The 71,322-nt window shown below is 47.2% G+C and overlaps 1 protein-coding gene across 5 annotated transcripts; it reads left to right on the forward strand.

Annotated features, from left to right (window-relative positions):
* Positions 1–12,983: 12,983 nt before the first annotated feature.
* Positions 12,984–38,064, forward strand: VEGFA (vascular endothelial growth factor A). Of its 5 annotated transcripts, XR_006280164.1 has the most exons (9): positions 12,999–14,020; positions 20,747–20,798; positions 25,963–26,159; positions 28,281–28,357; positions 28,860–28,892; positions 31,942–32,013; positions 33,133–33,264; positions 35,566–35,978; positions 36,734–38,064. XR_006280164.1 is itself a non-coding variant. In XM_038396107.2 (8 exons), exons 1-8 carry the CDS (start codon positions 13,955–13,957, stop codon positions 35,585–35,587), a joined length of 651 nt encoding a protein of 216 aa, XP_038252035.1. In that variant the 5' UTR covers positions 12,999–13,954; the 3' UTR covers positions 35,588–38,064. The 5 variants fall into 5 exon arrangements, 4 of the variants coding, with proteins under 4 accessions (XP_038252038.1, XP_038252035.1, XP_038252036.1 ...); XM_038396107.2 differs by having other exon boundaries at positions 35,566–38,064; XM_038396108.2 differs by having other exon boundaries at positions 31,942–31,995; positions 35,566–38,064.
* The last annotated feature ends 33,258 nt before the right edge of the window (positions 38,065–71,322 follow it).

Genomic DNA, 71,322 nt, shown 5'->3' on the forward strand with positions numbered 1-71,322 from the left:
GTTTTAGTTGGGGGCTGAAGGTGATGGCTAGTGGCGTTCTGTTATTTTCTTTGTTGGGCCTGTCCTGTAGTAGGTGACTTCTGGGTACTCTTCTGGCTCTGTCAATCTGTTTCTTCACTTCAGCAGGTGGGTATTGTAGTTGTAGGAATGCATGATAGAGATCTTGTAGGTGTTTGTCTCTGTCTGAGGGGTTGGAGCAAATGCGGTTCTATCGTAGAGCTTGGCTGTAGACAATGGATCGAGTGGTATGATCTGGATGAAAGCTAGAGGCATGTAGGTAGGAATAGCGGTCAGTAGGTTTCCGATATAGGGTGGTGTTTATGTGACCATCGCTTATTAGCACCGTAGTGTCCAGGAAGTGGATCTCTTGTGTGGACTGGTCCAGGCTGAGGTTGATGGTGGGATGGAAATTGTTGAAATCATGGTGGAATTCCTCAAGGGCTTCTTTTCCATGGGTCCAGATGATGAAGATGTCATCAATGTAGCGCAAGTAGAGTAGGGGCATTAGGGGACGAGAGCTGAGGAAGCGTTGTTCTAAGTCAGTCATAAAAATGTTGGCATACTGTGGGGCCATGCGGGTACCCATCGCAGTGCCGCTGCCACAGGTTCCCTTGGGAAAGTCATTGACTTTCTTTGTGCCTCTGATTCCTATCTATAACATGGGGATAGTAGTACTTCCCTATCTTAAAGACCGTGAGGTACTCAGATACTAATGCCAGGAGGGGATGATGGGGAAGGAGGGAGGATATAAGTACCTAGATAGAATTATGAGAATTCCAATCACACCATGGGCACAAAAACCCGCTAAGGCTGTCACACAGCCTGAGACCAGCCAGGGAATTCACTATCAGAGCAGCATGCTATGCTTCACAGTGTCATTGTGAAATGAATCAGTTTCAGCCCCAACTTTGGATTCTCTGCCTGCTGTTAGTTTGTGTCAGTCGGAATGGCAGTTAAAGCTCCTTTAGGATGGTATCCTGTTCCACCTACCCAATACTTTTCTGTACCTATAGTTAATAAAAACCCTAATACTGAAATCTGATTTCCCTATTGAAATCCCATACCCACCCCAACGAGTAGTTTGTTGCACTGGACGGGGAACATTGGCTAAGTATACTTTATGAAGGTGATCAGTACCTTTGATATACTTAAGATGGATAAGCATTGGGCTGAAGACATTGGTTTGTCCTTCATAATCACTGCTTCCCAGAACAGACTCCCCCACCCTGTAAGTATGGCCTACATTCTTTGTTTCTTGATGTAAAACTTCATATTTGGTCCTATTAAAACACATCTTACCAAGAGATCCAGCTCGCTCTGCATCAGTGACCTGCCCTCTTCATTGTTTACCACTCTCCCAATCTTTGTGTCATCTGCAAACTTTAACATGTTTATTAATGACCTGGAAGGATACATAAAATTACTGATAAATAGTGTAGGGCCAAGAAGTGATCCCTATGGGACATCCCTAGAAACACATACCCTTGATGATGATTTGCAATTATATTTTGAGACCTATCACTTAGCCAGTTTTTAATCAATTTAATATGCACATGGGGATTCTGTATTGTTCTTGTTTCTAAATCAAAATGCCATGCAGTACCAATTCAAATACCTTACAGAAGTCTTACTATTTTATATCAACTCTATTATTTTTATCATCCAAACTTGTAGTCCCATAAAAAAAAGATATCAATTTAGTTTGACAAGATCAGTTTCCCATAAACCCATGTTGATTTGCATTATTTTTTTATCCTCATTTTAATTCTCTATTAATCAAGTCCCAAATGAACTGTTTTGTTATTTTACCCAGGATCGAAGTCAAGCTGTCAGGGTTATAACTACCTGGATCATAGCCCGTTTACCCTTTTTAAATATTGGCACCACATTAGCTTTCTTCCAGTCCTCTGTAACTTCCCCAGTGTTCTAAGTCTTATTGAAAACACAATATCAATGGTCTGGAAAGCTCCTCAGCCAGCTCTTTTAAAACTTTGGGATGCAAGTCATCTGGGCCTGCTGATTTAAAAACGTCTGACTTTGGTAGCTACTATTTAACATTATCCTTAGTTCCTGTAGGAATAGAAAGTATTTCATCATCATATGATATAAATACCTCATCTGACTTTTTCCCTAAGACAGTATAGAAATATTTATTGAACAATTTGCCTTTTCTGCATTATTATTATTATATCTACCATTTCCATCTCATAATGGAACAATATCATCGTTAGGATTCCTTCTGTTCCTAATATGCTCAAAAAACCCTCCTTCCAATTGTCCTTAACTCTATTGGCTATGGGGTTCTCCATGTGTCCTTTTGCTTTCCTTACAAATTTTCTAAAATTCCTAGCTTCTGATTTATATTCATTGCTATTAAACTTTCCCCTTTCCCCATTTTTTTTCTATCTCCTTTTGCTTCCCCTCTAAGCCAGGCTATTTTTTTTTATGAGTGTGGACTTCTTTCTCAAATTTTGAGATTATGGCTTTTTGAACATCTAGTAAAGTGATTTTAAACGGTTCCCAAATATCATTCACATTTTTCTATTTTGTTCTATTCTATCTTTCTTCCCCCTGATTTGGCTCAGGCTTGTTTTCAGCTTTGTGCAATTGGCCTTTTTAAAGCACCAAATCTAATCTATATCTATATCAAATAAAGTCATACATATATGACCGGTTGGGACTTTGCACCTAAGCAATCACTAATTTTTAGTTCTGTGACCAATTTCTCTATCTGCCAAGATGAGGTCTACTATAGAATAGATTTCTGCTGCGAGAGGGGCCTCTCCTGGGACACTAAGAGTGTGCACTCATTGTATCCCTTCATCACCCCTTTCTGACGAGGCCTGCATGCCACACGTTATTGCAACTGTGATGTAATAACTGTTGTGGCATTTACTTCTAACTCAACCTAGGTGTTGCCAAAGCAAGTCAAAGTACAGTATGCAGTAGCAACCCTCCTCCTGTCATATAACCTGTTGCTCTGTAGAGAAGGGTATCTCAGTGCTGAAGTATTGCGGATGTCAGGAAGTCTCTGGATCTGCTCAAATGATGGTGTTTAGAATCTCATTTTATCAGCAGCGCTGGCAGAAGGGTCTGCTTTTTCCTAGTTGGATGGACTTTGGCTTGGCTTGTTTGCATGCTGTTGAGTTTTGGCGAAAGGGATTGTATGCTGTTAGATCCCCTCTCCTTTGAGTTCTTTCTTCTTCTCTGGTCTTGTCTGACTGCAGCTGAGAGACACTGGAGCAGTCAGGAATAAACATGATATACTTTGTGTTTCCTTTGCTTACCAGTTGACGGTCCCTTTGTCAGCAGGCCCAAATAACTTGCAACCCAGAGTCTTGTCACCTCCATTCTTACCGCCCACTCCAAAAGGAAATAAAAGGCAGCTTCTTCAAGCGAAACCCTGCAGGAAGGAATAAACCCGCCACTAGTCCCAACTTCCATGCACCGGAGGATGCAATCCAACGACAAAGCAGAACGGCAACCTGCATGCACTTTAGGGTTTCCTCTTGGACCTAGCATACGTCATTAAACAAGGGAGAGCCTGTAAAGGCCCCCAAATCTTCCAGGAATACACCCTGCTTTTCAGAGGATCCCTTTAGTGCTAGGTAGGCCTTCCAAAAATACCACAGAGAGTCTGAATGGTTCAAATATCAGACAAAAGCACCTGCACAGCAGAATCCACTCAACACTCAGTGGCTTCCAAGGGTCACTGGCGTGATGTGGCAGAGTGAAGCATTACACACTCAAGCTGATTGGTAGCTCTGGCCCCATGGTATACCCATAATTACCCAGGACAGATCTGGTGCTACACAGTACATGAACATTAACCCAGCAGGGGCTGTTGGACAGAGAGACCTAGCTTTATGGTAACCAGTAAATGAACGGATAAGGTACAAAATAAATCTCCCAGTTACCACAAAGATGTTTTCCTTCCAGACAATTAATGCCAACCTCCAAAATGACAGGCTGCTCTTAAATCTGTTTTTTAAAAAACATAAAGAAAAACTCCATCTCAGGAGAGGCTTTTGTCAGTTGCAGCTATCGCAATATCCATCCACCCAGAGCCAGGAGAGAAATCTCCAAAGAGTGGTAAGGCAAAACGGCAGGGAAAGTACAGGCAGCCTGTCATGTTAACAGGGAATTAGAAACAGTACCTCGTGGTGCAGACTGGATAGGCTTCCCAATCCCCTGTGCAATGTGATTGATATGAGGGTGCCTCAATGTGACATAAACTCAAAGGTACGTGCAATGAGAGACACAAGGCTGGCTTCAGGTTTTTTTTAGGTAGCACTAGATTGTGAAATTCACTTTCGCCGGGAACAAAAGCCTGCCTGGATTATTTTGCCACTGTGCCCATCATGTGTGAGGTGAAAGTCGTGTATCTGATGGTACCTAGCAGTTGAAACGAGCACACAATGTTCTCTAGTAGCGTTTTGGTCCTGCCTCTGTCTCTAGACTGTTCCTATGGCAATGCTGTCCAGGCTGGAGCAGGGTGTAATGCCTTGCAACTGAGACACATAAATACAAGCCCAATACAAATCAATGACATAAATCTCGACAGTGGGGCAGAGAAAATGATCCCGTCCCAGCTCTAGGGTTGCCAGTATTGGTTGGACGTATTCCTGGAGGTTTCATCACATGACATGAGCTTTAATTAAACATTAATCTTTAACTCCTAGAGACTCCAGGACAATCCTGGAAGGTGGCAACCGCCCACTTCAGCCCATATTTTATTGCTACTATTTTAGTCAGTGGAGAATGAATATGAGCCCATTGTGCAATGCTCTATTCACTGCTGGGTGGTGCCTCCTTCCGGTGATTCTGGGGATTAGCTCTGCCCAGTTCAGCGCCCTCTTTCTTCTCTTCCACCGCTGCCACTCTCCTCCTGCTCACGTAGTCACAGTACGGCCACTTTCTGACTCGGCCCTCTGGCCAGGTCCCACTGTGATTTCCCTTTCCAGGGGAGTCTTTCAAGGTCTCTCTCCACAAGCAGGGTCAGGCAGTCCTCATGCCCACTGCCCTGACTATGTCACTCCCGCAGTGACTCAGGCTGTCTTCCCATTCACTGCTCCATGCAATAGCACTGTGCAGTGGATGGCAGGGGAACCCAGGCCTACCCTGTGGGTTCCAGTCCAGGGCTCTGTACTGAGCAGATAAGGTCTGTGGCTACACCAACCTTACTGCTCTCATCCCTGGACTACTTCCTACCATGCTGCTCCAAGCTTTTCATTCTCCAGCTTTCCTAGACAGCTCCTCTCTCTTGGGCCTACTAGGGAAACCCTTCCTCTCCCCTCTTCCTTCTCCCTTACCTCAGGGAGAGATACTGCAAACTTCCTTCCTGCAGCCTCACACTCTGTTGCCAGCCCCTGCCTGTTCCCTCACAGGTGAACTTCCTCTAGGTTTGCCAACTTTCTAATCGCACAAAACCGAACACGCCTACTTCGTCCATGCCCTGCCCCTTCTCCAAGGCCCCACCCCCACCTGCTCCATTACCTCCTCCCTCCGTCGCTCACTCTTCCCCACCCTCACTCACTTTCATCAGGCTGGGGCAGGAGGTTGGGGTGCAGGATGGAGTATGGGCTCTGGGCTGGAGTAGGGGGTTGGGGTGTGGCGGGGTGAGGGCTCTGGGCTGGGGATGCAGGCTCTGGGGTGGAGCTGGAGATGAGGGGTTTGGGGTGCAGGAGTGGACTATGGGCTGAGCCAAGGAATTGGATTGCGGGGGGCGGGGAGGGGAAATGCAGGGTCCCGGTGGCGCTTACCACGGCTCCGAGGAAGCAGCTGCCAGGTCCCTGCGGCCTCTATGCAGAGGCACAGCCAGGCAGCTCTGCGTGGTGCATGCTGCCTTCACACCCGCAGGCATCAACCCTTGTAGCTCCCATTGGTCGCAGTTCCCGGCCAATGGGAGGTGCAGAGGCAGTACTTGGGGTGGGGGTGGTACCTAGGGGCCACAGGGACTTGGGGCCACTTCCAAGAGCAGTGTGGAGACAGGGCAGATAGGGAGCCTGCCTTAGCCCCGGGCCGCCGCCGACTGGACTTTTAATGGTCAAAAACTGGACGCCTGATGACCCTAGCTTCCTCCTAATTAGTGCCTAAATCTCCTCCATTTGCAGCTTAATTGGTTGACTGGGCCCACATAGCCTAATTCATCGCTTTCAAGGCTGGTGTGGGGAGTACACTGCAGCACAGAGCCAAACATTTGAAAGGGATTAAAATAAAAGGGAATCTTATATCTGGTCTACACCATGGTTTTTGTATCAATTTAACTAATTCAGTTGGGGGCTGATCTTCTACCAATATAGTTAAACTGATACAACCCATAGCGTGGGCACAATTAAACTGGTTCAAACCTGCCTTATATCAGTGTAGCTTATTCCCCTTCCCATAAGGTAAAATACAGCTTTTTTTGGTAGACAAGTCCCTATGATTTTAAGATGTGATTTTGCAGAAAAACCAAGTTAACTTCTTTGCGAAAATCTGATTCACCCAATAATAAGGAAAAACTCAGAGCCTAGATCTAGAATTCTGTATTATCCCAGCATCAACATCACCAGCAAAAATCATTCTGGGACTAGTGAAACTTTAACAAAGCATAAAGCAGAGTAATGGCGTTTAAAGGGACAGGAGTAGACTTCAGGATCCAAATCTTCAAGTTTAAGAACATTAAGTGGTGGAGTGGCCTACGAACCTAAACTCTGGTTGAGATGGTATGTTGAGCACTTTTGAAAACTGTTGTGTGTGAAAGAGGGCAGAAGGGTGTTTATAATTCAATGAAAATTGGGCACTTTCATTTCAAAATTGTGAAGGCAGCTTCATTACATCTTACCCAATGTCCTCTCTGTTGTATTTACAAACTGGCTAAATTCTCCTGGGGAGGAAGGCAAACAATCAGAGACATAACATGCGTCAGTGGAAGTGTAGTGTACAACTCACTAGAGAGCAAAGCAAATAGACAGATGTTTATTGAAATATTCTGTCAGAATGTAGGGCAGGGACTTTGTCCTCCTCAGTGGTTGGAAAGCATGTAGCCCATTTGGGTGGCTACCACAATAAATAATAACAATAACAACAGGCCACTGCCCTACTCTCTCAGGGGATCTTGATTGCCACCAGAATCTCTGTGTGCATGTGCATGTACACACTGCACTATATACGGGATTTGGGTAGTTAAAATGTTAGCTCACCCACACTGTAACCATCATGAAACGTGCAGCAAGGGAATGGGGAAATCTCCTTTCATTTTTATTCCCAGATAGAATTTAACATGATGTACACATTGTGAACACAACAAATCCTGCATCGCGGCAGGGGGTTAGACCAGATGACCCGTGTGGTCCCTTCTAACCCTATGGTTCTATGAGTCTATGAACCAAAGTCCTTTTCCTCTTATCCTTCTAGTTTTGGAAGAGTTGTAGTCCCTGTGTGTGAAATACTGTATATATGGGAATACAGACGTGATATAAATATAACGTTTTATATTTTGAAATGGGTGTTCTCCGGGTAAGCTTTAAAGTAACTTTTCTCTATCAAGATGTGGATTTTGGAAGGTAAAGCTGTTTGACCTATAGCCTAGTTCCAGAAAGAACATTAATCTATTTTTAGACTAGTAGAAAACAAAGGGAAAAATGAATTGGATCATAAGTCTGAATTTATTTTTAATGTTGCTGATCGATGACTGTTGGGTGAATAGCTGTTGCCTGGATGGTTTTTTATTCAGCTATTTTTATAGAGTTTCTTTTACATTGACCTTCCTGTAAAACTGATGGCATGACATCTTAAAATATTTTCCCCAGAGAAGACTATGCCAACTTCCTCAAAAGTGGCATGTCTGCATTTTTTTTTATGAGACTTGGACTTTCAGCTTCTGTGGCAGCCGGCAGGCAAACGCCCAAATATCTTTTTGAATTACTGATTTAAAGTGGACTTTTCCAGAACTGGTGCTAGCTAAAAATGACCTCATTTGAACCCCATTAGTCTGAAGACGCTGAAGAGAGGAGCTATAAGACAGAGTGATTAGAATATGCATACTATAAGGATCAACAGAAAGGCCCAGAAGCTCAGCTTTTGGGTCAATGAGCCATCTGAGGGAAGACTGACCTTCCAGAATCTCCAAGTCTGGCCGCCGTGGGGAGAGGAAGTCACAACATCAACAAACAGGCTACGCCAGCCTTTGATCAGTTTCTTCTTGCACCTGAAATTCCACTAAAGTTCCGCGGTGGCAGCGGAAAACAATGTTGACTACAATTTCAGGCTGCTACTTTATGAGGGTATGTCTATCCTGGAATAAAAGTCCTGTGGCGTGGCTGCGGCTGGCCCTTGTCAGCTGACTTGGGTTCCCAGGGCTTGGGATGCGGGGTTAAAAATAGCAGTGTAGGTATCCAGGCTTGGGCTGGAGCCTGGGCTCTAGGACCCTCCTTCTTTGCAGGGTTTCAGAGCTCGGGCTGCAGCCTGAGTCCGAACCTCTACACAGCAGTTTCTCAGCCACACAGCCCGCGATGGGCAAGCCCAAGTTAACCGGCATGGGCTAGCCACACGTGTTTAATTGCTGTGTAGACATACCCTGAGAGTCCAGAAGACCAGAGGCACTGACTCCGTGAGTGTTCCGGGGCTCAAGCATCCACCAGAAAAAAAAGGGGGTGCTCAGCACCCGCAGGCCCAGATTAATCTTTTGTGGGCCTCGCCTCTCACTCTGCCTGTGCTCTGCTCTGAGGCCCCACCCCCACTTGGGGTCTTCCTGAGGCCCAGAGCCCCACCCCTGCTCAGCCTCTTCTCCCTGAGGCCCTGCCCGCTGCTCGTAAGGCGGGAGGAGGTGGAAAGGAGCATCCACCAGCAAAAACAAAAGTCAGTGCCTGTGCAGAAGATGCTGAGAGCTGAATAGTTGACAACCCCGTTATCTTATGTGTCTCATTTTTCCTTTTTTCTGCTTGTATCTTTTGTTTTTATTAACTGGGAAGCATCCCAACATTTAATTCCTAATCGGAGGGTTTTACAGTGTGGCTGTGTATATGCATGTGTGTATGAGCACCCATCAAGTTCACATGGATAAGGCATCATTAAGAAAGCTCCCTAGATTTAAACAGTCCTAAACATAGTTTCATTAAGATACTCATTTGAGTGTGTGCAGTATTCTGTGGTTAAAAGCCCTAAGAAACTTAAAGCTGTCATCTGTAAATGTTGTTTGCAGTGTTGCTGTAGCCGTGTTGGTCCCAGTGCATGAGAGAGACAAGGCAGGTGAGGTCATAACTTTTTTTGGATCAATGTCTATTGGCGAGACAAGCTTTTGAGCTACCCAGAGCTCTTCTTCAGGTCTCCAGATGTGCCTGAATTAGCATCTGACAGTGGAAGAAGCTACTTGAGATGTAGAAGTAATATATAGTGACAGCATGTGTGATGGTGCACAGTGTACCATGCATTTTTTATTTCCAGAAACTGAGCATTTCCACATAAATTCCTGAATGACAGAGGCAAGTGAAACTGCCAGTGGGTGGTGCATGGGCATCTCTAATGACTGCAAATACAAACTGTATTAACATTGCCCGCTGCATGTATTCTATTTATACCACACCAGAGGGAGCGTTGGCAAAGTGTCACAGAGAGAAAACCTTTTGTTACACCTAGAGTTGCTTCTGTTAGTGCAAGTGAAGAAATTTAAAAAAAAAAAAAAAGGATTGAATGATTTACTGATCTATCTACCCACCCATCCACCCACGGTTTAGCAATTGACTATACCATAGTTAAGCTACTATATATTGCATAGCTGTGATTTCTTTAGGAAAAATAATCAACTGAAACATATTTGAATCATTAGGATTCAGAATTGTCAGCTCACAGCTTTTCCCAGTATGGTACAATACTGTTTTTTGGCTCTTTTTTCAGATCTGCTGGGAGAACTGACCAAGCGACTTCTTTTTCTGGTGCTATGCTCCAGGCTTGGCGTTGGGGGCTTCACATGAAATCAGAGAATGATTTGTGTATTAAGAAATAGCTCTGGCACTAAAATGTTTAAAATTATTCTTTGTTTCCTTGACTTCTCTCCCAATTTAGATTATCCAAATCCAGATTCCATCAGACTTGCCCACGAGATGGAATTCTAAGAAAACACTCTTTTGTTTGTTTTTTAATGCCCACTTTTCTCAGACTTTCCACTCCATTTTAAAATTTTCTTAGGGATCCCTTAGAATTGTTCCGGTTGTTCCTTCAGGAGTTAAAAGCCGGTGGGAGGGGGGAACATGACAATGAGAATGCAGTTCTTGGAAACCTGACTTTCCAGCCTACAAACTGCCAGCTCTTCCAAACACATCAGTGCAATGTTACTGAAAATGGCTTGATATTTCTGCATGTTTTCAGGGTTAATCGAGTGATTAACTGAGGGAATACTAGCATGGAGGCCTAAAGTTATGCTTACAGTGTGTGTGTGTGTGTAGGAGGGAGTCGCAGATCTGGCAAAAATAAATATTTAAAATTTGTGCCAGATCACTGAGGGATGAAGTTCAAGCACTGTCTTAGCGAAGCTCCTGCTCCCAGATTATGATAGACACCCCCGTTTTTTCAGACCACTTTAAATTAATATTTAAGCACCTATGGGCTTGATTTTGTGCCCATTGAAGTCAAGAGCAAATCTCCCATTGATTTCAGTGGTGCAAGAATAAGTCCTAAATGGCCTGGTTATTAAAACTACTCAGCACCTAGCAGCTACCAAATAAGTCACGGCTCAGCCATTTTAAAAACCAGGCCACTTACTTAAGAGCCTAAATAAGGATTTAGGATTTTTAGGTACTCATTATTTAACATCTTGGCCATTAATTTCTTTCTTCCATCCTCTAGCTACACATGACTTGTTATCATGAGTGAAAGAATAAGAACCATACAGGAAATATGGCATGAACGTTTGTTTAGTTTCTTTGTTGATGTATGGCACCTCTAATAAACATTCTAGGCACCATAGAAATCCTTACAGCTATTGCCTCACATTAGTTGCAGTAGAACCTTAACATGGGAAGGCACGTGAGTCTTCTCGCTTGTGCCTGAATTCATGCAGATACATGAACATTTAGTCAGATTTCAGTTTGGCTGCTTTTTTGATAAAAGGATGTTGGCCGGTATAAAGATCCAGGTGAAACCTAAGGTGAGCAGTGTTATAGGGATAATTTTAGAAGTGAGGAGGCTGTACATTATTTACAGTACATTGTAGCTTTATGGGATATGACCCATTGGTGGACTGAAAATTATTTTGGTAGACTACTGTGATGCATAGGCTTTGTCAATTTCACCCAAACCCAGGACTGTTAAAGTTATGGATTGTTTGACTCACAACAACATTCATCCATAAAAAAGCTAATTAAAAAAAGTCTGTTGGACTTTACACAGAATAAGGAAACCTGTGCAGATCTCCCTCCCCAAAGGCCCAGCTGTGTGATGTCCATGAAGAGCGATGCCGGGGCCAGGACAGGAGGATGGGACTGCATATAGGGATCTGCACAAAACATGGTTGGAAAAGGTCCAGAATGTAGGACTTTTTATTTTAGCTTTATTTAGAGAAATATCCTACACCCTTCCTGTGGGCCTGTCAGCCTCTGTGTTCCCTGAGGCAATTTTTGGCAGCGACATTTAAGGGAAAGTCCAGTCATTAGCAATTTGCTGACTCGGAAGGGGTCTTTGTAACAATTAGAAAAAAGGAGGGAGTCTTTTGCAATGTTTGAACAACCTTCCCGCCCTGTTGCAAGCAGGACCGCGGACCTTTCTTAGGCTTCTACAGAGCTCTGACCTCTCCCCCTCTGCTGCAAATCCTGCAGTGCACACAAGGAGCCCACCACTGCAGTTGCTGGAGGTGAGTCAGTCCTGACTCAGACCAAGTCTTAGACCAGATCAGCAAGACTGAGCCCCCCCATTGGTGAATGCTGCATGAGACGGCAACACAAAAGGGACTCCAAGGTAAAGCAACAAAAGGAAGAGCAAATCGAAGAACTACGAAGGGAAATAAAATGATTTTTGTATGTGTGTAAATCGAAGAACCACGAAGGGAAATAAAATGATTTTTTGTGTGTGTTTTCCTCCACCAGCAGGTGCCTCTATAGAGTCAATGCTTCTCTGTATCATTGCAGGCCTAGTGACACTATGCTGGAAATAAACTGCTTTCTAATGAGAATATGTCCTTCCCCATTTCCATCCCCTTCCCCTTTCGGCACTCTGTGGCGAAGTCAAGGAATTTGCCCAGGTTGAACATGCAATCTACCCCAATGCCAGGAGACAGGAAATCTAGCTCTCTATATTTTAACACATGCAAATTGTTGCAAGAAAAGGGAAGGGATAAAAACAGTATTCTCCAAAAGATGAAATATTGTGGGTGGCAGGAGTGAAGGATCTTGACTGGGAAATGTGTGTGGGGTCCACATTTAGTCTGCACAGATTTTTAACCCCCAGGAAGCAGATTGCGGTTTGTCTGCCAGAACGGTCCCCACAGCACACCCCTGTGCACCCACAGGTCCTTTGAGCTGACACAAAATCACACAGGCTGGAGGGAAGTCAAACCTACAGGCAAGGAGAGAATGCTCCCTTACCTAGGTGCTAAGAGATCATAGGATGTTGGGGTCAGAGGCCCTTTGGGGATTAGCAGGCGAGGAGATAGCACCCCCAATCCCCCCCCCGGCCCCATGCATTTGGCTTTGGTTTGGAGCAAGCCCCGTTCACAAGGTGAATTCTGATTTTTTGAACACGTTCCCACAGGGGCTGACAAAAAGGGGAACGAATCGTGACTTGGGGCGAGGGGGGGGGGAAGGAAAAGTGAAAGCGGCTGGGGCCCTGGAGCGGATCCCCAGTTCCTGTGGCTGCAAGCGATTGCCAGCACCACACGACTCTGCGGACGGCTTTCGGAAGGAGCAGGCTGTGTGCGAATCGGAACGTCGTCTCCGCCCCCCCGCAGAATTAGGCCCCCTGGCAGAGGAGGGAGGGGAGGAGCTTGAAGCTGGGCGGGGCTTAGCAAGCTCTTCTGAGTCAGGAGCGGAGCTAGCCGAGCAGTGCCGTTGCAGTTGCAGAGGGAGGGCGAAGCGAGGCAGGGAGAGAAAGAGAGCGCTGGGCTGTGGCTCTTGCCTGACGTTCACGAGCGAGCGACAGCAAAGTGCAGCCAGACTCTCCGCCAAGAAAGGAGAGCGAGCCAGATCAGCACAGGAGGGAGCAGAGCAGACTAGGAGGAGCAGCTCTCCCTGTGCGCTGGGATTTGCTATTGGTATTAATTATTATTTTTACCCACTCGTTAATTTATTCCTCCCGCCCCCACTCTTACCGGCTTGGATTTTCCCTCCACTGCCCGGCCACTTTGGATTTTGAAAGCGGTGGAAAGAAGGAAAGGGATCCAGTCCCCACCCCCCGATCCCTCCCAGTTGCAGGGAGAACCGAACCGGGCCGAGCCAGGGATCCAAAGCGGGGATCAGCCCCCCTCCCCTGAAAGGAAACTCCAGCTTGGGAGCAGCCGCAGGAAACCAACCCGAAGACTGGAAAATGCATTGAAAACTTTCGGGCAAACTTTTTTTGTGTGCGCGCGCGTGGGTTTTTCTTATCTCTCTGAGGGGAAATCTGTTACAAATCGGTGCCGCTTGGAGCTTGGATTGTCCCTCCGGGGGTCGGATCGGAACCGGGCCGGACGGAGGAGGCTGAGCTTTGTGCAGGGAACAAGAGAGAGAGAGAAAGAGAAAGAGAGAGAGAGAGGAAAAAAAAAAAGCGGGGAGGGTGTCTGTTTCTTTGGCGATTAGAGAGCCGGGCTCATGGAGGGGTGAAACCCGAGACTGAAGAGTTCCCCCCTGGCCGCAAGCTTTGCAGAAATCGCCCAGGAGAGCGGCTCCGGGAGAGGGAAGACGAGGGCACGGAGGGGTAGAGAGAAAGGGAAGGAGACAGGCGGCCAGAGAGAGACACAGCAAAAGCTCAGCAAGCCACCCCTCTCCCCCGACCTGCTCCAGGAATCATGAACTTTCTGCTCACTTGGATCCACTGGGGGCTGCCGGCGCTGCTCTATCTCCACAACGCCAAGGTAAGGGGGGGGGGGGCTTTGTGTGTGTGTAGGGGGCTCCTTCTCCCTGCCAGGCGTGGTCTTTCCCCCCGCCTGCCTCTGCCACCGACCGTGCCTCGAGGCTGGGAACTCAGGGGTGCCCGTGGCAGAGCGAGCACCCCTCGCCTGCCCCGCGCCCAGGCTAGGTGTATGGAATTCACGTGTGCAGCTGTCTCTGCGTGCGTGTGCAAGGGCACGAGTGTGTGCAGTGCCGTGTGCCTCCTGCAGAAGTATCCCCAGACGCCGCACGCCCTCAGACAGAGGCAGACAGACAGACATCCGATGAAGTGAGCTGTAGCTCAGGAAAGCTTATGCTCAAATAAATTTGTTAGTCTCTAAGGTGCCACAAGTCCTCCCGTTTTTTTTTTTTTTTTTTTTTTTTTTTTAAGAGAAAGGTGTGTGAGCTACGGTGAACACACACATGCACTTTGAGTGTAGTGGCCATCAGGCACGCTTGTACTTGCGGGGAGAGGTCCGGGATTTTATGAGCTCCTGAAGGAGTCCCGGTTTCCCACTCGCTGCTCCGCCCGTGCCCACTCTCCTCTTTCTCCTGGGAATGGGACGGATCTGTTGCCTGAGTTTCGCAGAAGTTGGGAGCTTTATATGAAATTCACAGGCGGACATGATCCCCGTGCTTGGCCCCGTCATCCCTCCCCAGGCATGTAAGCGGCACGCTGACTTCTTGCATCAGCTTCTGGAAGCACCGTGCCTGGGCTGTAAGCCTCGTCCTCTGTCTCCTGACATTGCAAAAGGCTGTTTTGCCCTATTTGTCTTTAGTTAGATCTCTCGGGCATGTTACTGCCTGGCGCTCCGAGAACACCTCGCTGCTGGAAAAACAAATAGAGATCAAAGGAGACAGAATGGGTTCTGTATTTCATCCAGACTGATTTGCAAAATACATGTCCCCGTTGAGATTTCAAAACTCCGATTTCCCCCTTCTCTCCCTACTTTTACCCCAGCCTCCATGGCATTCCCAAGGATCGGAAATCGGTTTGGCCTCCTTAAAAAAAATACACCTCTTTGTACAAACCCTGTCTCTTTTTAAGGGAGTCAAGTGGGATGTGTTGCCAAGAGTTTTTAAACGGGTTAGATTGAGCATCCAGGTGATATGGTATAGGTTGGCCAGGTGGGCATATATTATAATTGGAGGGATAAGAAGAAGTTAGTTTTCTTCTGCCATTTGTCTTCAGGAATTTGGGGGAGGCCATCATCGAGGGCCAGGCCCTCCAGTGTGAGAATAAATACCATTTGTAAACTAACCTGCTGTTCACATTGTTTGCTCAGCACTGACACTAGAAGGTAACTCCTCAATTAGAAGCCATTTCAGATGTAACTGAAGTCTAGCAGGCATCACATGCTTTGTTGCTAGCCTGTTATAGTGCCACTTTCTAGGTGACAGCAGCAGATTAGCCTGCACTTGATAGGAAACCAGGCTTCCCTCCTATTGGAGAGTGTCATGTGCTAAGTTATGGTGATATCACTGTCCTGTCCTTGGCTAGTCTCATGTTAAGGTGGTTTTAAAAAAAACAAAAACAAAAAAACTTTGAAACCGACATCAGACAGAACCCAAGTCTGGCCATTTTCAGAACACAGTGCAAAAAGCCTTCCACAAAAGTCTCTCCTCACCAGAGGAGAATAATGACAAGGAACGAAAGAGACAGAGGGGAAAGGTAGGAACAAATAAGGAGGAATAACAGAGTGGCAGGGAAGAGGCATCCCTGCCTCACATAGTGTTGTGAGGATTAAGGCATTAAAGATTGTGAGATGCTCCTGCGATAGTACAGAGATGGGAGACCGACCAGTGCCTAGACAGACCGACCAGTGCCTAGACAGACCGACCAGTGCCTAGACAGACCGACCAGTGCCTAGACAGACCGACCGCCGGGTTCCTGCAAACAGATGTGAGTTCTGCCCTTATTTGTATGTTGGTCACCTACATACTACAGTGGTGGGAACATTAGAAATACTGGTGCTAGACAGATCTCACGTAGGCACCAAGGCGATGACCGTGGGCCTGGCATAAAGCATGACTCTGTGTCAGGACCCGAGGTTCGCGCTTTGATGATAATATTTTATCGCCACTGTTTATCAAGCAGTGTGCTGAATAAACTTATCTACCTAGCCAGGCATGCTGGGGAGAATTAAATAAAGCCTTGGCCCCGGCTCCCAGGAAAAGCAAGGTACAAGTAATGCAGTGCTGCTTTAATAAATGCAGAGAAGAGGGGCGGGTATTCCAGTGCCGCTTTAGTAAAGGCAGAATTATAATTACTCATTCTTGAGGCTGTTAGTAACATTATCACGACTTGCAGGGAGGCTGGGACATTGGGAAATTGTGAGTTGGTGGCCTGGGATGGGCGGTGCTGCTGCAGGTGTCCTGCTCTACTTGTGGGGAGTATCCTTTGTAATGATGGGGGGGGGGAAGAATGCAGTTAGAATACCCTCCCCAAATGTTAGCCAGCCCTCACCCTGCCACCCTGTCCCCACTGCTCTCAGGGTCAGGTTTGGCCAGTGGTTTGGGGAGAGGGTACATTGACTTTCCCACAGCCCCTTTTTCCTAGAAAACAGGAAAGCACAAACCGGCCCCATCATTTCTTTGTTCGATGGGTTTGATTCTAAACCGCAGCCTCCTAGGAGTGACCCCAGGGAGAGAATATCCTGGGAGCCCGAGCTCTTCCCTTCGTGCCCTGGAATGTGGAGAGACTTGGGTACACCAGCTGTATTTCCATAGGGGTCCGGCAGTGATCAGACACTGAGGGAGGGAGGGAAAGAGAGCCTGTGACTAGACTGTTAATGATCTCACACCAGCCAGGCTCCTGCTTTTGGTGTATCTATGAGCCAGGCCACACTGGAAACACCAGGAGAACTAACTTCCCCAGCCCCTTCCACGCTGAGTAGATGGGCCACAGCGGGTCACCTTCCCCAAAGCTGCTTTTCGCTCTTGCTCTGAGAACAAACTAACAGGATCAGGTCTTGGGAGCAAAAAAGGGGATTCCGCACTGCCATCCCAGCGGATCTCTAATTCTTGGACAAACCTAGATTCTCTTGCCCCATTCTGCTCTGTCTCAGATGTCCCCATGCTGTCTGCCGGCAGCTTGCAGGATTACTGACCTCTCTCTGCATGTACAATGGGGAAAGGTTGCAGTAAAGCCTCCCCCTTGCGTAGAAACCTCTGAGAAGAATTTCTAGCGCCTAAGACTGAAAGTGCCTTAACTCCCGTCCCAGAGTCCCTCCCAAAGTGGCTGGATTGTTTGTTCCAGCCCCAAACAGTTACAAAGCTCTTTTAATGAGCCTGCAGAGATTAGGGGGAGGGGAAGGAAGAGAAAGGGTTGTGGTGGGGGGAACGATTGAATTAACCTTTTCTCTTCCTCAAGAGAATAACTTGGTTCGCATTAGAACTGGATCCCTCAGCAAAGCAGACAGGAGACAGAGAAGCTGCAGATACAGACAGGGTGAGTCAGGAGCTGACTCTGTGTTGGGGAGTATTTATCTGATTTCAGACCACAAGTTCTCAACAACCTGCAAATAGCACAGAGCACAAAAGAAGCTTCTTCTTATACAACCCCTACCCCAAGGCGATATACCTGCCACCAACTCAGGGACTGCATCCATGCGACAAAAAAAGGTGGAAAGCAATCATATTACGGAAGTGATGAGTAGTTCCAAAAGCCAGTAGAGGAGAGAGAGCCCAGGCAGCATGACCTTCAGGCTCCCACCGAAGGGCACTGGGCCTTGTCCCCTGAAGGGCTCTTCTGCTTTTATTTTCCAGTTGCCCCTTCTGTGATACATAGCCGCTTGGTCTAATGTGAGGCAAGCTCCCTTCCATCCAAGCAATGCTGCCTCAACAGACGGGCTCCGTGGGTAGCGGTGACTGGAAAGGGAAAAGTAGTGAGAGAAATACGCTAGTGGAGCAGGGCCTCTAGGGAGGCATTGTATTATTAATAATTCCAGAAGCCGTCCTAGATCCAAAGGCAAGGAGTGGAGGGCCTGCTGTGAAATCACCTTCTTTCCGGGCCAGTTGGTAGTCAGGAGTGGCATGTGGGGTTGATTTCAGGCAGGCACAGCAATCCAGTTCAGGTGAATTCCCAGACTGTTGAATGACTTTTAACATGCTTGCAGACTTCATTAGCTAGCAGTTTGCACACACGCTCCCACACCTTGATCACAGTAGAATCATGGGTTAGAGTTTGGTTACTTCCTAGAATGGGTTTTAGCTGCTGCTCCAAGTGCTGGTTGTGGGATGGTGGGTTCTGCTGAAGAATGAGCTAAGGGATGTGTTGCAGGTGAGGAGTGAAAATGTGCTGCTTACACCTGTTTCCTGACAGCTGCCGGTGACATGGAGGGCATGTGGCAGGGGAGGCCAGTGGCCCCAGAAAGCGAGTAGGCACAGCTGAGCTGTAAAGGTGTTTCCAAGCCAGTTCTCAGTAGCGGCCAATGGTCATGCTGTGCCTGATTCCAAGCCCTACCCTAACAGTACTTTTGTGCCTTGTAGATTGAACAGACTGATCTGGCTGGTGATTTCCTTCCTTCGCTAGGGCACAGCTGATGCTTTTTTGTCCCTTTTGGCCCTTGGTCTTCAGACATGGGCTGGTTCTGGAGGGCTGCTGCAGCCTCTGCCTCCTCCATTTTGTTTGTGCTGTTGCAGTGACCTTCACCCTTCAGGAATGACAGTGTTCCTGGGAGTCCTCTTTTAAAGCTGATATCACAGCCCTAACGCCGAGCGAGGGCAGAGGGCTTCTCTTCCCCAGTGGGGAATAGACCCGTAACTGGGTGACTGAAGGCTGGATTTGCATATTAGACTTAGGGCCAGGAGCTTATGTGCTTCAATGGCATTGGGAGGCAGATCAGCAGAACCTTAGCTAGAGGGAACTATACACAGGCCCTGGGGAATAATTGGCAGAGGGGCTTCTTCTCCTGCTTTGGAAGCTCCATCTCCTCCCTCCTCTTAAAGCTGGTGGTGCTAGGTTGTTTGTGGGTCTGTGTGGAAGCATATAGGTAGCTGATCTATTTGGCAGGCCTGCCATTGTCCTGGGCTGGATGGCTCCAGTCCCGTACCCGGCCATTTGTGAGATGACAGTGATTATTCTTTTTAAAAGCCTAATACGACCAGTGATAAATAATATATTGTGTTTCTATACCACCACTCATCCCAAAGCACTTTAATACAGCTCCACTGAAATGCAGCTGTCTCTGGAGTGGAGGATATGTAGATGGCAGCACATTGCACAAATAGTGAGTGAGTGGGTGTTTTTGGTCAAGGACAGAAGGGTGAAGTCTGCCTTCTGGAAAATGCCATCAGAGTTATAATGCTCACACGAAGCAGACAGGAGCTGGGTTTTTAAGGTCTCACCTGAAATATAAAACGGTTCTCTAATAAAACACTGTAATGCTTTCTCTCCATCTCTCCCTCTGGTTAGTTAGTTCCATTAATGCCTGTGTCAGCTACTCAGAAGTGTCTCTTGTCACTAACAGCAGGAGGGTTTTTTTTTGGTTAGGAAGTGTGACAGAGGGAGCTCTGGGGCCTAGTCTTGGTTCTGTAGCACAGACGCTCTGGCCCAGATCTGTGGCCCCACTGTGCTGTGGTGCACAATGTCCTTCATGCCGGGGGGAGTGGGAGGGAGCAAGGGTAGTTTTGGGCAGAGACTATGTGAGGGAGTGATGTAACAGTTAATCACTCTGACAGAAAGCCAAATATCGACACCCAACCATCGCCACCACTTAGCAGCAAACATGGTAAGAGCAGAGACGACCTTTCAAACCATGAGACTTTTCTCACCCTCCTTCCCCCCGCCACATAATGCCAGCTCAAATGATTTACCTTTATAATAGAGACTAATTTAGGAGCGAGAGGGGAGGTAGAAAAAATAGGGCTGTTGTCCCTTTAAAAGCAGTGCCCAATCCGTCTGCACTTGCTAGCCTGCTTTGTAACCTAGGCCCCTTTTTGAAATACCTTCCACTAACTTTCCTTGGAACATGAACGTGGACAAATCTCCTAGCGTATTTGTCATGTCAGCGTTAGAAGGTCACCAATGTTGTTTTTCTCCCCCGCCCAGATTCCCGCTCTGTTTTTCGACCTTAATAATTCGAAATGCCTTTGAGCAGTTAATTTCTCTGTGTTCTTTTTTAAAGTGATGTTGCACTAAACCAGATTCCCACCCACTCCACTCCCAAGTGCCCTCTCTGCCTCTCTCACGCACACACACGCTGGGGTGAATTGCCTTTGCCTGGATGCTGTGTCTCTGCTCCCCCCCCCCCACTCCTTTTTAAGCCCAGGCCCAAGGTGTTATTTTTATTTCATTTTCTTCTGCTCTGGAGGAAAGAGAAGACAAAGGTTTCTCTGTGCTTGTCTTGCGGTCACATGGGGTGGGGGGAGGGGGGAACATTTCCCCTCAAAGCCGCAAAAGCCTTTACTAATAACTTCTCCCCGCATGCAACACTTCTCCCTGTAAGGTTGTAACAGGGAAGTCAGACATGCTCCTTTGTGGCGGCTTTATTTTCCGAGGGAAGAAGAGGGTTGGGATGGAACTAGGGGGCTGGAGTGCATCCAAAGGCTACACTAATGCTCCAAAACACTGTTGCTTCCACTGGCATTGTTACCGCAGCATTCTGGAGCTTGAGGGTAGAATCCTGGGAAGCGGCTCAGCTCCCTAACCACCCCTGGGGACAGGATAATGACTTTGGGTTTTGACTAATTTTCTATTATCTTTGCAGTTGTCGCAGGCCGCTCCGACCCTTGGGGATGGGGAGAGGAAACCCAATGAAGGTAAGTGGCTTGCCTCTTTCTTCTCAACAGCTACAGGGCTTACAAGCAATTAGGAAGCGCAGAAGCTCTGGGAGGTGGGGAATGGGGTGCTTTGGGGGAGACATTGAGCCAAGCTGCTGGGAAGATCCTGAGGACCAATACTGCCACCTTCTGGAAAGCAGGAGCAAAGTGTGCATATGGAGGCGGGGGAGGGGGGAGGAGAAGAGAATAGGACTTGAAATGTGAGACACCAGATTTAACCCTTTTGTGGCTTCATACTAGTCAGAACTGCTCTTTAACTTGGAAAGCTCTTTTGCGAAACAGGTGGGCCTGTCTGAAGAGCAGACTTTTCCCTTTCTTCATCTTTTCTGGAGACATAGAGGGACACTGGCTGTATCAGTCCAATGGAACATATGCAGAGATACTTATGAACCCGTTGCAAATTTCCCAGAATGCCAAAAAAAACCCCCAAAAAACCCAATTTACCAAAAGCTGAGTGGCTATGAATAGTTCCCTAATGTCACAGGAAGGAGTTTGTCATCTTTGCTGCCTGTCTCCCTCTCCTCTTTCCCATGCGCACTCACTGTGCCCTGCTCAGTGATAAGATCTGATCATCAGACAAAGGACCAATCAGCACCTGGATCTTCCTAAGCCAGTAAGATAGCTCATCTTAAAAAAATAAATAAGAAGAAGAAGAAGAAGCCAGGGCTAATTTTCCAGACTCTCAGCCAGAACTCTTAGAAGGAGGAGAGGGTTGCACTATATAGTGACAAACCTAAAACACTTTTGCTCTGTTTGAGCTAGCAGGCCTCGAGAGTGTATTAGAGGTACCATAGCCCAGTTAATTCAATTCGGTTCATTGCTGGCAGTCTAGTACCTGGTTTCAGAGTAGCAGCCCTGTTAGTCTGTATTTGTATTCGAATACAGTCTAGTACCTGTGGGGGTACTAGATAAAAGGAAGTGAGACCTTGGTACTTTTCAAGTCATTGCTATCTCAGATAACTCCAGCTGCTCGAAGGACTATAATGGGTAGTAAATCAGGTGTTTGGATGGAGGGCTGAATAAATCTGGGTATAGACTAGAACCGCAGTAGGCACCGAGCTAGCAGATGGCAAGCTTTGGTAGCCCACTTCTGACTTGTGGGACCCCTTATATTTTAATGGCTCAGCTTTCTCTCTGTAGTTCTTGATTCAGACTGGGGATTACAGCGCTGTGGACTTTGGAGCAGTAGGGTGACTTCTGTGCCACATCTCAGACAGGGTTACCATTCTTTTCCACCTTCATGCTGGAGAAAACCACTGTCATGCTGGCAATGGTCATCCACGGCCCTAGTTTGTCTTTATCCTCATCTAGATTGGCATGGCCTGGCAGGTTGTGACCTTTGGTGTTATTCCCACAGAAGGGCAGCAGGGGGCTCTAGCAGTGCACCTAGGGACTGAACCCCTCCCTGCCACACTCAGTTTCAATTTCAATAACTTTATTGGCATGACAAGCCATAGGAGAGTTGCCAGAGATTTCCAGCAGGCTGGATTTGTTACAAGGTGTCCATTTTGCATTGTCATCCATTTCTGGTTTGCTGGCAGACTGCCCCGTGAACAGTGAAGGGCTCATTGACTTCAGAGGAAGCAGGATTGAGCCCACTGCAGGGCTCATTTTGGTACCCAGACCCTCTGCTAGTAGTAGAAATGAGTGGCAGCTAATACCCTGGTCTGTGCCCCCTTTGTGCTCCCATCCATCTTACTGATGAGAGGAGGAGTTCAACGGTGCCCGTTGTCCTGGAGGGTCTTACTTTCCACCCACTCCTGGTTCCACATCACAAGAATGGTGATGGGAAGGGAAGAGAGATTGGTCTATTGATTGGAGCAGGTGGACTAGGAATCAGGACTCATAGGTTCTATTCCTAGTTCTGCGATGCAAATATGTCTATGGTTAGCTCAGGGTACTAGAAATCACGAGTCATGTGTTATCTTCCTAGCTCTGCTTCTAATTTGCTACGAGACCTTGGGAAGTCAGATCCCATTCCTTCCACCTTGCTCCCTTCCCTGTGCCTCTGTTTCCCCCTCTGTGAAATGGGGTGATAATAGTCAGCTACTCTACAAGGGGAGTCATACAGCTTCATGTTTCATAAAGGTCCTGGGACGAAAGGTCATTTTGTTTCTTTGGCCTCTTCACTGACCCACCCACTTCAGCCAGGATTACATCTGGGGACCTGATCCAATTTGGGGACTATCTGTAATGATAGACCTAGCCCCCCTGCTGCTCAGATATCCTTCCACATGATTTTGTGGCCCAGGCTGTTGTAGAGAAGCCAGACAAACACTCTTTGTTTGCTCCATGAGAAAAGATTTTTCGGTATAAATAAAGGAAGCCACCAGCTCTTGTGGCTGCGCTTTTTATTTTTAAAAGAACAGTATGTATATATAGCTGCTCAGCCAATGATGGGCACAGCAGTGAACCAATCACAGACCCATTCTGTGAGCACCACCCTCTTTTTAGCATGTTCCTCTCCACCACTCAGCTGCAAATTTGGGCTTGATCCTGCTAATTATTGAGCACCTTAAACTCAAATAAATCAATGCATCTAGCGAGATCAGCCCCTTTGTGGACAGGATATTCTGATTTAAATTTGGATACAGATTCCCCTCCCCCTCTTCAGAAGCTGACACATGCTCCTGAAAATAATTTTTCATATTCAAACACAAAAAACAGCAGCAAGTAAAGGCTGCGGTTTCTATTGGAGATTTCTTCTGTGAACATTCTGGGTTTGGCAGCACCCTGAATTCCCAGCAGTATGGTCAGGGCACTGCTGAATGTGTAAGGACTAGAGACTTTACAAATGAAACAAAAGACTCTGCAAAGGAAACTACACATGCAGTTTTGAAACCAAACTATAGACCACAGTCACTGGCATGATCCAGCAGCTTGGTGCTGTTCTGGCAAAGCAGTGTATTTGAAATCCACCAATAAATCTGGCCTTAGAAATGGAATCGCCTTCCTTATGTTGCCAATAACCCCTTAAGTTATAAAAAAAAAAAATGAATTTTTAAAAGCCAAGTGTATTTTTTCACCATTTATGCTGTTGGTTTTCCCTTCTGACACACTCAGTTTGGACAATGGAAGCAGGCTGGTCAGTTTCACTTTAGTTTCTAGTCAGTTTCAGTTTCTGCCTGTTGTGACTAGATTAGCACATGCAGTAGTGTTTGGTTCGCACATGTAGCCAATCCTTTCCCCCCCTCCCCCCCGCACGGATCCATCCGCATTTTTATCCCAGACTTATTTGTATTGCAACAGTTCCCAAATCCTTAACACTCGGAGGGTGTGAATAATCAGCAGTGTGCTTCCATGCCTGTCTCTGGGCCTGCATAATTTCCCAGGAGCTAAATTGTTTAAACCTACTGTATAGAGATAGTCTCTTTTTAAGGTTAAGGTCACCCTGAAAGGGAACAAGAAGAAGGAAGTGACAGAGACAAGACAGGGAAGGAGATGAGAGGCAAGCTTGCCAAGGAGAGGGGGAATGACTCTTCTGGAGGAAGAATGCTAGGTCTTGCCGGTCACATTTCCCTTCCCTGATCCACTTTCCCTTTTAATAGGCGCTTGTGCTCTCTGACACTTTCAATTCCTAAACAGATACTCCTCCCACTCGCACCTGCTGCCAGCAGTACTGTGACACTCTCAGCTCTGCATGACCTAGAATTAACTTTCAACAATTAACTGTGGGCCCTGAGCTCAGAGCCCTGCAGCTTTTATATTTTTGTGGCAAAGTAACCTTTATGCTAGTTTGTCACAGGTTCAGGCCACTCCAGAAACGCTTAGTAGAGACCATTTTTTCCATGATGCAAGCAGTATGTGCTTATCACATGGGGTTATCGACCTCTCTATTACAGGACTGTGTGCATACAGTGCAGGCGTATCATTCTAATGCAGAACAGCACAAGCCAGCCACTGTCTTCCTATGCATACACTCTCCCTCTGCTCTTTGAAACTTCCTCTCTAGAACTCATGCTGGACTATAGGGTGCCATGCGTTTGCTATCCGCAGAACAGGGCTTTTTATGTGTATTCATCTATCATCTCTTTAAATCTCTCCACGCCTTGACCAAGCGATGAGATCAATCTTTGGCACCAGATAGGGGAGCACTGGGAAACACTTGTGAAATCAGAGAGGGTCCCAGCACCTGATGTTTAGTTAGCTTGGGTACAGAGAGTGACAGGGAGGATGTAAAGGCAGATCTGCACCCCACTCCACCTCATTCTGGTATGTGGCCTAGTTATTACCCTGGATGCTGAGAGGTGACTTTGATTCCTCCACTCCACGGCTGACCCTGGATTTCCTGGGCTGAGAAACTGTGGTATTGCTGAGAGGTTCCGGGGAATTAGAACTCTGGCAAATGTCGTGAACAGACAGTGCAGTGCTGCAGAAGGTGACATATTGGAACGGATGCTCTGGATCTGACAGGCACGCTCTGGGTGGGTGGACAGGAGGATGGAATGGGGGAGGGACAGCATGGAGGAGTGGGAATGCACTTTTAATGATTCAAACCCATTCTCCTTCACCCCAAGAGAGCTTCTGTTCCCAAAGATCATCAGGGGTGGAGTCTGTCCCCTCTGTTCTGACCTTTTGGGAGTCACTTCCCATGTTAGCTTTTGGCATTCCCAGTGTCCATTGGATAAGAATTTGACACTTTGAATGGGGTGAAAGATAAATCCTACCAATGACTCACCCTACCCAAAACCGTCTGTTTCAGCATCAGGTGCTTTTTGGCTGAGCTAAGGCATTTAGTGGCAGGAAGTCCAATGGAGTGTGTCAGATAACAGGGGAGGCAGGTAGAGGAGGCATCGGGGCCAGGTGACTTAGATCAGCCTAGACAGTTATCTTCTCACTTCCACCCTTCCGCTGCTACTCAGAAGCAGCGTCTAATTCAGGCAAGAGCCCCCCTTTCCCTAAGGAGTTAACAGGATAACTGGGAAGTTAATTTGCACCAGTGGGGGCCCCCTCAGCTTGGTGGGGTGAAGATGAGGGACTCTGTACTGCAGAAGCAGATCAGGGCAGCAGGGCCTCAGCAAAGGGCAGAGGGATCAGTAATTGCAACTGCTTATCTCATTTTAAGGGGAAGGTGTGAGTGTTCCCAGGCCTAGCTGCTGTTAATTCATTCCCTCTCTCTCTCTCTCTCCTTCCCACCTCATAGTTATCAAGTTCCTGGAGGTCTATGAGCGCAGCTTCTGCAGGACAATTGAGACCCTGGTGGACATTTTCCAGGAGTACCCTGATGAGGTGGAGTACATCTTCAAGCCATCCTGCGTACCCCTGCTGAGGTGTGCGGGCTGCTGTGGTGACGAGGGCCTAGAATGTGTCCCCGTGGAGGTGCACAATGTCACCATGGAGGTGAGGGCATGGCTGGAGAATGGGGGTAGCAGAGGGGAGGATGCCTCCTGCCCTTGGGCATCCCCTGAGTCACTGTAACTTGCTTGCTCTGAGACAGCCAAGGAGGAGAAGCCTTGTCTGGGAGGGAGGCCTCCACAAAGAAGGCAGATGGGCCTCCCCTGGAGTCTTGGGGAGGGGAAAGGGGGGTAGTCAGTCTCGCTTCTAGCCATAGGCTGGTGTGATGAGACATTGCTTCAGGGGTCTGATCTCCCATGGCCGCACCAAGCAGATTTAACAGGAGTTGCTTCCGTTTAAGGTTAAGGGGAGAATCCATTTTCTGGGTCTTTCAAGTGGAGTTAACTTGCTAGCCACAGACAGAGAAGCTGCATTATAAAGGGAGCGCTTCTAATGACTTCCTGGTGTGATCTCGGAGGCTGGGTAGGGAATCTTCCCAGCCCCTTGTTCCACATTAACTCTTGCTTTGGTATTTGTATCAGGCAGCACTTGCTCCTAAGGATACTGAGTGTAGTGTGAAAGAGGATGCCCTCTCTGAACTCTCTCCCCTGGAGAGCATGTCAGGTCAGCCTTTACCAGCAGCGCTGGGGATTTGGGCCATTAGCTCCAATGGCCCAGCAGGGGTGGGAAGGGGCTCTAAGAAATGCTGCTTCTGCAGTGTCAAGTGGAAAAGTCTCTGTGCCTTTCTCGCTTTTGTTCTGAAACTGCTGAATTTAGTGCTCAGGAAAGTCAGAGGTCTGGCCGTGCGGGCGAAGGCCAGGCGTCCTGACGGAAAGCTCTCTGTGAAAGCATTCCCCATATAGATCAGCCACTGCACCTCCGCACTGGCCAGGTTCCTGCCTCTCACCCCCACAGCAATGCTGATGCCCTGAGCCTGGCTAGCACTACCTCTGCTATTCCAATCCTGGGCTCCCCATACACAGTTCCTCACTCCTGACCTGCAGCCTTTCCCCACCCCCGTTCCAGCCCTGGGCCCCTCAAGCAGAGACTGTAAATATTGCAGTGGCTTTATGGTATAGACAAGAGACCACATGGGACTATGTTAACACCAAACACATTCATTATACTCATGACCTGAGCCAAATTTGACGTTCTGTGTTGAGAACCTTGCAGTATTATTTATATTGGCGCAGCAGCTCAGGCTCCAATCAGGATCGATGACCCGTTATGCTGGGTGCTATAAATAGGGACGCATGTTTCTTCCTGCCCCTTCACACTGGACTCACCATAGCTGATCGATGTGCACATGCATTGAGGAGATCAGCAGATCTCTGTTGGAAGCACCAGTGCTAGCATCCCAGCTTGGTTTTGGGCTCAGATACCACCATGATGAGTGCAGTATAAATATAGAGGGTCAGATCTGTGGCTTAAGTAACTTCGCTGGAGCTGCACTGATTGACACCAGCTCAAGAGCTGGCCGTACAGGGGTGATTCTAGTGCTGAGTGCTGGAATCATGGCTCTGCATCATTGAATGGTTCACGTCTTGCTACGCAGTGGCTTTTATTCTGCGTGAGCAGCCTGGGCAGAGTGGGCGACTCGGGATCAAGAGTTTGCTCCCAGAGCCTTACACCTGGAAGGCACCAGTTTGAATCCAGGATGGGGCAGGAGCTCAGAAGTGGGCTGTGGAATCTTGGTTTAAATGCCACTCGTGTTGGTAGGGACTGAAATTTGTCTCCAGTTGAGGGCAGTTTTGTGGCTGCTATGAAATCGGCTGTTTTCTTGTCGGTCTTAGAGGGGCCGGATACTGACGAAGCAAGTGTCGACCTTTAGAAGTGTCACTAGGGGAGAAGTCTATGGACAGGGCAGCATGGGGGAAGCTTGCACAGCTGCCCTTGCTCCTGTAGCAGCATCCAGGGCTGTCACTCTGCACTTTTCACCAGCTCCAGCTCCACTTCACATCTGAAAAAATAAAGCCCTAGGCTGAGCTTGGTGCTGCTTCCTGCCCGGCAAGCAAAGGGCTCCACTGACCGGGGGATGCGCCTGGAAGCACCATTAGGAGCTCTGGTGCTCTCCTCAGAGAGACAGCGGGGGGGCCGGGAATGTTTCTTCTGTCTGTGCTTCTTGGCAGAGATGCAGATCAGCCCCGACTGGCCCATGATTGTGACTCTCTGTGTCTTTCCTTCCAGATAATGAGAATTAAACCCCATCAGAGTCAGCACATAGTGCACATGAGCTTCTTACAGCACAGTAAATGTGAATGCAGGTGAGGATGGAGCCACGCTGGGGATCTCCAGAGCACCAGCTGCCCTCAGAATGCACCTGCCCATGGGGAGCTGGCCTTTCCTTTTTACTGGCATTGGGGGTTAGGGACCCTGGCCTGGGGCTGCAGGTCTGCTCCAAGCTGGTTTGCAGAGGGGCAGCTGGGCTGGGGAGGAAAGGGTCCTTCGCTAATGATGTCACCACCTTTCTAGAGACTGCTGGGCGGCTGGAGGAGAGTACGGGGGAGGGCCGATGATAGCCCATGTCCCGGGAAGCCCTGTGGCTGCCAACGGGTTGCAAATGGAGGACAAACCCCTCCAGGGAGGCCGCTCAGCCAGTCGGGATAGATGGGGCCTATGTGCAATGTGCCGAGGGCACAGTGCTGGGACTGCTGTCGTTGGGGGGGGGGATAAGGCAGGGCTGGGATGGTGAAGGGGAGGACAGAACAGTAAGGGCCTGCCACTGGCTCCCTTCTAAGCCAGCATTTGTTCTCTCTTGCCCCGCAGACCAAAGAAAGACGTCAAAGCTAAACAAGAAAAGTAAGTGACGAGCCGTTTCCTCCTTTTTCTTTTGGTGGTTGGCTGGTGATTTATTTCCCCCTCTTTGCTCCTTTGACAGCAGGAGATGCTCAGATTTAGGCGTTGTTTCTTTAATAAACAAGTGGTGCTATTAGGGGGTTATATCCTGAATCCATTCCAGGAGGACACAGAAATCCAGTTGTGGTGGTTCTTCCTTCTTATTCTAGACTGCAGGAGTCTGCTCCCTGCCTGACCCCACATGACAGGGGCTCCATGACACGTTACATAGAGCATCAGAGAAATCCTGGAATGGAGTTCAGTGCCATTCAGGAATGGATTCTGGTGCAGCACCAGGGTGTTGCTGTGGTCACTGGCAATCGCTGCCTTTCTTTTTCCTGCTGTTTTGGTGAGAGCTTGCTGGCTTCTTTCGCATCAGCTTGCATAGAGATTCTTTCAGCAGCCAGACTATCCATCTCAGCTTTGGTTCCTGGCAGGGCCTCTCTCTCTCTGAACAAGAGCCGCGCTTGGCCTCAGGAAGAGATTGCACTCGAGGCCTGGTGGAGGGAAGGCGAACACTATATGGGGTTGGACACTGCTCATTGAGAGGTGGGTGGGAGAAGGAAAGGAGCCATTTTAACTTGCCTAGCAGCATGTGGGAATGTTCCTGGCAGAGGCTTTAGCGAGAGGTAGAATCTCGGTCAAACTTGTGGATTTGCTCGGGCGGCACGGAAGGGGTCAGGGTAGAACCTTTCCAAAAACGGTCACGAAAATTACCCTGACGCCATCTGCTCTTGGCGACGATAACAGACAGGGAGGAACGAACGATCCTGCGCTCACCCAGCACAAATCAATACATAAAGAGGAAAGTGCGACCCCTCCCTGGGAGCGGGAGAGCTGGACTGCACGTGGCTGGGGTAGCGGTTCTGCACAGTGCCAGCGAAGGAAGTGATGGAGCTGGGGCATGGGGAGATGAGGCAGAAAGAGAGAGAAAGAGAGAACACCCTCCTGGTCAGCTGTGCAGCCAGAGTTGCTTCCCATCTTCCCTGGAATTCGGCTCATGGTTCCATCAGGTTTCTTCTCTCTGGACTAGTGTGTGCAGTGGTGGTTCAGTCCGAGTGACTTTGTGCTTTGAAGATGTGAGAGAGCTGGGGCTGTGTGAGCGCTGGTGCTGTAGGGGGTGGGCGAAGCAGTCGGCCTGCTCCCCTCTGTTTGTGCAGCATTCCCTCTCCGCTAACCTGACCCCCAGCACCTCCCCTTCTCTATGCCATTCCTGCACGCTAGCGACAGTTTGGTTTGGGTCGGGCTGAAGTCTATGTTGTGCTTGATGCTTCCATCCGTCCCCCCACCCCCCGAGTACATTTGTCCTTAATGTCTCTCTGTAGCCCTCAAGGCGTGGAAATCTCCCCCAAAGGACCTTTCCTTTCCCCCACTCCCACCCCATGACTCTCCTTGTGTTCCTGGGATGTTCTCTTTGCTCGCAGCTAGGAGAAAGTTTGAAAGGAAATGAACACTCAGTTGCTGGTGCCAGCAAACAGGCTTGAACAGGGCCCAAGAAACGCCCTGACAGTTACCCTCAGGGTCCTTCCGCCCCCTCTCCTAGCCCTTCTCCACCCAGCCAAGGTGGACTGAGCTGGGGAAGGGAGGAAGGAGGCAGAGCTGGGGAGGAGGAGGGCTTTGGTGCAAGGACTCACTCGACTGACAAACTCTGGGACTTTGTCTGCTGTCTGTGTCACGTGTGTCCCTTGCGCTGGTGCTAGTGCAGCTGGAGGGGTAGAGCAGGCTGTCCCCCTGCTCTGCCATCGGCAGCCAGATCTGTGCTGGCTCCTCCCAGACCCGCCTGCCAACCAGAAGCGATGGATGGATTTGGAAGAAGAAGGTGTAAAATGAGTCAGTCTCTTGGCTCCGTCCGCTCCTCTCTCGGGCAGCGCCAGGTGGAATGGGGAGGGGGAGGTATGAAAACTGCTTGGCTGGCAAAGAGAGGTCTGTTTCCCCTCCCAGGTGTCAGAACTAGGTTAGGCCTCTTCCTCCTTCATTCAGAGCAGGTAGGAAGCTGCCAGTGGGTGGGAGCCCTGGAGCTCCCAGCCATGGGCTGACAGTCAGGAGCCAGCCAGCAGCAAGGATGAGCAAGTGAGTGACTCAGGTTCTGACTCCTCCTGCCCCGCTGCTCACCTGCCTGCAGGAATCACTCACTCGATCTGCCCATGCAGTCGCTGCAGCAAAGGGAAACAGGTTGGGTGCCCAACATGCATAGTGCTGCAAGTCCTCCCCCCGCAAGTAAGCAAGCTACTGCCTATGCCAGGCTGCCCCTGGCTGCCATGAGGGCAGTGGGTGTGGGGCGAAGGGCTGGGAGAGCTTTGACCAAACACTTTCAACTCCTTACCCCTTAGTAGCAAGGCTCGCATGGCAAAGCTTTAACACAGGACCCCTTCCCTCAGGGAAACCCCTCTGCCCTCACGGGGCAGCTTCCGCAGCCTGTCCCAGCACGTATTAACCCTGGCCCGGCTGGTCACCGCGGTGGAATTCTCTGCAGCACCGACGTTCCCTTTGGATGGCGATGCATCTGGCACATGGGGCGGTGCTGGTGTTGCAGCTTGCCCTGCCCATCTGGGCATGTCTGGACTCAGCCCTTTAGTTTATCAAGGAGGAGGGGAGTTGCTCTGTTCTGGTTTCTTCTTGTCAGTCAGTGACGGACGCTCTGTTGCCGGCCCTCCCAAAGTTTGGGCCACACTTACTGAGTCTCTCTGTGCCCCTCCCCCACCCGGAAAGCCCTCCTACCCTTGAGGCAGTAGCAGCAGGGCAATAGGATGCTGCGACTGGTCCAGGCTGCCTTTGATTTAAAGGGCTCTCTGCCCCTATGGTTGGGGTGGCGAGCGTGAGAAAGCCAGTGCGAATGGTGTGATGAGCACATCATCCCAGAGACCAGTTCTCCGGCCCTGCCCTGGGTGTTTCCCCCTCCCCCCAATGGACACACATGGCTGTATTTTTTTCCTTTCGGTTTTCTTCCGTTCTCTCTCTCTCTCTCTCTCTCTTCTGGTTTTTTTTTTTTTTTTTTTTTTGGTTTTTCTTCCAGAAAATCAAAGCGAGGAATGGGGAAGGGGCAAAAGAGAAAGCGCAAGAAAAGCCGGTACAAACCGCTCAGCTTGTACGTTTGTGTCATGTGCTCGTAGACTCTGTCCCAAACCAATCAGCCCGCTTGCAGCACACTCAAAATCTCCCCCCTCCCCTCCGAATCACTGGTTGGCTCCTAGTCCTGCGGGGCAGCACTGGTGGTGGCACAGCTCTGGCACTGGGCAGGGGTAGCACAGCTCAGGGCAGGTGGCTTTTGCTTGCTTGGCACCTCTTCTCTTTGACGAGCAGCTGTGGTTGTTTCCAAGGGCACAGGAACGTGGTGGCTGGGCGGGCTCGTTGCACTGTAATCACTCCTTACAATGCGCCTGTGCGATCCCCCTTCCCATCTTGGCTTCTGTCCTCTGCCAGTCCCTGCGGCAAGGCGGGTGACAGGAGACTGGTCTCAGCTGTGCATGCGTGTGTGCATGTGCGTGTGTGTCTGATGAAAACACAAGCCTAGGGGAGTAGTGGAAGGCTGGGTAACTTAGGGGGGCTCTCTGCATCTGCTGGATTTGGTGGCTTCTCTCTCTCTCTTGCTCTCTCACTCTGATTCACGCAATTCTGCATTGTAAATTCACACCCTTTCTCTTGATAGTCTCTCAGGTGGCAGGTCTGGAGTGGGCTGGGGTCTTAAAGAATGAATAAAATCCCCCAGTCCCCAAGGAAGGACAAGTCAAAACTCGACTGTAGCAGCAAGGGGTAGGGGTCTTCTCTCCCCTCACTGCACAGTTGAGCCCTGCTTGCCTCTCCAGGGGAGGAGAAACCACAGGGGTTTAACCGACTAGCTGCTGGCCTCTTTGTAGCGTGGATATTCCATTTCAGGGGCCCGTTGCTAACACAGCCATGGTCAGGGAGGTTCTCTCACCTCCTTGTCCCCCGTGCCGATTGGACCCAATGCGGGATTGGTGAATACCGTGCTGAGAGCCTGTTTTCTGTCTCTTTACGCTAACGCAAGTGGGTGTTGTCGCAACTAGGTTCCGGGCCTGTCGGAGCGCTGCCGTGCGAATCCGTCAGCCAGCGACGCTCCAATGGGGCCGTGTGGGAGCTACGGGGAGGGGGCAGGGGATTGCTTGGATGTGTAGGGTGTTGCATGTGTATTTTCTTTCTGCTGAAGCGCTGTAGCTTAGACTTCTTTCCTTTTGCCTTTTTGCAGTCACTGTGAGCCTTGCTCAGAGAGGAGAAAGCACTTGTTTGTACAAGATCCCCAGACCTGTAAATGTTCCTGCAAATTCACAGACTCACGTTGCAAGTCGAGGCAGCTTGAGTTAAACGAGCGCACTTGCAGGTTTGTGTCCTGAAGGATGAAAGAGAAACACCCAAAGAGAGAGAAAGAGAGAGAGAGAGAGAGGGAGCTTGCTTCCTGCTGGCTTCTGGCACCAATGCTCTGTGGTCGCTCCTTTCCTCTGTACTAAGGGCCAGGGATCAGAGGGACACCTTGCAATGGGAAGGGGACAGCGTTTACCGTTTGTCACAGGCTTGCTGTGAGCTTCGAATGCGCTGGCAGGGATCGGATGGGACACTCCCACAGACGGGGCGTTTGGGGCCAGCGTACCCACTAGCAGGACACCCTGGTGGATTTTGTGTTGCTGAGTTAAGCAGAGAATGAGCCTGTAACCCCACATACATCCCAGTGTACGTACTGCCCATTGGTTGGTTTAGGGAAGGCACATGGCTCCTCTTTCGCACTTAGATTAGACTCCCCCTTTTGCATAGACAATGTATCCCTTGGTATATTTGGAGGGTGACTCTTTCACACCCCTCTGGAGGGACTGGAAACAGTCCAGGAAGTCCTCCCTTCCCCTGAGCCCTTCCCCACGCACCCCTAGGGCCGGCGGTTCTTCTGACCCTCATGCTCCTAAATGCCAGGGAGAGAACTCTTGGCCTATGGTGTGCATACAGCTCCCTACATGCCCTAACAATGAGATGAGAGCACGTGAGGCTGTGCCACGAGACATGGTGTGTCTGTGGGTGTGTCTGTCTATAGTGTACACAAGGCAGGGTCACTGTTTCTGGCTGCATGTATGATGGGACTACAGAGAGACAGTGTGGTCTGGGTCCATCCAGCTGTCTATGCTGCGTGCGTGTTTTCAGCCTACTTACGTCTTCTCTATCAGTCATAGCTATAGCTGGAGACAGACCTGCATAGAAACTGTGGGCCAGATCCTCAGCTGGTGCAAATCAGTGTCGCCTCATTGACTTCAATGGAGCGATGCTGATTGACACCAGCTGAGGATCCTGCTGGTGTGTGTGAGAGAATCTCTGTATAGATGTGTAAAAGGAACTGCTAAGGACCAGCCTATGGCAATAAATTCCAGCCTCGATTCACAAAGATTCGTTTCCCATAAGAGGGTGTCAGGCTGTTTCTGTTTGGGGGTGAAGAGGGCAAGTGGCTATGAAAATGAGGGTCCTGTGTGGCTAGTGGCTGGAAGCTGAGGCATCTTATCCCCTGCCTGGTGGTAGTTTTGTGGTTGACCAGCATCCGTGTATTACAACCATCCCTGGGAGTGAGGTGCTGACACCCCGAAAGCATCGTGTCATCCTGCTTTGTGCCAAACCCCGGGAAGCCCAGACTTCTGGCGCTGCCAGGGCTTGTGAATGCAGAGGAAATTTTTTTTTGTGGGGGCAGGTGTAACCTGAGTGGGAGAGTGACTGGTGCTGTGGGCAGAGCTGAGCCAACCCTTCTTGAGTTACAGAGAGTGAGACCAGACAGCTCCCTGCCCTTGACCTTTATCTCCCACCATCTCCCTCCCCCTCCCAGGAACAGCTGGAAATCATCCCCTCAGAATTCAAAGGTGGGAAATATTCCCAAGTGAAAAAAACAAAACGAAAAACCCTTCCTGGCTCGAGGGTTTATTAGTCTTTCTTGCCAAGCCCTCCCTGTGGTGGGGTGAGTGGCATGGTTAGAGGTTTCCAGAGCCAGTGCATTGGCCGGGAGCGCAGGATGGAGCCATGGGAGCGGGTGATTTAGCTGTTTCCGGATTTAAAGCTGGTTAAGCTGAAGTTCCTCCCTCTCTCCCCGCTGGAGTTTCTGAAGTTGGGCCCTACGGGGCAGGGTCAGCTCTCGTTTCTCCTGCTGCTTCCACAAGTGGCTGCCGCTGTTCTCTGGCACTAACCCCTGCTCGCAGCAGCTAGTTGAATGAGACGCACTTTCCTTTCATCTTCTTGCCTGCATGAGACTGTTTTGGCTGCACTGCTTCCAAGGGGAACCTCAGGCAAAGTTGGGAGCTGGGCTGTGGGGAGTGTCTCTGCATGGGTCGGCCAGTCCCTGTGCACATGAGTTGGTGTGGGAGTGTGAGAAGGGGCAGATGGGAAGCAGGGTGGGTTTGAAGGCTGAGGAGGGAGAAGGTGCTTTTCAGCTGTAATTCTGTTCCTAACTCACCCCCAACCTAAGAACCCAGGGGACTGTGATTTGGCTGGGTTGATATTCTCAGTGGTTTTCTCCCTCTTTTAGTACAGGACAAATCACTACCTGGGTCCCTGCGGTGCCTTTGGCTTATCTCCGCAGAGCCGCAGTGTGGTCTTGAACTTCTCACTGCCTTCCCTGCCACACAAATGTAACCTCTTTTCTCCCTCTCGTGCCCAGCAGATGTGAAAAGCCGAGACGGTGAGCAGCAGAGTAGAAGGGGGAGCAGCCCTGTTTCTGGAGCTTGGTTTCTCGCCTGGATGGGAAAAGAAAGAAAGAAAAAAACAAAAACCCTAATCCAAATGCACCCTAAAATGAAGGATCGGTAGAGCACAGCACTTTCAGTACGGACGATGGACTCCGGAAGGAACATTCCCCGAGGCACCCGCCGCACAGGATTCACCTTTGGGTTTTGACCTGTTTTATTTTATTTTTTTTTCTTTTCATGCTGCTAAATAACAGAGCCAGGAAGACTATAGGGGTGTATTTTATGGGATTCCCATACAGACGTATATGTAGGTATAAATATATATATACATACATACATACATCTATATATGTGTATATATATTTTAACCACATCTGTGTGTGTGTGTGTGCGTGTGCGTGTGTGTGTCTACGTACACACACTGAATTTTTTTAACATTGCTAATGTTATTGGTGTCTTCACTGGATATACTCGACTGCTGTGGACACAAGCGGGCTACTTGGGGCATAAGAAACAAGTTGAGGCGGGACTTTAATGAAAGCGCTGGGTGTAGCCTTCTTAACTCTGACTCGTGCGGCCGCCGCTGTTTCTTTCTTGCGTGGGCTGTTCCACAAACCCCTTTCTCTTCCCTTGTGCCGAGGAGGAGAAGAGCCAGAGAGGAGGGGCAGGGGATTCCAAAGAGCGGTGCCTTGGGGTTTTATGGGTCAAAGGTCAAGGAAATGGATTGGCACGCTGGGCCCTCTACGTGGTTGAGGATTCTTTTCCCCCTCCTTCCTTCCAACCTTCGCCCCTACTCGTCTCACGACCTGCCTTGCTGGGACACGGGATGTCAGTGTACATTTTGCGTTGATTTGACTTGCTGTAGAAACTCTGCCGAGGGTAGAGTCTGGCCTTAAGGATGGTGGGCAGCTGACGCACGAACCCTTCCCCTTGAGGAAGTATCCCAAGAAACTAGATTTCTCGCCCTGGTGGCTGCAAAATGACAGATGGGCCTGCAGGGCGCTGAAGCAAGAATGGGGACCCGAGCATAGCCAGACAGCACGGTCTGCTCTCCTCATGCACAGTGCTGCCACTGAAGAGCGTCCAAGATGCGGATGGAACATTTCTGGAAAGGGATATTAATCAAAAGTATATACACAGTAGGGGTGTGTATGTGTGTGTGCGTGTGTCTGTATATCTAATTATCTGTACTTATTATATATATACAGCAAAGATTTTCAAAAGTGCCTAGTGATTTGGGGTGCTTTCATTTTTTGGGTGCTTCCTATGAGGCCTGATTTTTCACCTCTTCTCGAAATACCAGGCCTCTTTAAGGAGACTCAAGTTGGGTATCCATCACCTCAAATCACTAGTCTCTTTTGAAATCTTGGCCATCTCTCTCTATATCTGTAATATGCACCAGAATGCGCGCACACACACACACACACACACCCACACACACACACACACCCACACACACACACCAATGAGTGTTTGTATGTCTATGTGGATATATATAATCCAGTTCTGTGATTAAAAAAACAATAATCAAAAGGATACTTGGTTTGTGTTAGAATGCTGCCAGCCACCACCTGCAATTGAACTTTCAACGCCTAATAATGTACCAAATGAAAGCGTCCCAAAAGACAAGGCAGTCTAAAAACAGACTCACCACAAGTGACTACTAACCACTAGGAATTCCCCAGCCAGCTGGTGGCTTTCAGGAGGAGGAAAAAACGCGGGTGTGCCTGCATCCATCATGTGTATATATTCACGCTGCATCGTGCTCAAGACAGAAGCTTCTGAGGTGGGAAGAGAAAGTGTTTTATATACTTATTTAATATCCCTTTTTAAATTAGAAATTAAACATAATTTAATTAAAGAGTAGGGATTTTTCAGTATTTCTTGTTAATATTTAATTTCAACTATTTATAAACCATACCTCCTTTTTTTTTAACTGATTGTGTATAAGTTTAACCCTTCTATGCCCCAACCCATCTCCCCAATTGTTGGCAGACTCAGTAGCATGTTCTAGGTAGTTATTTAATTGAGTTTCTCTAACAGACACCCCTACACATTCCTATTGAGACAAGGGTTAGATATACATCTACATACTATATATATATTTGGCTGTGTGTGTGTGTGTATATATATATATATATGTCTATGTATATGTGTGATTCGGATTAAATAGACGCTACGATTTTTTTTATATATGTAAAAAAAAAAAGGAACAATAGAAAATTCTACATCCTGAATTTCTCCTTTTTTAATTTTAATATTTGTTATCATTTTATTTATTGGTGCTACTGTTTATCTGTAATAATTGCGGGGAAAAAGATATTAACAATACATATTGTGTCTAGTGAATTTTTTCAAGATATTCCGTAGTACATATTTATTTTTAAACAAACCAACACAAAAGTACAGATATATCTTAAAAAACAGCTACAACGATGACAAACTTTTTTTTGTATTAAAGAATTTAATTCTGATCTTGATTTTCTTTGGCTTCTCCTTCTGCTTTGCATCCTGTTTGTTCTTCCAGTGTGTAAACAGACCCTCTTGTGTTGCCTCGAGGTGAGAGAGCACCTGGGATTCAATGGTTGGATTCTGTGATTTTGTTCCCAGCTTTAAGAGGAGACTGTTGTCTGGTGGCTTTGAGCAAAGGAGACTAGGGGTCAGGACTCTTGGATTCTCTTCCTGGCTCTGGTAGAGGAGAGTTGTCTAAATGGTTAGAGCACAGGACTGGGAGTCCGAAGACCAGCAGTCTACTTCTAACTCTGCCACTAGTATCAGGATTGAAGCCCCATTATACTGATGGAGTAGAAACACAGAGGCAGATGTGATCCTAATGGTCCTCAATGAACTTACTATTTAAGAAGATGAGGAGAGAGGGAGACATTTTAATAAACGTTTTATTGTATTACATCAACACAACACTATCAGCAATGGCTCAGCCAAGCCATGGTCGTCATGTTCTGGTACCTCTCAGTGTCTCACTTTACCCCTTTGTAAAACGGGGAGAATGATATTGACACACCTTTGGTATCCACTGATTAAAAGCACTTAGCACATGCCAAGTAATGTGCTAAACCACCAGCGTCCTTTTTCCATTCTTCCTCAGCCATGGAGGTGGGTGTATCAGATGGACTAAATCCTCTGGTTGTCCTGGAGGTGAGTGTATTGGATGTGGGTTGTCACCCATGGGTGTGGGCATATTTGACATGATGTGCTAGCATTGAGGGTATTAACAGAGCCCATTGAACATAGACCGTGTTGCAGATGGGGAGGGGAAGGGGAGCAAGTATTTTAGGAGGCTGCACTGATTTCATTCACAAGTATCTTGTACGTCCAGCAATGGGGTGGATGCTCCCATATGTGAAGACGCAGAGACTGCCCGCCTGGCTACCACTACTTTGGAAGCCAAGAAGGTGCCCTCTGCCATGCTTCCACGCTGCTTCTAGGGGCACTTCTGAAAGTGAAATCTCAGCATGAAGGAACCCAACTGGCTTTCTCCAAGATGAAGAAGCAAAGCCCTCCTCAGGGAAGCTGCATGACAAACCCAGACTATTACCCACTCTGCTCTTCATTAGCCATTGGCTGTCTGCGGGGTCTGGTGAGGAGGGGAATGGGAACGTGCCCCTAATGTTAAATTTCACTAGGGGATTGGAGAACTAGCACATTTACAAAGCTAGGGAATGCCGGTGTCCTGCTGCTCATTGAGTGAACCGGCTCTGTTTGGCAAGATCCCATGTCTTCCCACCAAGGTTTTCTGCTCGTTGGAGGTCTCCTTTGCGTCTTCTCCGAGTCTGGGTGCAAAAGAACTTTTGCAGCTGCCTCGGATGCACACATGCTCAGAGACTATGCTGCAGCCATAGTGTGGCTGAGGAATGATCCCTTCACAAGATAAGAGACCCCTGAGGGAATGGCGCCATCGGGCGCCCTTCAGAGTGCAGCTAAAGTCCCCGTTCCTTAGGATGGCTTATCCCCATTGGTACAAGCCTGATCCTGCGCAGCTCAGTCGGGTGACTCCCTAAGTAAAGACTATGATTGGGAGGTTGGATTTGAGGGTTTGCACTTGAATTTAGGAGTACAGTATTTCATCCCCCCATAATGGAATTTTGTCGTGAGGACTCCGTATGGTGCTCACTAGTAAATTAAAGGCTGCCTTTGTGCAGCATCATGGAGCTCGTCCATGCATTTGACGCCCCTTTCATTTATGCGGCAGTATTAAATGAGCTGAGGTACCTGAAGAAGGTGGGAAGGGCACATACAGCATAGGCCTTGTGATAAAAATCATGCTGATATTGAGATGTTTTAAACTCATTCACAATCTTCCTTTGGTTGCCACCCTGCAGCTGCTCTAACCGCTGGACAATTACTAGACTTTGCTAACACCTGGCGCTTTGGGGGCAGCTTGCCCACCCATAAATGGAAGAAAGAGAGCCCTGTGTTGGTGAAAGGTTAGATTGGGATGACCTTGAACCGAGCTTAGCTAGGACCATGCTACCAGATTTAGAATGGATGTTATAGCACAAGTGATCCCTGCCCCTCCACTATGCTGCTGAAAAAGGGATCAAGCCCATGGGCGAATTCCTATTCACTGTGGGTAAATTTAGTGCATAGGCACAAGACCTATGCACTACAGTCCCATGTAAGCATTAGGATTTACGTAGTTCATCAGTGTTATGCTGGCCCTCTGCATGGTAATGAATTTATTATTACTATTTATTTGTATTAGAGTAGCACCTAGACCCTCCCCCCCAGTCCAAATTCAGGATCCCATTGCAATAAGCACTGTACAAACCCAGAGGAAGAGACAGTCCAGGCCCCAAAGATCTTACAGTCTAAATAAACAAGCCAGACAAAGGATGGGGAACTGAGGCGAAGAGATGAATGATTTTCCTGAGATCACAGAAGGAGTTTTCAGGACTGAATGCCTGCCAAGTGTCCCAGTCCAGTGCCTTACCATAAGGCAATAGGACAAATAGACATGATTGGCTAAAATGTGAAAGGCCTAAAAGATAAGAACAAGAAGTTGGTGTACAATGCAGAGAAGGATGAAGAGATGAGGGAGGGATCCTCAGAGGGGCAGAGGATGAGGTCAGAGTGATGGTGACCCTAGCAGTAGTATTTTGAATGACCCTCCTTCAGGATTTGCTTCCTGTTCAATGAGCATGGACCTTGGTTCGACTGAGAGGGTCCTAAGGGCTTTGCACCATGGAGGGGACATGGATCAGGATCTGATACTATGCTGTAGGACTAAGGAATTGTGTGCGGATACTGAGGTTCCTCAAGGATTTTCATGCTTTCTGAGGCTGTGTGCTAATGGCCCCTCTGATGCTTTGTCAATATTGCAGGGTTCATGCATTGGCATGGTGGATGCTATGACACCTTCTCAAGCTGTGGCCCACCTATGTAAGGATACCTGTACTGCTTATAAGGTTATGCAGGCAAAACTGGCTAATATACTGCCTTAGCACATGTCACTGCTAGGGGCTTGCCCCAGGGATTATAAAAGCCTACCACTTACAGCTAACAGAACAGTAGCGGAAGTGTTCAGTTCTGATTGATGATTGTGGTGTATATGTAGTTCTGGGTATATGACACACCTACATCACATGGGGACTTACTATGAAGAACCTGTGCTCTTGGGTTGAGTTACACAACTTTACCTGCATGATGTAATCTTATTGGTTGAAACTCTTTAAGAGTCTATTTTTACAATGTGAACCCTGCTCTTTTGGATGTGTCATCAGAAATACAAGATTCGAATGACTCTGCAGGCATCCAGATCACATGCGAACTCCAGAAGTGGCCTGGCGCAACATGCTATAGACAGAAACCTCCAGGATTTCAGTCTGAAGGTGTGCGCCCAGCATACACCATACAGCATAGGGGAAGGTGCACTCCAACCGCACTCCGGGTTGGGCTGATGGCAAAACCTGTGATTTTCATACTGCAGATGCCAGGTGTTGAGGTACAGGGCTGATGACCACATGGAAAAGGCTCAGCTCTGCTGTTTCAAGCCTTTCTCCCCCAGCTCTTCCTGGCACTATTTCCATGTGCACTGGAAGAGTTCCCTCACCTGCTTTGGGCCTCTTGGTGAGGACAGAAGGTCCAGTTTGGCAAAGGTCCCTTGATTTGCCAGGCTGAGAGAGTGACATAAAACTGGTGCCAGGACCTGATGTTGACTGAGCATTCAGCTCTCCCACCATTTGGGAGACACCTAAAACATTGCAGGGGCTTCCTTAAAACACTCTGGGACTATGGATGATGACATGTTGAAATTCTGCCTCTGGGGCACTCTGCACCTATGCAGCTGAGAAACATGGATACAGACAGTATCATCACAAAGACTCAGCCAAACTGGTGGATAGAGCATAAAGGGGCTGTCTCAGAAACATCCCTTGGGGCCTTTACCCCTCTCTGCAGTGTGCAGCAAGTACTCAGAGACAAAGTGTTTGACAGAGATCTGCTTCATTCAGTGTCCCAGCACCAACTGCCTCTACATTACACAACACAAGTCCCTTAAAAGTGCAGTTCTCCACACTCCTGACAGAACTCACTCAAAGGTGAGTGTAAGATGCACATGCAAATCAAAGGGGAAGCTCCTGCCCCCTGAGCTGCAGTCCCTATGGAACAGCTCAGGAGAGGCATCTTGAGGCCGCTGAGGTTCCCTCCTCTCAGTAGTTGTACGCTGTACCCCGCAATGGTCCCTGGATCAACAAATGTTATGGTTCCATCAACTCTTAATAAATTCATAAGTGTTAAGGCCTGAAGAGATCATTGTGATAGTCTAATCTGGCCTACTGTATAACACAGGTCAAAGAACCTCCCCCAGTAATCTCTGCACCAAACCCGTCACTTCTGGACGAGTTATAGCATAGCTTTTAGACAGACAACCAGTCTTGACTGAAAACTCAGAAGTGACTGGGAATCCACCAATCCAGGGTCACACAGGAAGTAAAAAGATGTGGGAACCTGCTGACACCAGGAAAAGGGTGTGATAAATCTGGAGCATGTTATCTGTGGGAAGCCCTTTTCTTAAAATAAGAATAATCCTCACCTCGGCCAAGCACTTCGATGTGCTGATGAAAGGCTCTGAGTTGCTTATGCTTGGTTTTATTATATTTCAAGAGAGATGCCCTCTTGGCTAGTTGTAATCACTGAAGATGCCACAGCACTTTTCACACTAGTTAATTCCCATTGCATGGCCAAAGTCCAGCTCAGGTAATTCCATGCTGCAGAGAGGATGTGCTTGCACTTTTGGTTCTCAACTGCTCCACTTTCAAATGGCTACACATTCCACCCCGTCTGAGGCTGCAGTGGGCAAAGTGGATCCTGCAATGCACATGTGTGGATGGGAAATTCTGTGCAGGAGCAGCAGGCTGCCTGGGTCTTGTAACTTGCCAGATTGGGGCCTTTGTTTGTAAAGCACATTGTGATTCCTCAGAATCGTTCAGTATTGCTATTGCGCCCTGATCTGGTGATGCCCTGCTGCCTGACTCAGGTGTGGGAGGGGAGACATGGTTGCCAGGGCAATCTCCACTAGCTTGATCACTGTGAGTCCAGGGGTCAACACTTACACTCTGGTTTCCTGGATAGAATGAAGTGTGGGTGACAGGAAAGGGAGAGGGAGGGGAGGAAATGTCAGGGGAGACAAACCCCTTTGTGTGACACACAGTTCAGGCGAGTCCATTCTGGCCTGGCTAAGGAGGGGGGTGGCACAAGAAACAAAGAGAGGGCAGGTGAAGGGAGAGAGAGGTGACCTGTGATGTTGAGAGGAGACGGCATAGGGTGACTGTCTCAGAAACAGGGTGTGGCGATCGTGAGATAATCTGTCCGCCATGGGGCACAAGGAACCCCACCCCATGTGCAGTTATGAAATATCTTCCAGTCTCCTGGAGAGATCTATCATTTGAGTAAATTGCTCTGAGAGCTGGAAACTGCCAGTTAGGTTTTGCAGGAATGTTTGAACTCCCAGGCACTCAGTGACATTTACCAGCCTCTGAGCTCGCACAGGGCAGCTGCCTTTAAGTCTCGGCACACCATATCTTGGGTCAAAATCTGCAAGACCTGGTCCTCAAAGGAAAGGTCCCAAATGTGCTCAGATTCTCCACTGACACTCTCCTGGGTATTGATTTCACTGAGTCACCCCATGTTCTTACCTCATGGTACTACATATAAAAGCAAGCACTAATCTGCTTCCAGTGTTGCCAACTCTCATGACTTTACTGTGAGTCTCGTGCTATTTGGTGTTCTTCTGAAAGCCTTGATTCCTGGAGTCATGTGATTAGATGAACATCTTAAATGTTGGGGGAGGGAGAGTGTTTAGCACTCATGGTTGCAGAGAAAAGCTTGACAATGTGACCACAGGGTGCCCTGAAGGCTCAGAAGCAAGGAGGCAAAAAAACAAAACAAAAAACTCAACTTTTATGATTAAGCCAAGCCCACAATATTTTGAGGCCTGGAACATGCTTTTTGAATGCTTGGATTGGCAATCCTTAGCTTCCGTCACACTCTTAAATTCCTCCACTAAATCCTATCCAACCCTTTTCAGGCTATGAAATCCTAGTTTTTCTGTTGCTTCCCTTCATGTGTAATCTCACTCCACTTCTAACCATCTGTCTTGACTTTCGTCACTCTTTGAGCTTTGTTAAGGACAAAAGAGGGTTGTTCAATGTACCCTAGTGCCATCGGAAACATTTCTTGCTTATTTCCTGTCCTGTTTTTAATGCACTCAAGCCCCTACTTTGTTTTTTGGATGGATTCTATACTCAGGGCAGGCACCAATATTTTTTCTCAGAGGAAATTCACAGTACTTTGATGGATAGGAAAAAAATAGGTTATTTTGTGCCAGGGAATGTCCCCTTGCACCTAGCCACAGTGCATTTCAAAGCGCATCAGGTTGCTTTGCCCCCCATGCTTTTCAATCCATTTCAAACTGCTCAAACCACTGAATCCCAACAATAAAGTTCCCAGATTCAGAGATTTCCAGGCCAGACGGGACCATTGTGACCATCTAGTCTGCCCTCCTATATAGCACAGGCCAGAGAATGGCCCCAGAATAATTCCCAGAGCAGATCTGTTAGAAAAACACCCAGTCTTGGTTTAAAGATTGTCAGTGCTGGAGGATCCACCACAACCCCTTGGTAAATAGTTCCAGTGGTTAATTACTCTCATTATCAAAAAATGTACATCTAATTTCTAGTCTGAATTTGTCGAGCGTTGACTTCCAGCCATTGGAGCGTGTTGTACCTTTCTCTGCTAGGCCGAAGAGCCCATTATCAAATGTTTGTTTCCCATGTAGGTTCTTACGGAATCAAGTCTCCCCGTAACCTCTCTGTTAAGCGAAATAGCTTGAGCTCCTTGAGTCTATCACTATAAATAATGTTTTCTAATCTTTTAATCATTCTCGTGGCTCTTCTCCCAGCCCTCTTGGATTTATCAACATCCTTCTTGAATGATGGGCACCAGAATGGGACACACCATTCCAGCAGCGGTCGCACCAGTGCCAAATCCAAAGGTACAATAACCTCTCTGCTCCTACTTGAGATTCTGCCCCTTCCTTCGCAAGAGCGTTAATAAAAACTTTAAATAACCGTCACCACACTCCAGTCCTGGGGCACCATTAGACTTCTGGGGCACCTGACTGTTTGGCTCTGTCTGCTCTGAGGACCAGCCTTTGACTAGGACTCTTTCTTTAATCACTTTGCCAGCTTTTAATGTACAACAAGACTTTGCCCCTCATCCAGAGGCTATTAATTATCCTTAACAGCCTTTTGTGACAAGTCTTATAAAAAAGCTTTTGAAAATGCAAACGAATCACATCCACCAGGTTAGTTTTATTTACTATCTGACTAACTTTTTCCAACATAGGACCTTGAAGGTTAGATGGCCTTTTCTTCTTTACAGGAGGGGAGTGTTCACAGCAGGGCGCAATTAACTCTCAACAGATATGGATACTTTCCAATTAATCCCTACACACACAGGGTGAAATCCTGGCCCCACGGAAGTCAAGGGCAAAACTGCCACTGATTTCAGTGTGGCCAATGCTTAATGATAATGTGTGTGGAAAACTAAGGGGGAAAGAGGAGATAAAATGTTTGAATCTCCCTCCCCGAATTTTAGCTATTTACAGTGTTATATAGGCTTTACAGCTGAGAAAGAAGCCAAAATCTATAATTCCACATACTAATTTCCTGGAAAAATCATGGAGCAGGTCCTCAAGGAATCAATTATGAAACACTTAGAGGAGAGGAAAGTGATCAGGATCCAGAACAGTCAGCATGGATTCACCAAGGGCAAGTCAGGCCTGACTAACTTAATTGCCTTCTATGGTGAGATAACTGGCTCTGTGGATGAGGGGAAAGTAGTGGATGTATTATTCCTTGACTTTAGCAAAGCTTTTGATATGGTCTCCCACACTATTCTTGCCAGCAAGTTAAAGAAGTATGCGCTGGATGAATGGACTATAAGATGGATAGAAAGCTGGCTAGATCATCGGGCTCAATGGGTAGTGATCAATGTCTAGTTGGCAGCCAGTATCAAGCGGAGTGCCCCAAGGGTCAGTCCTGGGGCTGGTTCTGTTCAATATCTTCATTAATGATCTGGAGGATGGTGTGGATTGCACCCTCAGCAAGTTTGCAGATGACACTAAACTGGGAGGAGTGGTAGATACACTGGAGGGTAGGGATAGGATACAGAGGGACCTAGACAAAATAGAGGATTGGGCCAAAAGAAATCTGATGACAAGTGCAGAGTCCTGCACTTAGGACGGAAGAATCCCATGCACCGCTACAGACTAGGGACTGAATGGCTAGGCAGCAGTTCTGCAGAAAAGGACATAGGGGTTACAGTGGATGAGAAGCTGGATATGAGTCAACTGTGTGCCCTTGTTGCCAAGAAGGCTAATGGCATTTTGGACTGTAAAAGTAGGGGCATTGCCAGCAGATCGAGGGACGTGATCGTTCCCCTCTATTTGACATTGGTGAGGCCTCATCTGGAGTACTGTGTCCAGTTTTGGGCCCCACACTACAAGAAGGATGTGGAAAAATTGGAAGAGTCCAGTGGAGGGCAACAAAAATGATTAAGGGGCTGGAGCACATGATTTATAAGGAGAGGCTGAGGGAACTGGGATTGTTTAGTCTGCAGAAGAGAAGAATGAGGGGGGATTTGATAGCTGCTTTCAACTACCTGAAAGGAGGTTCCAAAGAGGATGGATCTAGACTGTGCAGTGGGGGAGGTTTAGGTTGGGAAAAACTTTTTCACTACGAGGGTGGTGAAGCACTGGAATGGGTTACCTACGGAGGTGGAGGAATCTCCTTCCTTAGAGGTTTTCAAGGTCAGGCTTGACAAAGCCCTGGCTGGGCTGATTTAGTTGGGGATCGGTCCTGCTTTGAGCAGGGGGTTGGACTAGATGACCTCCTGAGGTCCGTTCCAACCCTGATATTCTTGATTCTAAAGATGCGACACATGTAAATACTGCTAAGAGACTAAACTTTATAACCTGGTCCCAGTCACAAAGGTCAATATCCTGTCACATGACCAGCATGGGCTGCTAGCCACTGGAATGCCCAGCTGCCCCTGTTGCAAACAGACAAGCTCCTATAATGTGTTATTAATCTCACCTGAAGAGGTGAATCAGAAGCCTTGAAGTGCTTCCTAATTCAAGCTGGTGTAGTTAAGCAGCCTGGCTACATCTAGCACTACTGAGAGCTGGAATTTTGGCTGCAGAGGAAGTGGTGGTTTGTTTCTAAAGAAGCGCAGGAGATGATGCATCAGAGAGAAACTGCGGCTTACTTCAGCCAACTGGGCTGCTTCATGCCACCATGCTGAATCAGGAACTGATTTAGGGCTGCCAATTCAGTCTTTTCAGTAAGATTAGCACTTTAAAGAGCAGGCAGCTGGGTGCAAGTGTGGCAGCAAAAATCTATGCAGCTGTTTTTTGTTATGTTAATTAAAAGGAAATGTGTGTGCGTATATACCTCATATTAATATTACAGCTATTTCATTACTCCTTCAGGCAGAGTAGGGACAAAGAGTGTTTTTGTTTTTACTGACTGTTAGTTTTAATTGCCTGTAAGAAGAAAACCAGAACCAAGATTTTTCTACTCTAAATAATTCAAGGCAGAATTCACAGGTACACACTCTGGCTGTTTTGTGCCTCTTCAGTGACATAAAGCAGCTATAAACCTAAAATTAGTCACTCTGCTAATAGGCTATATCACAAGATCCAGTGTCGAAACATTTCCCAGACTAATTGCATTGTCCCCTGTGAGCTCACTGTGTGAAATGTCATGTTACTTGATCACTACCAAATGATATTGTTCTTGAATGTACGAATACTTCTTGCCTCCAAGTCCATGGAATCACACACCATATATCTGCTGAGATGCTCAGACTTGCTCTGGGACATATGCTCATGTATACCCACAGACTGAAGTGCATCCTTCATTCTCATTCAAATTACAATATCAAGAATGTTAATGACCAAATCAGTCCACGGGTGTCTCAGAACTGGGACCAGGTAGCAAAGCAGATAGAACTCTACATCATTGGGTCTCAACCTTTCCAGACTACTGGACCCCTTTCAGGAAGCTGATTTGTCTTGCGTACCCCAAGTTTCACCTCACTTAAAAACTACTTGCTTACAGAATCAGACATCAAAATACAAAAGTGGCCCAGCACACAATTACTGAAAAATGGCTTACTTTCTCATTGTTACCATATAGTTATAATATCAATCAATTGGAATATAAATATTGTACTTACATTTCAAAGCATGGTCTATAGAGCAGTATAAAGAAGTCATTGAAACTTTAGTTTGTACTGATTAAGCTGGTGCTTTTTATGTTGCCTGTTGTAAAACTAGGCAAATATCTAGATGAGTTGATTTACCCCCTTGAAGACCTCTGTGTGTCCCCAGGGGTACATACCCCTGGTTGAGAACCACTGTTCTACACCACTCAATGACTACACACATACTAGTGTAAGCTCTGGACCTGGCGCATACTCTGAGCTACCTCTCACTCACAAAAGGGTACGAGGGATGGCAAAACAGCACAAGAAAACTTGCCCTGAGGTAACCCAAGAAGACCCCGTCTCTGGATACAAAGAGAAGATTTCAGTGGTCTCCTCTAACTCAGGCAAGGAGTAGGAGCTGGTGGCTAGCGCAGGGGACAGCACTGGAATTCTGCAGCTCTATTCCCAGCTCTGGCCACGGACTTGCTGTGTCATCTTGAGCAGGTCACTTTGGTGCAGATTTCAAAGGAAGTTAGAAGCCTAGTTAGCTTTGAGGATCTTGGCCATCCCCACTCAGTGTCTGTTTCCGTAAGTGTAAAATGGGGATGGTGATACTCATCTACCCCACTGAGTTAAAGGGAAAATTAATGAATAATTGTTAAAGCTTAATTAATAATGTTTGTAAAATGCTTTGAGATCACGTATGGTGTATCTTAGAATAGTAAGATAACGACCTCAAATGCATGTGATGTGCAATTGTTGCCTGAATTAATAAACTCTCCTGAGTCATTACTCTCGTCAATGTTGCTTTGGAAAGGAAGTTTCTCCCTTGATTAAGACTTGGCAGTTCTGTTATATTGTTTCTAGCTGCATGGCAAGCTCTGTGGTGTCAGGATGAAATATCCATCCCATTGTTACTTTCTTCCTGTGAAACAAGATGGAGCCCAAAGTGGCTTTCGGGATCTTTGGGGTTTTAAAAGCACAGCTTCAAGGATGCAATGAGCTTCAGGGTTAGCCTTTCATTTTTGGAGAACTGGATTCAGAAGTGAGGAGATAGGGGCATCAACAAAGCAGCATGGAGAGCCCAGGGCTGAAATAGCAGGAATCCAGGACTGGGAATGAAGAGGGCTGCAGCTCAGGGGTGAGGGGCACTGGCAGAGCTGTGTGTGCGGAGCCCAGGGCTGGAATAGCAGGCGGCTTCAGATCAGGGGTGAAAAGCATTTGCAGGGTTGGAATAGCAGCAGTATTGCTGGTCTCAGGAGAAACGTTGTGACCAGAATCAACTACAGGAAGGCCCACAACTCCTCATGGGAAGCGGCTGGTCCTTCAATAATGATGGATGTCTGTCTGCATGTCTACTCAGGGGTGTGTTAGTCTAGGGCAGCAAAAACCATGTTAGTCATGGGACAGCTGGCATTAGTCTGAATTGACTGGAGAGCCACGTATTCTTATGCAGGGAACTAAAGCTATGCAAATAATGCTTTTTTTCAGTTGGCTGGCAATTCTGAAAAATTGGGGAGAAAAACTTTGTTTTGGGTCAAACTGAAAATGAATATTTGTAAATTTTTGGTGAATCGAAAAGTTTTAAAAAAATGTTTGTTTCAGGTTGAACAAAATGTTCCATTCAGATTTGAAGCTTTCAAAAAATATTTCTGAATTTTTAAAAGATAAAACATAAGGAAATTTCAAACCAAAAAGTTACTTCAAAATGAAAAATTAGAACCTTTAGAAAATGTTGAAATGAAAGGTTTTACCTTTTTTGAAATTTTTTTGTTTTCAACAGAAACAGTTGGGCAAAACAGATATAATTTCGAGAAATAAGGTAGGCAAGGTAATATCTTTTACTGGACCAACTTCTGTTGGGAAGGGAGACAAGCTTTCGAGCCAGATAGAGCTCTTCTTCAACCACAGAAGTTGGTCCAATAAAAGATATTATCTCACACGTCTTGTCTCTCTGCCGTCCTGGGTGCGACATGGCTACAACAAATTCAAGAAGCATTTTGGTGTTGCTAAATCTGCATTTTTTGCTGAGAAAAGTTGTGGCCAAAAAATTTCACCTTGCTCTACTTCCACCCCATTAGAATATGTTACACCAGCTTAGACTAATTCACTTGCACATAACTTACCAATGTATAACCTACACCTCCGCCACTTACACATCACCTCTGCATTTGGCAGATGTAAAGTGTGTGTCTTACACATTGAGGGGTCAGAAAAGAAGATTGAAGTAAGAAAAATAATGAACAGGAGGCTGTAATATACAGTGTTCTTGTAGCCGTGTGTTGGTCCCAGGATATCAGAGCAATAAGGTAGGTGAGGTGGTAGCTTTTAGAGGACCCAACTTCTGTTGGGGAGAGAGACCAGCTTTTGAGCTACGCAGAGCTCTTCTCCAGGTCTGGGATAGGAACTCCCAGTGTCACAGCTAAATGCAAGGTGGAACAGATAGTTTAGCATAATCTAAGGGACCATTCAAAGAGAAGTGACCTGTTAACACCCATGTAGTCATAGGATAAAAAGTGGGGCTAGAGGATTACAGGAGGCTGCAAGGAAGTGTAATCTGAAGTAGGCCAGGCCCTACTGTAACCTACATTTTCTTCCAGGTCCTTGAGGTGCAAGCTACACCATCTTAGAGACTCTATTATAGATCAGTAAGTGGGTCTGAGGCTTGGTCTGCACAAGCAACTTATCTCGATATCACTATGTTGCTCAGGGGTGTGGAAAATCCATACTCCTAAGCAACGCAGTTATACCGACCTAACCCCTAGTGTGTACAGTGTTATGTCTACAGGAAAGCTTCTCCTGCCACCATCACTACTGTCTCTCGGTGAGGTGGGTACCTATACCAATGGGAGAAGTCCTCCCACCAGCATAGATAGCGTCTTCATTGAAGCGCTGCAGTGGTGCAGCTGCAGCATTTTCAGTGTAGACGAGCCCTGAGAGGGTCTGGAAAGCTACTTGAGGAGGTAGGAATGTAAGTTAGTGTGGAGGAGTCTAACCAACGTACACCTCTGAATTTGGCTTTGGCACAGTATAAATCACGGTGCTCATGGGTGGCTCCTGTGCTCCGGGGCTGGGAGTGTGGCTCCTGGGGAATCTGATGATCTCAGCAACAAGCAGTGTGACTCTAAGTGCTAGTGCTCTATATTCCCAGGCTGAGCTTGGGAATTTAGTCGCTTGCACCCCTCATTGCAACCAACACAGCTCTTGGATAGAGATTTACAGAGGGAGGAAAGGCAAGACAGTGATAAGATGGCAAATGGGCAGAAAAACCCATTGATTAGGTCCTCTTCTGGTAAATGGGTCAGATATTGCATGAAAGGCATGCTGCTGGCACTTGTGTTACCCCAGTCACCTGATGCTGAATTACCAGAGGGCAGATCAAAAGCCGCCCACAAAGGCAGTTAGAGATTTTATAAGTGGAAGCCCTGGCCAGCATGACTCAACAGTCATGAGTGGTGGCACACCTATTCAGGAGCCTGGCAGAGCAGAAGGGAAGAAGCTTGAGCACCTTAATCTCTCCTTGATTTCAATTGTCTCCCCTTTCCCAGAGCCACAGCCAAAATGCCACTTGAAGGATGGAGTGAACTGTGTCTGCAGACATTAACTGCTGCTCCTCTGTAGGATGGGAGCAGGGGGAGATGCCTGGATGGGGAGCTGTGCCGCTCTAGAGGGATTTCTTTTCAGTTATATGTATATATTATTGGCAATCAGGGTGGAGGCCCCATTGTTCTGGTTGCTGCACATTTATGCAGACATGGTCCCTGCTCCAAAGAGCTTACAATATAATCTGAGTCAAAACACCATAAATGAGAGGGAAGGAAGGAGAATGAAGATCACAGTGATATGAAACACCACATCCCCAACTCCCCTCAGCTCTCCCCCCTCCCCCCCAGCTCTGCTCATGCCCCTCACGACCAGTGAATCTGACTTGTCCTCTCTCCGGGTGTATGGAGCTGCCTGTGCTCCAAAGCTAGCTGCTCAGAGGAACGCTCTCTCTTTCTTTCCTTTGGCTCCTGCAGTTGGATGTGGACTATTCTCAGACATTCAACATGGAGGCATGGTTGGGTCTATTTATTTACACACCTGGGTTCACCAGGCATGTTATGGATCACCCCTTCCTTAGTCATGGTTTCCACACAAAGTCTCTTGGAGAGGAATTCTCTCTCAAAAATACCTTGTAGGCACAGTTTCTTTACCTGGTTCAGATTAGATTTCCCACAGTATTTCTTTTCTATCTTTTGACAAAAGAAGAATGATAACCCCCATGGGGGGAGAAACCGGACATGCTTTGATTTAGTGTTTAATATTCTGTTGCTTATTGTTGCTGTTGCAAGTGTTTGTTTAATTTGGGGAAGATCAGCCATCCCTGGATGGGATATCATGAGGCAGCTGACCTGGGAATTCCTTTGGGCAGACAATTAAAAAATATCTATCTCTCTATCTACCTATCTATCCATCTAGGAAGGCAAGTCCTTTTTCAAAGCTTTACATGCTTGGCAAAAACAAGAGTGAGAGAAAGGAGTACACAGTCTACAGGAATAGAGATTCCTCAGCTCTCCCCCTTCCCAGCCTCTTTCCACTCCTTCCATTGCTCCACAGAAATTCCCAGGTTGGATCAGGACAGCGGACCATCCTGTTCAATGTCCTCTCTCTCTGACAGTAGTCAGTACCAGTTACTTCTGAGGAAGGTTGCATGAAACCCAGTTGTAGGCACTTCGTGAATAATCTGCCCATAAGGGAAGTTTCTGCTTAATCCCTGTCAGTCTGTGGCTGGTTTGTGTCCCGAAGCATAAGAGTTTACACCTCTTGTTTTTTTACCCTATCTACTGTAATGCTTGATGTTCTTGCAATACAGCTAAATGTCTGCTCCCTTTGTGAATCCCACACAGTTCTTGGCCTCACTAATACCTTGTGGCACTGAGTTCCAGCTGGGCTTTTCCTCAGACAATTTCCAGTCTCTTTTGGTGAGTGTATTGGGGAGGGGAGGGGGTTCTGGAAACTGAACCATGTGTGTGTGTGTGTGTGTGTGCGTGCAAGAGCTGTCCCAGTCACCCTTTTCAGGGTAGTACTGACTCTATTCTGAACACACCAGCCCCCCCTGCTCCACGATGGGCCAGATTCTGCACTGAAGTCCACCGGATAGCTTGGTCTCCGCCTCAGTGCAGAGTAGGTTCCGTTGCATCTTCTGCCAGTGCATGTGCCCATGGCCTCTCACCAGTGGGCAGCAAAAGGCTTTAGGATGAGGACGTTTATCCAGGACCCAAGCGTACTGTTCATCTTTCATTTCGCTCCCAGCAGACCCGGAGCCTGGCACACACCCTGCTTTCAATGGGTTTGCTCTGCAGATGGTGGATGTTACTTCTGAGGCCACCAACAGCTGTAGCATCAAACTCTCAAAAGTCAAAACCCTGCTACTTTTTCTGATAGTTTATTTTGTTTGGCCTAAGTCCCAGAGGACATAACTGTGGGTTTCCAAATATTTAAGGCCAATGAGTTATGTTGGAAACACCCTGGGTGTGTGCATTTTACCAGGGAGTGGCTGGGTCTGGTAGGTCCTCGCACCTTGATTTTGGAGTTCTGCAGAACAAGGCAGGGCTGCGTGCTGCACCCTGCTGGGGCTGCATTTCAAGTAGGCGTGGTCTGTGATGGCTTCAGCCTCAAGATGTTCTGGGCGCGATGGCTTCAGAGCCACACTCAGAAAGGTGGAGAAACCATTAAAGGGTTATGAGGGTAGCAAAGGACGGGAGAGGGTCCTCTGTGTCAGTCGGGAGCCCTTGGGGTCCCTCTTTTGCACCCTTGACATCAGCAAGGCCCCTTATCTCTAGGGCCCATGTTTTGGCCAAGGACACCCTGCAGAGCTCAGCCCCTCTCTAAGGATGGGCAGGAATAGGTGCCCCCTTTCCCCTGAGAAGCTGAACGTAGGCTGCCCCTGCAGCACTGCCAGCCCACTTCCACTCCTCCCTGCCAAAGGGAGCAAGAGACCTAGGGCAGATATGGAAAACCAAGGGCCGTTACATCCATCAGACCCCCTAGTACATACACTGTGCCTGTCACCGTGGGTAGCTGAGCTCCTGTGGCGGCTTCAGAAGCCTGTGAGGCTGTGAGACTGGCTGGCATAGTGGAGCTGATACCAGTGAAACAGTGTCCCCGCCCTGCATCGATCCCTCAGCTGCCCAGAGAGTAGCTGAAAGGGGGAAGCTACTCCCGGGGTCCAGCTTCTCCTCTGCCTGCAGGAGTGATTAGGCTGCTGTAAGGCCATCTCCAACAGACTGATGTTATCTCCATAGTGACGCAGGCAAGTGGCCCTCACCCCTGTTTAGAACCATGTCAGGGTCACTCTCTGTCTGTTTCTCCTGCGCCACTACCTGAATGATAGGGCTGGAGCCAGAAGTCTTTCACTGATCTTCTGGGAAATTACCAGGCATTTGTGTTATTGACAGAGCATCTCAGCTCTGCGCTCTCAGGCAAGTCCACAGAACTCAGCGCGGAGCTGCTTATTTCATGGGCAGCATTCGCGGCTGCACCCTGCAGCTCCTGAGAAAGCAAAGCTTTGATGTCCTGCTTTCATAGTGCTAAATTTAGAAAATCCCTAAGCTGGAAACTCTTCAGAGGCGAGACTGGGCTTTTAAACCAGAATATGAAAGTTTTTAACTTTTGCACCATAACAAGACAAAAGATCATCACAGGACTGTCTGCTCTCACTGAGGCCATCTTTTTCCTGTCGGGCCTCTTTGATTGAATATTCATTACTCGTATTGCAGTCTTGGCTAGCAGACCCAGTCAAGACTGGGACCCCACTGTACTAGGCACTGTACAAATGTATAGTGAAAGACAGTCCTTGCCCAGCAAAGCTTACAGTCGAAATAAACCAGACAGACAAATGATAGAAAGGGAAACGGAAAGGCGAGGTGAAATCACTGTCCAATGTCACAGAGCAGTCAGCGGCAGAGTTGGAAATAGACCCCAGGTGGTCAGAGTGCTGGTTTGGGACCCTAGCCACTGGCCCACACTGCCTCCTTGGGATGCTTGCCTCATATTCCAGTGATAGCTTGCCATTGAGCCAGCCTTCCAGCACCCCACTCCCCAAACGGGAGATCAATTTCCTGGAACTGTGCAGAAGGAACAGTAGAAGGGGAAGCCTGGTCCATTTGTGATGGTAATGCTTTGGGGAAGGTTGTGCTGGAAGGCTGCCATCCTGACTAGGGCAGAGTTAAGGTTATGGCTCATTGTCTGTAGTCTATCAATAGCTGTGCAAGTGCAAAAGAATGTGTCTCTGGATAGAGGAGTTGAGGGTATGATCCTTGCTTTTGAGATTTGTGTTGAATATGTGATGTGTGCAGCAACTTTAACTGATACAAAATGTAGTGTTACTGTGTATGAAGGTTCCACCTCCCATAAAACCAAAACAGACCACTGTGTTGTCAAAACTTGTATTAATTGCTTAGATACTATAGTGATTGGGGCTATAGATGTGCCTAGATAGACAGGGACCAAGGGCCAGACCCTCTGTTATAATCCAGCTCCTTTGTGCTGCTCGGCCCTGGCAGAGAGGAGCTCCCACTAACGTAACAGTGGCTGAGCTGACTCCTGCAGCAAGAGCGCCCCCGCTGAAGGGGCTGTGTTGGGAGAAGGAGCGGTATGGAGGGGGTGGGCTCACGGGGATCTCTGCTTGCTCTGCTGGTCCTCTCCTAGCATAAGGTCCCCTAGGGGCTGCTGCCAGTGGCATAAATTAGAGCAGGCCCCACACTGCTCTAATGGATGCCAGGCCTGAGCTTGTGCAGTAACACAGCCCTGACAACCCCCCTCCATCCCTGGGGTATGTTTTTTTAAAAATAAAAACTATGAAGCTTAATATGTTCTCCTCTCATTTCTCTTCAGTGAATAGGCCACATCCTCCTAAATCAGCGTCATTACATCTATCTCAGCAGAGCGGCCTTGATTATAGTAGCTGGAAATGTCGCCCGTGGATTTCAATGGAGCTGCACTGATTTATACCAGCTGAGGACCCAGCCCTATATCATCAGACTTCTTCACATAGGTTAGTAAGTGAGAATGAGAGCCCATGGACAAAGACTCTTCCAGTACAGACTACTACTATTCTATTCCTCTCCTTTGCCCCATTATTATGTATTTATGATACATAGAGACCTCTACTTATACACCCTGGCCAAACAGTTTACATGTTATTGTCATTTCAAGTTCTTTAAACAGGGATCCAAGGTCCTGGGAGGAAGGGGAAGCAGCAAAGAACACGGCACTGACCTTTGAGACAGAGGGAAAAGCCCGAATAAGCATTCATTCATTATTTCACGCAAACGGGGCATTTGCTCTAGATACTGGCAATTAACTGGCAGCTGCCAGGTTTGCCTCTCTTGAAAGTCCCGAAGTATGAGCAGAGTAGGAATTCAGGATGCAAAATGAACCACTTTCCCTGAGCTGGGGAGCCACAACTCCATAGACATCATTACATAGTTAAGCCAATTGGAATAAAGAAGGTAATGAAAGGGAGAAAATGTCCCCCATAAAATGTACTTTGTCAGGAGGATCTTTGTGATCTAGTCCTCTGATTCTAGAGTAGCAGCCGTGTTAGTCTGTATTCGCAAAAAGAAAAGGAGTACTTGTGGCACCTTAGAGACTAACAAATTTATCTGAGCATAAGCTTTCGTGAGCTACAGCTCACTTCATCGGATGCATCCGATGAAGGGAGCTGTAGCACACGAAAGCTTATGCTCAAATAAATTTGTTAGTCTTTAAGGTGCCACAAGTACTCCTTTCCTCTGATTCTGTTTCCCCTGGTGCATGTTGTGTCCTTCCGTCTCTCTCTGTCATAGGTATGCCCATGTGTTCAGACTCTCACATGTACTTGCATTCAGCACACATGTGAAAACAAGTCACAACAAGGACATGCCATACACACAGTAAGCTGTCACTCAGTGCATACACAGGCATGCCAGAGCTTCATTAACTACTCAGCCCAAACCCTGAAAGCACTTCAGTCAGCCTTGGTTCAAATTTGACCCACATCTGCGAAGCAGCTAGATGTGTATGTATTTGTAAGCTGGCTGCAGTAGCATTTAGTGAACTCTTTTTGCCCAGTCTACATATTTATTAAATTGCTGTTCACCTTGCATTTTGCAGTCAAGCCTTGTTTACTGGAGTATGTCATCAGGGGCAAGGAACATGGTATTTTACTTTTGTCCCTCATTGGATGAGGGTACACCAGGTGATTAAGCAGCTCAGCTGAAATTAGCAGATGACAATTTCACTTGGTTTCTCTATTCTAGCTGAACTTTCTGATGTAGCTACAAATCTCAGAAAAATTAAACATCTCCTCTTGGCCCCTGTGTCTCTTTGGCCCTGGCCCACAGTTGAATTGCAGGTGCCCAACAACCTGCTTCCAACTCTTGTCATTCCATCCTGCCTAATTTTGGTGGGGGTCGGAGCCAGTCTTGCAGTGATGCGAGAAGCTCCAGCCCTCCAGGGAATTTTAGCCCTACCTGGGGAAAGCTCTCTGTGATTGGCTGTCTTTCTCACTTTCCCAGCTCTGGGGAAGAGCAGCCAATCAGAGCTGCTGCAAGAATCAGGCAGAGCTCTTCCCCTGGAAGAAAAAAAAGCTCCTCTCCCCACTCCCCTCTTGTGAATAATAATGGATCAGTCTGATCCTTCCCCCGCCCCTCTCCATCTCAGCAACGCCAGGCCTGGGAAGGAGGAGAGGAGAGTGAAGAGTCCCCAGACCTGTCCCCTGCCCCAGGCATGAGAAGGGGGAGAGGGGACCCTGCTGCAGCTGCCCACCAGGCCTGGCAGAGGGGGGTGAAGAGCCCTGGAGCTGCAGGAGGAGCAGAGGTGGGACTGGAGGGATAAACTGTTGGGCCAGGGGATGTTGGGGTTTGGGGAGAAGCTGGAAGCCCTGCACCACCAGGCAGCCTGCAGCCGGGGCCCAAATCACCATAGTGTGTATCTTTGGGAGAATGGCAACATGAACTGTGTCTCACACACACTGGGGGTGTGTAGGGGGAGCTCAAAAATCAAAAGACGGAGCAAAACCCACAATATAATCTTTAAAACAATTTCATGCTTTTTGGCACTGATGATACTAAGGTACAAAAAGGGAGACCCCCTAATGTACCCCTAAGTGTTTGCAGTAGCGAGCCACCCCGATGGTTATGTACAAGTTACACATGGTCCATTGGGTTTAGACTACAAGCTTCTAAGGCAGGTTATTCCATTTTGTTTTGTGCAGCACTAAGTGCCCTGATGGCACTCAGTACATAACACTGCCATCCCCTTCATGATATAACACTTTGGTGTCATGGCCAGTTCACTAGAGAGCCATGAAAACAACTCACAAGAGGCACTGTTGAAATGATTCTGGCAGAATGTGATTGGATGAAGGATAGTCACATGGCTTTTTTCACCCCGAAAGTTATGATTCTGCGCCCAGGCTGTATTTCACATTAGGAAGAGACTTTTCAGGTGACCATTAATATTGCAAACATTGTTCACTTGTGACTATTACTGTTTACTCTGTGTGCAGCTTGTGGGTCCCATGCTTCCCTTGATCTATACAAACACATCACACACATGGGGTTAGCCATGCACAGAGGTTCATACTTACGCACATCATGTACAGAAACGCTCACACTCATATGCACACTGACAATTAGTCGTTGAGTGAAGGGTACATTTACACTAGTACAGTGGCTCTCAACCTTTCCAGACTACTGGACCCCTTGCAGAAATCTGATTTGTCTTGTGTACCCCTGCAGGTTTCACCTCACTTAAAAACTATTTGCTTACAAAATCAGACATCAAAATACAAAAATATCGCAGCACACTATTACTGAAAAATGTCTTACTTTCTAATTTTTACCATATAATTATAAAATAAATCAATTGAAATATAAACATTACACTTACGTTTCAGCGTATAATATCTTGAACAGTATAAACAAGTCATTGTCGGTATGAAATTGTAGTTTGTACTGAATTTGCTAGTGCTTTTTCTGTAGCCCCTTGTAAAACTAGGCAAATATCTAGATGAGTTGATGTACCCTCCGGAAGACCTCTGTGTGCCCTCCAGTGGTACGCATACCTTTGGTTGAGAACCACTGCACTAGTACATTAACCAAAAAATAGAGAGTTCATTGGCCTTCCCAGCTGTTGTACCCAGTCAGTTTCCTACATATTGGGCCAGATCCGCAGCGGGTGTACATTGGCATAGCTATGTTAACCAGCTGAGGAGTTGGCCCATAATTGATAACCACAGCGCTACATTAACTGCATGGGTATCTGTGTCATGCCTGGTTGTGTTTTCCTATTTCCCACATATATTTCAAATAAAACCACCCAATCATATATTTATAGGGAGAGGGTTCATTCCTTTTAGGAACCTCTAATTGAACTTTGCTCTTGTTGTTTATAAAGTTCCCAGAGGCCATCGGTGGAGTAACAGCTATGTTAATATGTACTGGGGTCTGCTTCCAACTGCATAGCATAAGAAAGAACCTAGGTCTGCCTGGACTTCTCATCACACCATATCCCAGCACTTACCTCTGGGTACCCAGTCGAGGTCCCAGTTACCCACTATGTTCTGACATCTTTCCTGGGAAAGCCAATGTTAGGAACAGGCTCTTTTAGGAATGACATCATAGTTCTAGCACATCAATTATTTAGATATTGCAACGTTATCACTAGAAGCCCCATTTCCCCAAGGCAGCACTGCAGGAAGTGAGGATGATTTATTATTGTTTAGTGCTGGCAATTATTCCAAGCAATTATTTTGTATTCCAGTAGCACCTAGAGGCCCCAGATGAGAGCAGGGCATCACTGTGCTAGATGCTGTGCAAACACATGGTAAGAGACAGTCCCTACCCCAAAGAGTTTTATACAGACAGAGAAGATGATGACTCTCCTTTTCCCAAGGGAGGCTCAGCTTCTTCCAGTGGATCTCAAGCACGATTCTTGCTGTTGACTAGGAAGTAGCACTGTAGCAGCCTTTAGTGACCCCACATGTCAGCTGGTATTCACAATGTTAAGTAATGCTTACTCCTAGGGGTATTTTGCGCCACTGCGCAATGCAGAATTTTGCAGAAATTAACATTGTGCACGCAGAATTTCCTTTCCCCACACAGAAATGGGCTGCAGTGCTGCTGGCTGCCACTAGGGGCTGCTGGGCCCAGCAGGGCCCAGCTCGCACATAGAAGACACTGTCGGGGGGAGGGAACTAAATGGTTCCTGACAGCTGCAGTTCCCAGCACACCCTGAGGGTAGGCGAGGGCGGTGTTCAGGAAACTCCTTGCAAGCCTGGGACGGAGCATCAGGCTGTTTCTCCCTCTGGATCCCTGGGCCCTGGGAGGGAGGGGAGTGGGTGTCTGGTGCTGGGAGGAGGGGGGGCATGGCTGGGCTATGAGAGGAAAGGGGGGGTTGATATCTGAGCAAGGGAAGGCCCTGCAGCTGAGCTCTGAGTCGGGAGGGGTTGTGTGTGTTTGACCCCACGGCTGGGCTCGGGGGTGGGGAGAGGTAAGAAGGGGGCAGAGAAACAGGAACTGGGTTGTCATAGGCGTTTCCTCAACTCTCTACTCTTGGGGGAATTTTTATGTGTGTCTGTATTGTTACAGATGTACTTGCTGACAAGTATTTTGAAATAAATTACCAAAATAATTGAAACTGGTGTGATTATATAGTGTTATTTTGACAAATAAGATTTGCAGAATTTTAAAATATTGTGCACAGAATTTTAAATTTTTGGTGCAGAATGCTCCCAGGAGTAGTAATGCGCAATGGACAGTGCTCATATCCCACAGTGATGAGTGTCGTGAAGATAAACCTTAGGAAACGTCAACTAGCACAGTATGCTGCAGTACATCTCCTCAGCAACATGGGCTACTGTGAGTACATCACACCTGTCCTCCACTTTCTACACTGGCTTCCTATACAATATTGAGTCCAGTCGCTATCTTCAGTCTGTCTCTATCTTCAAGGTGTTCAAGGCCAGAGCCCAGGATACCTGAAAGATCACCTGAAACTCCTGGATAGGACCGCGGTCACCATCTCCACTCCTCAGGACCCAGGGAACTTTCTACCACAAGAGGAAAGCTCGTCTGTGCAGGAGACAGAACTCTCCTGGGGGCTGGTCCTAGACAGTGGAACAAACTCCCCCAGAAGCTCAGGGCCATCACAAACCTCTGTACCTTCCGCTCCAAGTGCAAGGGGCACTGCTTCAACCTGCCTTCTCCAGCACAAACACAGAGCAATGTGTACATGTAGAGAACCCACCACCCAGAACAAACCTCTCCATGGCGACCCAATTCTGCTCCAGGGGAGAGGATGAGAGAGAGAGAACAAGTCACCCATGATGGATGTTAGTCATGTTGCTTAGTGTGCTGCTGGAAGGTGCTCAGGTACTGTGGAGATGAAGGCGGTACAAGAACCTAGCATAGAATAGACTAGACTAGAATAGATACATGGTTGTGTTAGTGTGGGCAGGGGGCTTCAGAGTGACCCAAGAAAAAGGAAGTAATCCCTGCTTCTAGGAGGTGATAAGTGGGGAGGATCAGAAACATTAAATCCCCTCTATGTAAAGAGTTATCAAAGACATTGGAATTGCAGTTTACCAGGTGACCTGCAGTGCAAAGAACAAGACAAAGTCCTGGTTTTCCACTGTAAAAAAAAGCCAGGGAGGATTTCAGTGAGGGAAATCCAGACCAATGAGCTGTCAGAGCAAGGTCACATGGGTATAAACCACCATCAGATACAACTCCTTACTCCTGTATAGAGATACTCAGGCTGTTTACTTACCCTCACTGGTGACTCGCAGCAATGGCCACGCCTCCGGTTTCCAAACCACCTGTCCATGTGTCTCTGCAGACACAAACATCCCCCCCCACACACAACACTTTTACAGCACAGTGAGGAAAGTAACATTCCATTTCTGACTCTTTCTCTGGCTTGCACTTTCTAAAGATAGAGCTAAAAATCAGAAAGCACCAGGAGAATTATGGGTTTCTACAGCCTATTGTACTTTATGATAGTTATAATTATTGTAAACACAGCCCCAGACACTGTAATTTTCTGCTCTCCATCGGGTCTTTCTTTTTCATTTGCTTCTTCCTTTTATGACTGTTTTCTAAGAAAGCTTTTGTCTGTCACCTTATAGATGGGAAACGGCAGAGTCAACTCTTAAAATAAAAGAAGAGAGGAGGGCAGTGGCTGGGGGGGGAAAAAGAGCAAGAGGTGGGAGTTTTCATGGTGTAGTAGCTAGGGCACTGGTGTAGGAGTTAGGGGACCTAGGCTCTATTTCTAGCTCTGCCATGTGATTTTGGGCAAGACTCTGTGCCTACCGGGTGTAAGTAGAGTGCATGCTCTCCGGGGCAGGGACTTTTTCTTACTGTATTCAGCACCGAGCTCAATAGCTCAGCTGCTGTCTCTAGGCACGTCTATAACATAAATAGTAACGATGTAAAGACATTGGAAAGAGGACAAATATTTACAGACAAGCTAAAGAAAAGGAGGGAATTCCACTCCTCATGGCATCGTTCATGTGTGACCCGGAAGCCACCTGGAATTTCATACCCAAACTGTGAGGAAGGAGTGAGGAGACGCGGTAAACATAGATAGAGAGAACTGGGGACAAAAGGTCATTGAAGTCCGTGGGAGTCCTTTCAATGACCTCAGTGAACACTGGATTGGACTCGAAGAAAGAAAGAGGTGGAGTAGGGAGAGATAAGGATGGAGAGGGACTAGGAGAGTCACAGAAAAGAAAGAAAAAGGGAAAAAGAGAAGAGTTTGGCCAGAGCTGATGCATAACTTGTGAGTGTGGGGGCACAATGTAAAGGTTGGGGCGGGGGGGGGGGGCATGTGACCACCCCATGTGTCAGCTCTGCAGGATGGGAGTGACTGAGGGGCAGGAAAGGATGAACGTGTTCCCATGCATTTGCCCTGCTCTCCCCCTCACTCTTTAGTATCCCTGGCAAGTCCCCATTCTCTCTCCCCCACCTTTGCTCCCCATGGCTCCTCTGCTCCCAGCCAGCTCCGCAGCGGCTCGTGTGCCACATCCCAAACCCCACCCCAGCACTGACCAAGCGTTTGCGTCAAGCGGAAAAACTGTGACCAAGTTTAGGAAAGCGCTGATGTTGCAAAATCCCTGCATGTGCGCTGCCGGCCCCTGGCTGCAGGCACTGCCCCTCTCCTGGAGAGGCGAGGAGGGCAGGGGCTGGAGCAGTGGGTGAGAGGCACTGCACAGCAGGTGACAGTGTTTGCCACTAATAACCAAGATGGATCCCAGCTCTCGGAGCTTAGGGGTTGCCGGCTGACAAGCGGGGCTCGCTGCTGAGGTGTGTCAGGGCCAGGGGTGAAGGTGGCGCTGCCTTCACGAGCCGAGCCATGCAGGGCTGGCATCGCCACTCACTCACAACCCCCAAATATGAGCATGGCTATGAATGTGTCTGGCACAGTCCCTGCAGGATATGGTGCTATATACATGAGAAATAAAACATGACAAAAATATTAATGAAAACTAGGAGTGAGGAAGAGAGGGAGAGGGAGGGACGGGGAGAGGAGGTAAAAGACAAAGGGAGAGAATGAGAGAAGGAAAAAGAAAGTAGGATCAAGAGATGCCAATGGGGTGGGAATGATCATTTTCTTCAAAGAGGGAGAGCTGGGTTGAAATGCCCTAGTCAAATGCCCATCAGGGATTGTGATTTCATTGTGACTAGTATGTGGTTCAACACAGACGTTGGTTTGGGCAGGCAATTTTAGCAAGCCCTCATTGAAAGGCCTGAGTTCCTCCTCTCCTGGGTATCCCTTCCAAAACAAATTAAAGCAGAAGAAATGGGTGAAAGAAACAGGGCCTCCAGTTTACCATATTGTCTTAAAACAAACGGAGTCTTAGATTTTTTAACAGTTACAAACAAATGGATGGCTCTTTTATAAAGCTTAAAAGGGAACAAGTCTATTGGTTTGGAGGATGGGCCTGGGAATGAAGAATCTTGGGTTCTATTCCTGGCTCTGGGAGGGAGTGTGGTCTAGTAATTATAGCTGGTGCTTGGAATCAGGACTCCTGGGTTCTATTGCCAGCTCTGGGAGAGGAGTGTTGCATAAAGAGTAGAAGTGGGGCTTGAGAATCAGGAGTTCTGGGTTTTATTCCTGCCCCCCCATTGACTTGCGGTGTGACCTGAAACAAGTCACTTAACCTCTCTTTTGCTACAATAACACTAGCTGCCTCACAAGGATGTTTTGAGCCTTAAATAATTGTGTGTAAAGTGTTCTGAGATCCTTGGAGGAAAGATGCTTTACAAGAATGAATTACTGCTGTTTTACTTTAAGGTATAAGAAGCCCCAGATCTTTCTAGCCCTCCTTTCCCTGAACTCCCCATTGCTCCGTACACATACATCTACTGGTACAGTAGGTATCAAGCCCTGCAATTGGCCGAGCAGGTCATATGAATTAGGAGAATAGTTGCTGAAGTATTTGGAAGTAACTCAAAGACTCTGCTATCTGCATTTCTCACAAATACCACGGATTCTTTAGGTTCATGCCTCCACCATTCCAAGCTGTTGCTTTGACTTGCTAATGGGTCTCTGTTGTGAAAACATGTGTGCTTCTTTTATTTATGGGGTTAACACTGAGATGTTATGTCATGCACAACAAGTGAGTGAGAATATGGCGTTTGTTGGATTCCAAGAGGAGGTATGTGCAGGGAATCTGGCTTGAAAAAAAAAAAATGCCAGCCAGGTATTTGTAGAAAACAGACAAACTGGCTGGATTCAAGAATGTAGAGTGGGACATATCCTGAGCTGGTGTTTAAATTGGCATAGCTTCATTGAATTCATTGGAGCTATGCGGATTACTAACAATGGGAAGATCCGGCCAAGTAAATCTAAACAACTCTGTTTAGCTCTCTTATCAATCTAGTAGGCATACATATCAGGGGACAGACCTAGCTGAGCGATATGGTCATATTCTGCATACCTAGCACTTGACGCTCAGGTCCTTGCAAATTATCATCCAATCTCTAATTGAGAAGATTGTACCAAACCATCATGTGCCTAGTTAAGAGGTTCCAAAGGTTTATTACCCTCACTGTTAAAACTTTGCCTATTATTTCTAGTGTGAATTGAGCTTCTAATCATTGAATCAAATTATTTCTTTTTCTTTTTAGTGCAGAACCACTGGTTGGACACTCAAGCTAGATCAGTGGTTTTCAATCTCGGCCCACAAACCACTTGCGGCCCAATCAGCACAGAGCTGCAGTCCATGTGACAGCCTCAGGGCCATACAGGTAGTATTGGATGCTGCCCACAATGATAAATAGGTTGAGAACCACTGAGCTATAAAAATGCAGACTAGAAATAAGGCACACACTTTAGCAGTGAGGGTAATTACTTTGTGTGCTCATTGTGTGGAAAAAGGCAAGAACATGTGGTATGCGTATTAACAAGGCTGCAACTTTATACAGCAAATTGCAAGGTTCCCATCAGGGGCCAGCCAGTGCAGTCACTCACATCTCACTGATCCTTTACCAATTCTTGGGAGCTCCCACTGCGGGGGGAGCCAACGAACACACTAGGAGGGTCTCTGGGCACCCCCAAGAGGGGGAGAATTCCAGCTCTCTGGTTGCCAAATATCCAACCCCTAGATTTCACTGTGAGGAAGGTGAAAAAATCCAACCATCCTTCACCAATATGGTGGTATGGGGAAAAATTCCTTCCCAGCCTCAAAGTGGTGACTAACTCAGCCCACAGTGACCTAGATAACTCGGGGAGGGTGGGTTGACTGTTGCAAACCGGCAAATGGGAAGTGACTCTTATCATGGCTCCAAATCATGGTCCAAATCCCATGAGACCTCAAGAGTATTCTGGGAGTCCTATGGAGGCTGGAAATCTTTTGTGATCCAGCCTGTCATGTCCTTTTGCCTTTTCCCATTGCAGGAGCAACCAAAACACACCCCTCACTAGGCTCGGTGCCCTTTCATTGGAACAATTACTTATAGATATGATGGATTCTATATATCTTGCAGTCTTTAAGTCAAGACTGGATATCTTTCCAAATGATACAGTGTAGCTCAATAGTCTTGATACAGAGATTGCTAGGTGATAATCTTTGGCCTGTGTTATGCAGATTAGATTAGATTATGCTAATGATCCCTTCTGGCCTTAAAATCTATGAATCTAAGAACTCTAATAGCAATTAATGTTCTCCAATTTTTGGATCCATGTCACTCAGCCTTGAAGCTTGTTTGTGGCATAGAGACAGAACTGAACAATGATCTCCTCAGCAATGGATGGAGGTCAACTGTCCTTCCTGAGAATACTAGCTCTTCCAAGCCACCTTCATAGCATGAGAGATGTTGCCATGATTTTGCAGTGGGTCCAGAGGGTTGTGTTGACATCTGTTCTTCCTCATCAAAAGGCTCCGAGATGTGCATTCCCACAGGACTCCATATCAATTAACCCTCTTATTCAGTGTTTAATTACATTGTTTAGATTAGTCAAGAGTGGAGGAAATTGTGAGAAAGACTCACTAAAAGGCAGGCAACTGGCAGTTTAATTTCAGCATGGACAAGTACAAGGTGACGCATATTGGAAGGATCAAATTGAACTACTCATGCAAAATGATGGGTCCTGAAATAACTATTTTTATGATGGAAAATACTTAGGCCTCTTTTAGGCTGAATTTAGATCTCTGCTCAGTGTGGTTAAAAAGCAAACAAAATGTCAAGGTGCATAAAGGATGGAAAAGAAAATAATACTGAACATATAATACCTTTCTATAAATCAAAGGTGCAGCCTCATCTGGAATTCTGTGTTCAAGTTTAGTCACCCTATCTGAAGGACATAAAGGAAATAGAAAAGATCTAAAGATAAGTGATGAAAAAGATTAGACTCTGGAAGGGCTTAATTGAAAAAGATTAGGATCATTTAGTTTGGAGATGCGGGGGCCTAATAGGGGTATACAAAATAATGAATGATCTAGAAAAGACGAATCAGACTCTACTAAAAAGAAAAGTAGTACTTGTGGCACCTTAGAGACTAACGAATTTATTTGAGCATAACGATGAAGTGAGCTGTAGCTCACGAAAGCTTATGCTCAAATAAATTTGTTAGTCTCTAAGGTGCCACAAGTACTCCTTTTCTTTTTGTGAATACAGACTAACACGGCTGCTACTCTGAAACCTGTCAGACTCTACTACTTACCCTTTGAAAAAAACAAAGGTACATATAATGAAATTAAAAGACAACAGGCTTAATACTGATAATGGAACATTTTATATACTGTGAAGCCCATGGAACTCATTGCCTTAAATATCATTGAGGCAACAAGCTTTGCGGGGCTAAAAACAGCGTGGACATTTGCCTTATAGGAATAACAAAAATATCATCCATCCTTAGATCAGGTAGCTGAAAATGTACAAGAAAGATAAATCTTCCTTCTTCAGGACATAAACCACACAGTCAAGAGCTAGGAGAAATCTTCCCTCTGGGCAGGTTATTACATAATTGTCCATTATGGGGGTTTCACACATTCTTCTGAAGCTTCTGGTACTGGCCACTGGGACAGGATAGTGGGCTAGATGAACTTCTGATCTGATCCACTTTTTTTCACTCCCTGTTTACCTATCTATCCGTGTTCTTTTAAAATTCCTGCCACCATGGTATCTTGTGCCTCTAAAATGATGGTGTCCACATGAGCTATACCTTCTTTCTCTTTCTCTTCCATCTCAGCAGCAGGGACTGGACTTTGGGGCCATATTTGGTGTGGGTGTAGTGTTACGGTAGGGTGAGGAGGGAGGTGGCTGACTGAAGGAGTGAGATTTGCACTTGGCTTTGAAGGTGCTAAGACGGTCATCCTTATCTCTTACAGATGTGTGAGCCAATTGCAGAGAAGACTCCCATCTGCTGCATGCAAGTTTCTTCCCCTTGAGCTGACACATTTTCCAGTGGACCGTGGTTGTTATAGGAGGTATTGATTATAGAGGGTGAGGTGGTTTCCCCAGGTAGCCAGAGCCAATCCTGTGGATGGGTTTGAAAATGAGGTCAAAAACCTTGAGTTTGACCAGGAGCCAGTGGTGACAATGGAGCACTGGGCTGATGAGTTCTAGGGGGCCTGTGTTGTTCTGAAGCAAGTGGGGATATTTAAGATCAGTGTTTTCATACCTAGGTACAGATTTACTATATGCAAGCCTGGAGGTGATAAATGCTGGGAGTGTTGTATCTAAGCCTGAATCTGACAAGAGGGTATATCTAGCAGATGTGGCTATTTGGGTCTCCAGAAGCAATGAGATGTCCAGGTGAACACCAAGGCTGTGGCTGTCTTAGTCATCTGAGGAAGCAGGATTGCTCTGGAAGGTGATGATACAGAGATGGTGAGTTCTTCCAAACACCTCTGCCTTTCCAGGATTTAGCTTCAGTCGATTCTCCCTCAGTCGCTGCTTTTAGCCAGTCGCTTGGAGGACTGGTAGATGTGATGTGAAGATGACACAGTGCTGATTGTCAGAGGTGTATTGTTGCCTCTGAGGAGAAGTTGATGTAGAACTTTGCATATCACAGGCACTTTAGACAAGGCTGTTTCACAGTTTCCCCTAGTGCTTTCATCCAAGGTAGAAGTTGGAAGAACATGGATCCCTGTGGGCTCCATGGATGACAGCTCTGGAGGCTGAGCAGCAGACAGCCATCTGCGAGCAGCCTATGAGAAATGACGGAAGCCATCTCAGTGCAATCTGCTAACCCCTCCCAGGTCCCCAAGACAGGATAACAGGGATCTATTGTCAACTGTATCAAATGCTGTCAAGAGCAGCAAACTGTGCAGAAGTCTATGTTCAGAAATACGAGTATTTATTATTATATATATCCAGTGGCTCCCACAGTGTACTGAAAGCTATGCAAATACAGAAGGTACAGCCCCTGTCCCAAAGAGCTTATAATATAAAAGAGGCAGACAAAGGGTAAACAAAAGGGGTTCAACATACAGGTTAAGTGGCCAGGGTGACAACTGGCCATGCATTTAACATAAAATAAATACTATTATTAACTATCTAAATTATTTCCCATTCCCAACCTTGCTGTTCCTAGTCAGTCAATTTCCTATAGACTTCATAGTAGGAGTGGATCTTCAAAACAAACAGTGTTTTAGGATCCTAGGGGCAAGCAAATGTCAGTTTCAGTCTAGTTCTTGGACTTCTGCTCTGTCTCCTGTTCCTGGATCGTTGTGAGCTGCTGGGATATGTTGCTTGCTTTTCACAGCCTCATGTTTGTCTCACCTTTGGTCTTCTCTTGCCTTATGTTTACAGTTCAGCTGTTCAGGCAAGTGCCATATAGTTTGTAAGGATTTGCTGAGGGGGCAAAGGTGAGCTCAAGCAGAAGACTAGCGCAGAAGAAAAACAGATTGCTGCTGCTGCTCCACTTATTTGCTGTTTGCTCTAGTGCTGTTGCTCAAGATATGTAGGCAGCTAACATGTACAGGAAAGATAATAGTATTAAGTCCATTCTTATTGTTGCTGCTCATGGATAAAGAAATATCTATGTGCACAGTTTAGAGACAACCCTTCTTTATTTCACAGGGGCTTTGCAATCAAGTAGTGATCTCAGCATGTCTTTCCGGCATTTCTTAAGAAATGTTTCCAGAACTGGAAACTAATTTTCCAGGGAAGGATAGATGGAGTAACTGCTTCTGTCTAAGCTCTATAGTTCTTCATATTGACATTCTCTTGTTGTAGTATAATTCACCATGGCAGAATGCTGGAATTCTTCATGTAATGAAATGAACACTAGTTGGCTGTCCCTTAGATTGGATCCCAGTTACCCCAGTGAGACAGGACGGATCCCTGTCTTTCATGAATTCATGTGTCATTTGGCATTATTGAGAAATAGGGAATTATTGGAAATACAGGAACTTCAGGGTGCTGACTGAAGGGCAATAACCAGTAACAATTAAACAAGAGGTGATCTGGGGACTGTAGGAGGGAAATGATGCTAATTTAGGCTGGGACATGAAGAGCTGTCCACATATTAAAGCCCAATATTTAGAAGGGTAGGAGTTGGGGCGGGAAATCCTCGTGTAGGGGAAAGACAGAAGACCATATGTACAAATTCAAAGGAACTTCTGAAACAATATTTGTTAATGACAGGTTTCAGAGTAGCAGCCGTGTTAGTCTGTATTTGCAAAGAGAAAAGGAGTACTTGTGGCACCTTAGAGACTAACAAATTTATTTGAGCATAAGCTCACGAAAGCTTATGCTCAAATAAATTTGTTAGTCTCTAAGGTGCCACAAGTACTCCTTTTCTTTTTGCGAATACAGACTAACACGGCTGCTGCTCTGAAACCTGTCAATATTTGTTAAGGCTCAGAAGGTGAAAAACCAGTATGTTTGTCTGATGAAGTGAGCTGTAACTCACGAAAAGCTTATGCTCAAATAAATTTGTTAGTCTCTAAGGTGCCACAAGTACTCCTTTTCTTTTTATGTTTGTCCAGGGAATCATATGAAATAAAACCAAAACATGCAATGGGTACTGTGCTTGGACTCAAGAACATGGATAGGTTTGGGACCTGAACAGCCTCTGTCAATGTGAAAATGCGTCAAGGCAAGAATGTCCATGCCAGAGGCTCCCAGCTCAAGTTCCAAGAGGAGACTCTTGGGGTACAGGAGGAATGACAAAAAGCAGAGATTCTAGAAAGACTGAGGACAAGTCCCTTTGCTAGAGTGTATGTCACAGGCAGAGGGACTGGAGCTTGGAGAGGGTAAGATGAGGAGAAGGCTCAAGGACCTGATCAGTGCTGTCACACTGCTTCCAGAACACCACTCTTGGCCAGGGGAGCTCCCGCAGTGCTCTATCTGTCTCTTGCCCTTCTTTGGGGCTTCCCAGACAAACTCTACACAGCCCAAACGAAATTAAACATTAATTTATTCAGCCCGCAGGTCCACTGGTCCTCCAGCTCTAAGCCTAGTTCAGCATCTTTCCTGATAATCCAAAGTAACACAAAGTCTTTCAAACCAGAACACAAGCTC

Source organism: Dermochelys coriacea, chromosome 3 (assembly GCF_009764565.3).
Source record: "Dermochelys coriacea isolate rDerCor1 chromosome 3, rDerCor1.pri.v4, whole genome shotgun sequence".
Taxonomy (NCBI): Eukaryota; Metazoa; Chordata; order Testudines; family Dermochelyidae; genus Dermochelys; species Dermochelys coriacea.

Bases quoted from the DNA above. Each gene is read 5' to 3' on its own strand.
- VEGFA (XM_038396107.2), top strand. From the start codon at position 13,955: ATGAACTTTCTGCTCACTTGGATCCACTGGGGGCTGCCGGCGCTGCTC. The intron at 20,799-25,962 runs GTAAGTGGCTTG...CCCACCTCATAG, and splicing joins GGAGAGGAAACCCAATGAAG to TTATCAAGTTCCTGGAGGTC. The intron at 33,265-35,565 runs GTTTGTGTCCTG...CGTGCCCAGCAG, and splicing joins TTAAACGAGCGCACTTGCAG to ATGTGAAAAGCCGAGACGGT.